Genomic DNA, 72,089 nt, shown 5'->3' on the forward strand with positions numbered 1-72,089 from the left:
TCTTTAGTGACTAACAGAACAATTACTTATGCTGTCATCTGGAATCTGAGTAACTAGTTCTTTTCTATAACATAACAAAATATGTTTACTTCATTTTTTTCAGTTTAATTTTATTGAAAATTATGTCAGTAACTTTGTGTTTTTCAGTTACTTCAGACATTTGGGGTGTAAAAAAAAAATTACTTATAAGTTCAGTGCATTAATCCCATTGTGATGAATAAATTAAGGTCAGTCAATGAAACAGTAGTTTCATCTGAACAGCATAGCCCATTTTACAGTTTTCAGTTCTCAGGCTGCTGCCATTGTATTAAATGTAGAGAGAGGAGTAACAACATGGATAGGGAGGGGAAGAAGAAAACTCGAATGCATACTTAGCACTGAAAATACTTCTGGTTACTCTCGACTTACCTCCGTTTGGCATAATTCAGTGATTGGTGTTAATATGTTTTCAGATTAGTTCATTAGCTTTTCTACTTCCTTACTGAGAAACACTTCAGAAGACTACAAAATGGATCTACCACTATGGGTTTCATGCATTCCTGGATGCCTGTTCAGACAATATTCAGCAACAGAAATTAAAATAGCTGAACCCAAAAATGATCCACGTTTGATTAATATTGCCCAAAATGTTCACTGTACATTATCTTAAATAAGTTCACATTAGTTGCTAAGTGTTCCAGAAGAAGTAAGGAAATTTTCTACATCTTAAAATGCATAATAAAAACAATCAAAAACAATGCATGTATTTTTTCTCACTTCATATGTACAGTATTCACTTATGGCAACTTTCTCATATCTCACAAATGTGCTTAGGTCTTCTGCTGCCTTACACATGGAGGAATACAAAAGTTTTATAATTTTAATCTCATGAACTATCTTCTTCATCCAGTTCATCTTCAGCATCAAGGTCAAGCTCATCCATATCTTGGAAGAGGGACTCATCGACTTTAATGGTATCACCACCTATACAAAAAGAAATAAATATAATTAAAATTTTTTGCCTTATGATGAAGGATGTGGTGAAATTCCTTACAGAAAAAGACTATCCTCGTTGTTTTATATAGCAACACAATGCAAAGAAGAAAATAAATATGAGCATCCACACACATTATACAAAATGGACAGTGATAATTCAAAAACTAATAAGTCAAATTGGACGACTGCAATTAAATCCATTCCCTGGAAGTTTTTTTACATCCGGTTACCAACATAGAATTACAACCATAAATAAAAGTTCGCCACTCATATTTCAACGAAAACTGTAAACTATATTCTGTACAGAAAAGCTGCGTCACCCAATTTGTGTAACATAGTCCACATGTTCTTTTAACTAATATGAAGAACTACGAAAATGTCCAAAATGCAAGTATTTCTGACAACCATGAAACTTTATAACCGGACTCTCTGCAATAACTTGACTACAGTTCACAAGGTGAATATATTAACAAAGCCATTGTTCGATACTCCGCAGAACACTCAGCAACTCAAATGTGCATTTCTTGCTCTGTAAGGTGCTGCACTAGGCTTCTGGATACCATTGTGTTCTGACATACATGAACTGCTCCACCAATACAAATTGTTTCTAGCTGCCTCTGTCACACTTGGATTCTAAAAATAAATTAGTTGACAGTGAACTGTTTACAGGTAACTACCATATTAATAACCAATCAGAGAATGACTTTAGTAACAGCTACAGTTCTGTTCACAATTGTCATGCCACTTGCTGTCAGGTGTCCGACAAAACAGCCAGTTGCACTTGACAAATGCAGTCAATGAGTAACTGCTGTGATTTGTTTTCAATGTGCATTTTATTTCTCAGTGTGGTGAATTTGTTTTACAAGCATTAAATCTGAAACTAACAGCAAAAGAGAGCAATAAAGCTATTAAAATCATGATCTGTTAGGATGTTCTCATATAGTAACTGTTAGAAACAATGGTGGACATAACGCAAGTCACATTGTGTCCCATACAAACATTCTTCATGGTAGGAAACCACCACCAGCCTCTACTGTACCCTGCCATCAGCCTGTGCAACATATACAATGAAGTAACATGACAAGCTGACATTTCAATGGCAGTGTTCCTGTGCTCGTGCTAATCTCTTGTGTCCTTTTGTCAGAGGTACTTACATGGAACTGTCTTCTGCTTCCCATAGTGAAGAAAGAATTTTGCACAGTATGTCTACTCTTATTTTCTCGTCCAACAATACAGAAGTGATTAGTGGTGTGCTTCCCGTAAGTCAGCCTGCTGGTGGCATTTTTACCAGGCTTAAGGTGTCCAAAGACGTCCACAAAAAAGGGATGTGGCCCTTAAATATCATCCCACTGATCTGGAGAAAATTTGAGGGCAGAGATATAAAATATGTGCAATTTGTCCACGACTGCCTCAAATAGCTACTAGGAAGTTGGACACTATTACAGTCAAACGTCAATAAAAGAGTGAACGATTGTCAAAACTGCAAGTAGTAAACATGTGCTTTAAACCATTCTAATGCATGATGTTAGATGTACTACCCAGATATCAGCTTGATGATAATTCAGTCTTCTGTGATCTGAGAAGGCCTTTAGAAACAGATGTATGTACATTGTCCCAATAACAATAACTACAGAGAATGAATCTTTCATACTGCAAGCAAAGTGCACTGTTTTGAAACTTCTTAATCGCTGAACCAGGCTTGAACGTAGAACCTCATCTTTTGCAGGCAATGCTCTTAGAGACAGACCCAGGGAAAGTCTCCATGCTTCATTACTTTCCAAACTGTCAGGGCAGGCCAGATGTTGTGCCTGGACAGCTCAAAAACACCTCACTTGGAACATTGTAACAGTTAACTATATTACCGTATTTACTCGAATCTAAGCCGCACTCGAACGTAAGCCGCACCTGAAATTTGAGACTCGAAATTCAAGGAGAGAGAAAAGTTTTAGGCCACACCTCCAAATCGAAACAAAGTTGGTGCATTGTAATATGAGACACAATTTAGGTTGAATAAATGATGATACACCTACAGTAGTTTGGTGCGATTCATAAGCTTAGCAGTTAAGCTTTACCAGGTAGCCATTGCTAGGAGTCAGGCGCTCCATCTGTATTTATACGGGTACCCTTCATTTTTCACGTGCTTCGTCTGGTTTGAATCAATTGCTTATTTTGCTTTGATCTGATAACTGCCGTTTTTCTTTGTTATAGGTGTTTACGTCACTCTAAGCTGAAAATGCATTACTGTACAGTGTCGTGCATTGTTTGTCACATTCTGATAGTGCGTGTTTACGGCTTGTCGCCGCTCGCGGCATGGCTTGCTTTTGTGCGGAGAGAGAGAGAGAGAGAGAGAGAGAGAGAGAGAGAGGAATCGTCTCATTAGCGAAACAGTGGCAAGAGACTGCTATTTGTTGTTACTTACACTGCTGCTTTCTTTGATAATGATCAACAAGAACCAAATAATAGACTGCGTATGATAGAACATGTTCTGAACGAGAGTTAGGCGAAAATTTTTCTCCCGCTTCTTTAGTACATCAAATTCTGCACAGAAATTAGAGTCATCTTAGATTTAAAAGTCTAGTCAGTTGCTGTGCTTCATTTCTGACTGTACCCCTATTAGGCATAAGAATAATACGAATATAAACATGACACGATACGTATATTCTTCCGCGTTTGCTGTTGTCTCACTCTAGTTTCGTAGTTTATTAGGCAGACAAAATTTAAATGAGATAGCAGCAAACATGAAAGAGTACATGGCAAAATGTTTATATTCGTATTATTCTTGTGGTGAAGAGAATACTGTATGTGATTCACATTTCATCAGGTTCCTATTAGCAACCATGTCTTCTCACAGGTAGGAAAAAATTCAAAACGTAGAGTTGGCCATATTGGCAAACATCCCAAACAGTCTTGCCAGTCGGATTTTCGTAGTACATTGAAATTCTGCTACATTCGAAGATGAACAATACGGAATTGGTATTTACTTCGTTGGATAATGTATGAAAATGCAGTGGTTGAAACTCGGGGCGGAGAAATTTTTTTTTTTTTTTTTACTGACGCAGAGGATTTTGGCGCCAGTATTAATCTTTGTGCCTACAAAGCATGCCTGTGTAGCGCTACATATATTCGACGGCAGAAGTTATTGTGGCGGCACCTACCAACATTTTTCAGAGCCTCCGCTTGCTTTGCACTCGATTCTAAGCCGCAGGCGGTTTTTTGGATTACAAAAACCGGAAAAAAAGTTTGACAGGATGAGCACTGGAGACCGAACTGAATAGTGATGCCCAATATCTCATCCTAAAGCCATTCACCCTGGTTGGCCTTCACTCAGGAGATATCATCCTCAAAAAGCAGACAAGTTAACTTTTACATCCATTAAAATAGCATCAGTTTTCGTTTAGTGGTGAATGTAGCCGAGAGTGTATGATTTTAGACTGACACACATGGTGTCCTGGGGTTGAAAAAGCCACGTGTACAATTTTAAATTTTATCTGCGTCTGAATGTGTTCGTGTATGCACACATTACCAAGGGGGTAAGCTGATGAATTTCCATTAGACTCTGATTTGTGGCAGCAAAATTCCATCCACTTCTCTTACTTAAAGAAGCACTGGCCTTTACTTCAGTATTATTTTTCGTTTTCCCTTTCACTCACAAAGATATCAGAAGGATATATATCTATTTTTAAGGGAACCTGTTCCCTCTTGACTTTACACATATTCGCTATGTGCTGCATTTTGCCAAAGATGACCATGGCAGCTGCTGCCGCCTCTTCACGCCTAGTACAGAAATGTTATCTAAAATCAGCTATTCACAACTTATGGTTAATTGGCATCCATCATGCATTAAGCCACCCAATAAATAACCAATTGACATCTTTTGGAGTGATATTCTCCCTTCTCTACAGTCTTTGCTGTTCAAATTCTGACACACTATGTAAAATACGCAGCTAATTCCATTACTGCCTCCTGTTTTCACAATTATCCTTCCAAGCAGTTTCACAAGTAGTATCTCAAGGTCTCTTCAGCAGTTCCAATAGTCAGAACATTCTCATGTCTCCCCCCCTCCCTGCCCCCTCCCATTTCTACCTTATTCCCTGCAATATAGCTCATATTTGTGTGAATAATTCCAATAAAAACACATTTTGTATACCAAAGACCACAAAGATGATGAACTTTCACCCACATGGTCTCATTTTATATGCTTCTCACCTTTTTTTAATGTTCAATTTTATGATATTAATCTCTATATTAATGTTCAGCTACTGTCACCCAATCCCAACTGCAAGTTGCCTATGCAAAGGCTTTCTTGGCCAACAAAAATTTAATTTACAGTATTTGATATAATTATTTACCGAATTTAAAATGCTGTAATAATCTACTCATTAAAAGGTATAGTCTTACATTAAACCTTTACCACAAAAAGTCCAGTTTGAAAGTTAGACATTGTAACTAATGGCACGCAAATTACCAAGACTACATTCATTTGCCTATGGGTGAAAAATTCGAAACTAATAAAACCAACATAATTAGGGTTTCGCATCTTAAACCATAAAGATTTTACATGCTTAATATCAAATATTTAACACTTTAACTCATTTGTAATCAGACTTCTGAAGCTGTTTTATACATGGGAATTCCATTCTTTAAAGAACTGGAAAAGGGGGCAGGGGTTGGTAATGGAGTATTATATAACAGCAACCTTATAGCATTATTCAGGAACATCTGTCAATTGCTCTATACCAGAAAATGTGCTGTTTATGTTCAACACATTGAATCTGGTCAAAGAACTAACTTGGTTATCCAGATCATCATGAAATGATTCAGAACTTTAATATGTACCTTCACAACATCACAAGCACAGAGACTGGGCAGAGTCTGCTTGATTCGTACTTCAGAAAGCCATGTAGGAAAAGTTAGCATTTTTTAACATCCCAGCAATAATGATCTTTGAGGTGCGTCCACACTACTCGTGTGCTTATAAGACTCGTGAGCCTACGAGTACTGTGAACAGAGGTAGGCTCCGAGAACTCACCGTGAGATGGGCTTGGAAGCCACCCAAACCTACTGCTTGTCTAGCTTCACCTGTTGTCAGTACATCAAAGGGATGCACAGCAATTTGCGCAAGTGGAGTGGATGGTGACAAGCCTAGATCAGTCGGCTTGCTGCACTTGTCCAGTTTTATCTTGGTTTTTTCATTTTGCTGAGTCGTGGACATTGGTTTTTCTTTTAAATTGGAGTGGACCAACAATTTAATTACTACATTCACACATTCATAAATATTTACGAACAATATTCTGTGTTGTTGGGTTTCCACAAACTCCCATTAAAAAATAAAATCCAAAAAAGTGAAACCAATAAGAGCTGCACCTACTTCAGGAACAATATTTGATATCGCTTGCTTGGAGATTCTAAATAAAAATGAGGCTGAAGTAGGAATCATCAGTTGTCGGTATCCGAGCACAAATGCCAACTGCTCAGTAACTAGTACAGCTTTCTGTAATTTGCTGTCCGTCTTTGCTATCTTCAGTCCAACCAAATTTATCAAATATTCAAAATCAGATGCATACATAAGGCAAAATGTTGTCATATGTATGTTTTCAACATCCAAGTCATCCATCAAATTCACTCCCACTATATCTTTTTCTGCTTCTGAAAACTGGTCATCCATCATCTTTGTTTTCTTGGGTCTATGTTACTACTTCTTCTATCTTGTCCATGAGGCAACAGACGCTTCACAAAGAAATTGGCACTTGTTATAACCAGGGAATCTGGCACTAGTCACGACTGCGAGTACAGAACAGATCCCCACGTGTCAAAGCCTGGCAAGCAAATGCGATAGTGTGGACCAAGAGACAGCACAGCGCAAATTGGACAAGTCAGATGAGTCTCCTGACAGACGAGTCTGACGAGCACAAGCCTGGTGAGCACGAATAGTGTGGACGCACCTTTAGAGACAGAGCACAAATATAGATAGGACTAGGATGTAAAAATCAACTGACCATGTACTTTTCAATTAAACATTCTGGCATTAGTCTTAAGTAACTTAGGGAAACAGTCGTAAAACTAAATCTTGATGGTCAGATAGGAATTTGAATCCCATTCTTCCAGAATACAAATCCAGGACCTTAACTATTGCACTACTTAACTCCAACTCCAATAAATATGTTTATACACTTCAGTTATAACACAATATTGTCAGTCTTTAATTTAGAGTGTATATCTTGTTATAAAAAGATGTATGTTATGCATCCTTTTGGTCTGTCAGTTTTTCACAATGACAGGAAAATGGATCATCATTTGCCTTGCAGAAAGAATCATCCAGGAATGACCAGAAAGATTCATAACAAGATGTTTCCACCATATCACCACATTCAAAGTCGTACCAATTTCCAAATTAGAATTAAAAAAGTACTAAATGAATAGGCCTACATACCATCCTCAAGAAATTTGAGATCTGATTCATAAAGACTTTTATCTGAAAGGAACAGTTCCCTTCCAGTCATCTTTTTGCTATCTTTCTCCTCTTTTTCTGGCTTCTTCTTCAAATTAAATTCAGCATCAAATGCAGCCTTCCACGCCAGAAATGTTTCAACAGTAACTCTGGTGCCCTCGAACCTTTTCTGCAATAAATGGAGTAATTGTGATGCATTTTGACGTTTGTAAGCAACTTTGCTATTAAAATTTCATGCTGAATAAAGATAGACAACAAAAATGTACAGGAAATAGTGAAAGTACAAACATATACAGATGAACAAGTCTACTGATTAGAGCTCATTTGCACCAACAGACTTGTTCAAGCAAATAAACAAAAAATAAAATCAAAAGAGACATTTCGAAGAAACTAGAATGCACTGTTCAGTGATATTACTTTATTTCAAACTAAATTTCTAGGAAATGAAAAAATGCGAAACTATACATATTGCAAAGCACCTGCTGCATTTCAAGGTTTTTTCTATTCAAAACTTATTTTCTTGGGGCGCTCAAATGGCTCTGAGCACTATGGGACTTAACAGCACCAGAGATGCTTTGATAAATATGACCAACACATTCAATATGATCCCCACATCTCACAAACAACTTACAGATTCACAAGCAGAGTATTGAGCATGGGTTATAGTGATCATGAGGCACGGCTGCTGTGTATATAAATGCCAACAAGCAGTAGCAGGTCTGGAAAAGTAGTTGCAAAAAGAACCTTTTCTGAAGATAACATTAGAATTTTTAATCTCTTACTGGCGAAGGAAAACTGGGAAAGCATCGCTACTCAGAAAAATGTTGATAGCATGTACATGAGTTTTCAGAGCATCTTTCTTCACCATTTTAATGTAGCATTTCCAAAAGTAGTAAAAATAGTAAAACCTAACAATAATAAGCAATGGGTAACTAAAGGCATAAAAATTTCCAGTGAGAGAAACAGATTTCTGCAGTACTCTTGTAAGAAATATGGAGCAACCCAGAATTCGTAGATTATTCAAAAGCCTACAAAAGAATCTATGGCAGAGTAGTCAAAGAGGCAAAAATTATGTGGAATGACAATTTGATAAGAAACTCATCTAACAAAATGAGATCCACGTGGAGAGTTATAAAGAAAGAAACTTCTAGTTCAGTGCCAAAGAAAAAGAATGTATCATTAACACTAGAAGGCTCAAAAGTCGCAGACCCAAATTCAGTTGTAGAAAAATTCAATGAATACTTCACCTCACTAGCTGAAGACCTCATTCTAGTACACTGTCAAGGATCAGTCCCAAGTTTCTCCAGCAAGTCAGTGATCTTGACTGCTTCTATGTATGTGTACGAAACAAACCCCAATGAAATTATAAGTAAAATTAAATCTTTAAGCAATAAAATGTCAAGTGGTCTTGATGAAGTATTTGATTTCACATTAAAAGCATGTGCTCATCACATAGCAAACCCCTTGGCAAAAATTTTCAACATCTCTTTAAAAACTGGTGTATTTCCAGATATTTTTAACATAGCAAAAGTTTCACCACTGCTAAAAAAAGGTTCCTCTGAAAAAATATCAAACTACCGACCCATGTCACAGTTAAGTTCCTTCTCAAAATTCTAGGAAACTCTTCTATGACAGGCTTTTAAGTTTCATAAATAAATATGCACCTCTTACAGTACAACAACATGGTTTTAGAAAATCTAAATCTACACAGACAGCAATTATCGAATTCTTAGACAGCATTTTAAAATCCCTTGATCAACATAAATTAGATGCAGGTATTTTTCTAGATCTATCAAAAGCCTTCGACGTCCTGGACCATAACATTCTGCTCGAAAAATTAGAAAGACGAGGAGTAAGAGGTGTAGCACATAGCTGGTTGTGTTCATACCTAAAAAACCGCAGGCAGAAAGTATCACTTCAGTATGAATTCAACAGAATGAATAAAACAAGAAACAACTCCTTTCTTTCTAGGGAATTACCAACAAAATATGGCGTACCACAGGACTCAATCTTAGGTCCACTACTCCTCTTGATTTAGTTGAATATATGAGTCCCACAAAAACTATCCTGTTTGCCAATGACACCAGCATATTGCTCACTGGATCCAGTCCAGAAACTTTGCGGTCCACAGCAGAAAGTTCTATGAAAAGACTTTCTGAGTGGCTCACAAAAAACAAACTCGTTATAAATACTGAAAAAACTGTGTGTGTCTATTTTCATTAATTCCTCCAACTAATCAAATGTCTATTCAGGCCCAATTAAAAAATGATCCCCTAGAAAATGTCAGTGTCACAAAATTCTTGGGTCTTAGGGTTCAGCAAGACTCAAAGTGGGACACACATATAAATAACTTGTGTAGAAAACTATCATCTGTGTGCTATGGCCTAAGAATTTTAAAGGCTACAACAAGCAAAACAGTACTGCAGGCATACTATGCACAGTTCCACTCACTAATCCGATATGGGATCATTTTCTGGGGATACTCAACTCACAGTGCAAAGGTTTTTAGAATGCAAAAAAGAGATTTAAGAATAATTTATGGCCTTAAAAAGATGGAGTCCTGTAAATCCCATTTTACTGAGCTTGGTGTTCTAAATGTTCCAAGTTTATTCATTTATGAAACTATCTTCTTCACTAGGGACTACCTCCTGAAAACAGGCAAACTGCTACAGAACAAAAATGTACTCAACTATAGTACCAGAAGGGAATCAAATATACATCAAAAATATAACAGAACAACCGCCTATCAGAGGAGCACAATTAACATTGGTGTAATACTACACAATAAGATACCAGAGGAAATAAAAAATACTACTCATCCAATATTTAAAGCTAAACTAAAGGCATTTCTAATAAAGCACTGTTTCTATTCTGTCAGAGAATTTCTAAATAAGTAACAAAATTAATCGTAATAGGTACCTAATTTTAATTGCTAATACTATGAATTATTGTAACTTATCTTTGACCTGTCCAATATCAATTGTGCAATTTGTGCTATATGATAAAACTGGACCAATAAAAATCAATAAATCAATCTGAGGTCATCAGTCCCCTAGAACTTAGAACTTCTTAAACCTAACTAACCTAAGAACATCACACACATCCACGTCCAAGGCAGGATTCGAACCTGCGACCGTAGCAGTCGCACGGTTCCAGACTGAAGCGCCTATAACCGCTAGGCCACACCAGTCGGCTATTGGGGTGCCTCCAATAACAGTTCATCTGCAGTCTCAAATATACACACATATATCAATCTATTCTCTCCCTGCAGCATTCTTGGTCTCACAATGAAAAGAACTTGGATGGTTTTGGTATCAATAAGAAAATTCATCTGTGGAAACTATAGAACTATAAGTACTGGCCAGTAATTCTGTATCATAATTTTATAGTTTTCTTAGTTTTTTTTCAGCAAAATGACAATATTCAATAACTACGTAATAACTGACTTCCTTGACCGATGCCTCAGATCATTTCCAATAAAAGTGTACTTGGTAACCTCACAACAGCAATTATTAACTATTCTGCAATGGGAAAAGATGTGGTATTTCAACCATGTGGGCAATAAACATTATAAATTATTTCCATTCATCATACTTCTCAAGTAATATTATTAGATTGTTTCCCAAATGCAGTGCCATGTTGTCCTGATAAAGACCAGATATATATGAAAATAGTCTGGTATTAAAGGAAATAAGTTGCTACCTTTCCTCCAAAATTATTTACATTCTATCAGAACTTTCCATACCATTGACATACTTGAAAGATGATTAATTTTTGCAATTACTACTATCTTGCAATATTTTACTGAACTGCAGCATTTCTTGAACTAGAGATGTGAACTTTTCTGTTAGCTTACAACTGTATTACTATGCAGACTTTTTTGGTAAATAACACAAGATATAAGCCAAAATAATGACTGGCATGTACAATACATGCCTAACAGTTCTCATACCACAAGGTACATTTCTACCCATCCCCTCTTTCTAGGTTACAACATTAGCAAGCAAGGCACTGTCAACTATAACAATGTGTTCAAAATTAATTTTTATGAGAGCCAACAATAAACTAAATATGTCAACAAAGAATCAGAAACATTAATATGCAGAAGGACTAAAATAAAGACAAGTGATGTCTTAATGTGGCTCAAAAATATATTAAGTCCACGAGGAGGACGCGCACTAGCATTCTCTCTCTCTCTCTCTCTCTCTCTCTCTCTCTCTCTCTCTCTCTCTCTCTCTGTGTGTGTGTGTGTGTGTGTGTGTGTGTGTGTGTGTGTGTGTGTGTAAGTAAAAGGCCTACATACAGCTATTCACCCAATCAGTATGCTCGTAATACACTGTAATTGAGGTTTATCATAAGCAAAAACAGAACTGTCTGTAATCTACATAAAAATATTATAATGATCCAAAATGGACTATGTTATCTTAGAGAAGTACTGTACTAAAATAATTTGAATGTGACACCATAAGCAATTGCCATGGACAATTGAAAAGGAAATTTGGTAGCTTTCCACAAATGTGCAAAAACAAATTTTGAATCAGTATATGACTAACACACAAGTAAAATTTTATAAACATGTAACCATACCATGACTTCAATTGTAGTGAAAACTGTACTTTTAAAGAATAAAATTAGGAGTGAGAATTATACAAAGTTAACCCGCGTAAAATATTACAGTCCACCTGAAACTGAAGTTATAAAATTTAAGACTTAGCAATACTGGTGTCTATACATATTATGTATCTAAGACCATTGTGTGATGAAAGAAATATTAGGGTTTCACATCCCATTAACAATGAGTCATTAAAGACCAAGCATAAGGATTAGTACAAGGAAACTGGATGTATCATTTTCAAAAACAAAGAATTGCCAGGCATTTGCCCAATGGCCATATGGGCCTCTAGCCCACCATCCCCTAAATGCAAAGCCTTGCTTGGCTTTGTTGTCGAAGCTCTCTCTCTCTCTCTCTCTCTCTCTCTCTCTCTCTTAGCGACTATCAAAGCAAAGAAAACTATGCATGTGACAACCAAGTACAAGGTGAAACAACAGACCAGGACAGGCAAGAGCACTGGATCTCACATTACCATTATTATTATTATTATTATTATTATTATTACTATGGAATAATTCAACATGTCAGATGATTGGGACATCATCACACCTAGTACTGGCTATCAGTGTGCGTCAAACCAGGCGGATTTTTTCAAACGTATGTTTTTCTCATCCCCCCCCCCCCCCCCCCAAAAAAAAAATCTGGCAAATAGTTTCAATACTGTTACTTTTATGGCATGTGCATAATACCAAAAATCTCAAATATTAACTCATGGCTTGGCCAACTTGACTTTATTATCCATTACAGTCTTTTAGTTAATTGGGACTTGTAAGTACAAATAGATTACCTGGGAACTGTGCTAATAGCAAAATAGCAGTAATTTCAAGCTTTGTTATTTTTCATATGTAAACATACAATCAATTACTCACTTTCAGATAAAGTAGATGAAAAGTATATATAAATAAGAATCTAGACAGTTCACGCTGGAAATATGTTAGCAAATCTTGAACTCATTTAGTTTCAGAGTAAACAGCATTCTTATCTACAATGTCGTTATTAAAGTAGAATCCCATATATCCAGTAGCAATTTTTGATTTATCTAAAGGTCCTCAGTCAAACAAATCTTATTCTTCTACTCAGCTGTTCAAAAGAGAAACCTTTACTTGTAATTTGTAAAAAGACAGCAAAGTAGTAGTTGTGATTTTCAGCCCGATGATTGGTTTGATGCAGCTCTCCATGCTAATACATCCTGTGCGAGCCTCTTCATCTCCAAATAACTACTGCAAGCTACATCTTTCTGAATCTGCTTAGTGTATTCATCTCTTGGGCTCCCTTTACGATTTTTACGTCCCACATTTCCCTCCAGTACTACATTGGTGATCCCTTGATGTCTCAGAATGTGTCCTATCAATCTCTTCTTTTGGTCAAATTGTGCCACAAATTTCTTGTCTCCCCAATTGTATTCAGCACCTTCCTCATTAGTTACATGATTGACCCATCTGATATTCAGCATTCTTCTGTAGCATCACATTTCAAAAGCTTCTATTCTCTTCTCGTCTAAACAGTTTATCGTCCATGTTTCACTTCCACACATGGCTACGCTCCAGATAAATACCTCCAGAAAAGACTTCCCAACACTTAAATCTACATTCAGTGTTAACAACTTTCTCTTCTTCAGAAATGCTCTTCGTGCCATTCCCAGTCTACATTTTACATCCTTTCTACTTCATCCATCATTAGTTATTTTGCTGCCAAAATAGCAAAACTCGTCTATTACTTTAAGTGTCTCGTTTCCTAATTTAATTTCCTTAGCATCAACTACATTCCTTTATCCTTATTTAGCTGTTGTTGATCCTCCTTTGAAGACAGTGTCCATTCCATTCAACGGCTCTTCCAAGTTATTTGCTGTCTCTGACAGATTTACAATGTCATTGGCAAATCTCAAAGTTTTTATTTCTACCCCTGGACTTTAATTCCTACTCCAAATTTTACTTTGGTTTCCTTTACTGCTTGTTCAGTGTGCATATTGAATAACATCAGGGATAAGCTACAAACTGATCTCTCTCCCTTCTCGACCACTGCCTACCTTTCATGCCCCTGGACTATTATGACAACTGTCTGGTTTCTGCACAAGCTGTATGTTACCCTTGCTACCTTCAGACTTTGAAAGAGAGTATTCCAATAAACATAGCCAAAAGCTTTCTAAACGCTATAAATGTAGGTTTGCCTTTCCTCAACCTATTTTCTACGAGAAGTCATAGGGTCATTATTGCCTCGCATATTCCTACATTTCTCCTGAATCCAAACTGATCTCTCCTGAGGTCTGCTTCTACCAGTTTTTCCATTCTTCTGCAGAGAATTCGTGTTAGTATTTTGCAACCATGACTTATTACACTGACAGTTCGGTAATTTTCGCACCTGTCTGCAACTGCTTTCTTTGGAATTGGAATTACTATATTCTTCTTGAAGTCTGGGGGTATTTGCCTGTCTCATACATCTAGCACACCAGAGGGAAGAGTTTTGTCATGGCTGGCTCTTCCATGGCTATCAATAGTTCTGATGGAATATTGTCTGCTCCCAGGGCTTTGTTTCGACGTAGATCTTTCAGAGCTTTGTCAAATCCTTCTCACAGTATTGTCCTCCCCCCCCCCCCCCCCAATCTCCATTTATGTACACTTTCCTTGCTATAATATTGCTTTCCTTTTGTCTGCGGCCAGCCGCTGTGGCCGAGTGGTTCTAGGTGCTTCAGTCTGGAACCGCGCTACTGCTACGGACGCAGGTTCAAATCCTGCCTCAGGCGTGTATGTGTGTGATAACCTTAGGTTAGTTAGATTTAAGTAGTTCTAAGTCTAGAACTAGGCCTTGACTTTTCACCTATTTGATCCTCTGTTGCCCTCATTATTTCACCTCTTAAAGCTACCCATTCCTCTTCTATGGTATTCCCTTCCCCTGTTCTAGTCAACCATTGCCCAATGCTCCCTCTGAAGCTCTCAGCAATCCCTGGTTCATTCAACTTAACTAGGTCCCATCTCCTTAAATTCTTATCTCTTTGCAATTTCTTCAATTTACAACCAATAAATTGTGGTCAGAGTTCACATCTGCGTCTAGATATGTGTTACAAGTTACAAACTGGTTCCAAAATTTCTGCAAAATTCTACCAGGTGGCTTCCTCTTTCAATCCTTTCCTCCAGTCCATATTCACGTATTTTTTCTTCTCTTCCTTTTCCTACTATCGAATTCCAGTCCCCCATCACGATTAAATTTCTGCCTCCTTTAACTATCTCAACAATTTCTTTTATCTCATCATACATTTCTTCTATCTCTTCATCATCTGTGGAGCTAGTCGGCATGTAGACTTTACAACTGTGGTAGGCATGGGCTTCATGTCTACCTTGGCTACGACAATGCGTTCACTATATTTTACCCAAGAAAGTGCCATCATCATTTAACAGTAGAGCTGCACATCTTCGGGAAAAAATTACGGCTGAATTTTTCCCTGCTTTCAGCCATTCACAGTACCTGCACAGTAAGGCTGTTTTGATTGATGTCACAAGGTCAAATCAATCATTTATCCAGAGTGTTGCCCCCGCAACTACTGAAAAGGCTGTTGCCCCTTTTTAGGAACCACATGTTTGTCTGGCCTATCAACAGATAACCTTCCACCGTGGTTGTACCTAAGGTACGGCTATCTGTATCATTGAGGCACACAAGCCACCCCACCGACGGCAAAGTCCATGGTTCATGGGGGAGCAAAGAACAATAGCTGAATTTATTGCTAATTATCATAATCGTATAACAGAGAGGCTGCTGGGAGCCATTTCAGTCAGTCTGCGGAGATTTATGATATGAGCATGATCTGTACCTGAAATTACTGCGTAATGTACACAGACAAATTAGCACAAATCATAAGACATAAAAAGTGCCAAATAGAATCCAAATTCTGTGTTCAAGAGTTTACACAGTGACTGGTTTTCAGTGATTGACTGTGAACTCCTAATTTTATGAGCTGTGTTAATTTTTCAATAATGCATTCTACCAACTGTGACAGTATTATTGGACTGTGAACTGTGTTATTTCTAAATTAAACTTACCGTGCACATCATCTTTTTTTTTTTTTTTTATTGATTGATATGGCTGTTACACTTCAAGGACAATATAATTAGGGATTGTCTTAATGACGTACTTGCCACATGTAAACTTTTGGGTCACTTTGGTGTTAAAACTACTGCATTCGAACAATCGTTACAGGACATCAATAGTGTGTAGTATGTGGCTTACCCTATATCTGTGCATAAATTACAGTAAATGAGACTTGATCTGCCCATAAACAGTATGTTACTTAATATCAAAGTGCAATTAAAGTGTTTTGGACTGTAAACCTGATGTGTAGCCCACTTTCACTAATTACTTTTCAGCCAGATTCGACAGAGGTGCAACTACTGGGTAAATAGGGTCATGTTACAAGTGCGACTAATCTTCTGCAAAGGCCACTATATCAGCACCTTTAATCATGTGTGCCTGACAAACACTGTTTCTCCATCACCCAGGTAGTGCAGGACAGAGTCTTCTCATATGCTGCTGTATCATGGGAGTACCATGCATACCTTGATTTGGAGAACTGCCATCATTTTCAGGTGTGTGTTAACAATGGGGTCACTGTTGGCTATCATAGCCTTTAATCATACATAGACAGATCACAGAGCAGCAAATCACTCACAAATTCAGAGCTGAATAACATCTATGAGCACCCCACACTACACTTTGGGATCCAGAAGCTAACCAAACTGTGGGAACAAGGACACTAACTTAAACATGTAGGTCCAGGCTGGTAACATTCTGGAAGTACTAATTGGGGGAGGGGGGGGGGGGGAGGAGGAGAACAACCACTTGTCAACATGGGGGGGGGGGGGGAGACAACCACTTAACATAACATGCTCCAGGCAAATGTGGAGGTATTTTCAAACTGGGGGGGGGGGGGGGGGAGGGGGTTGCCCGATATAACTGCCACTGATTTCCATCACCAAACAATGTGGAAACTTATTGATATGTCAACCAATTTATTCACAATGTCCTGCAGGCAACCTGTACCTTCATCATTACAATGCTTTATCCCATTGCCCCTGAACTTTGTTAAAGTTATGCCTTGGATATGAGGGTACTGCTGTGTATCCTAGTTCATCTGCCCTGAGTCTTATTTAGCCCATATGGGACATATCAAGGGAGAGTGTGCACAGATGTAGGTCCAAGAGCTGTAGGCAGCAATTGGATCAGCAACACTCAGGACCAACCAATGCTTTAGGTCTCTTGTGTAGCACACATTCGTGTATAGATCTCTCCATTTCAATTGTGTGTATTACTAGGCACCAGTGCCAACAAAATTGTCATGTTAGCTGTTAACTTTCTGCTAAGAGCTTCAAAACTGAAACTACAAATACTGTAATTCTGCCACTTCCACCTTGCTGCATTGAATTCTGAAGCTTTTGTTTTACAGTCACAAGTAATAAAAATTGCTTACCCTTTCGGCTTCTTCTGCCTCTATTTCTTTTCTCCTTTCAGCCTCTTCTCTGGCATTCCGGACTTCATCCCACCGCATGTTTAGCCATTCCTGAGCTGATGAAACTAAGGTAAATATCATGACAGTTCCTAAATTGTCTTCAGCCTAAAAAAAAAAAAAAGAGGTTACAGCTATAAGAATGAAAATTTTCATAGACTAGAGCAAAGCAAAAACATTAGTAAAACTGGCTCGGCAAATAACCACCACCACCACCACCCCCACCACTAATCGATGGAATCTTCAGTATGGAATAACAGCAATAGGAAAAGAAAAGACTGCTACTCACCACATAGAGGAGGCACTGAGTTGTGGACACACAATGAAAAGACTGCTAAACTTTTAGCTATCAAACAAAAAAGTCCTCCTCCTCACTCTCTCACACAAGCACAAACACACACACACACACACACACACACACACACACACACACACACACACAGCTACTGTTTATATTGCGGCTGTAGGCAGTAAACATCAAAATGATGATAATGCAAATTTTACTCAAAGTTTAGGAATCTTGGGATGCCACACAGGTCATAAATGTGTGTCATTTTCCTTGTTTTCATTCTTCACAACATAATCAATTCAAATTAGGATCCTTTTCGACTGAACATTGAGAACAGTGAATGGCAAACAAATAATAGAATAACTGGAGATGACAGTTCACCATGTAGAGTGTATCCTCATACAATTGCATTATCAAATTATTTGCAGAATCAAAATTACATATTATTAAAGAAATGACAGCTATGTTGTAATATTGATTCTTGTTGAACAATGTGAAAGAAGATTCATTTTGGAAAATACTGTTCGAAGATTTTTTTAAGTTGTTATAATTATTTTGGAGTAACTTGAAACATCATATTGTCATTTTTAATACTTCAATATTTTCATGGAGTGTAAATGAAAGGTTCCATCATGGATCAGACAGTCCTCAAATTTAATTATAAAAATGAAATTTGTAAGAAAGTTTAATATTAAATATTGGTTAAATGACAAATCTTTTGTTTTCTTGTAAACATAATATCAGGTAGACTACATATATAAGATTATAAGTTACATATCATAAAATACACTAATGAATCATTTTGTACTACAAGTTATTTAATTGCCAGCTGTGCTGTGACAAGGTATAGTAGTGGAGCTAGGAGGCAGTCAGTAATTCTGTAGAAAGATCAGTGTGTGAACAGTATATACATCAATAATGAACAAAATACAATACATTACTTAACAGAATCCACAATTATTTTGGGACAGAGAAAAATTCTTGTCCAAAAAGTGAATATTTACAGCAATGAAAGCCACGTACCCTACAACATTACAGACCACAAAGGGATGACATATCAGGTGATCAAAAAGTCAGTATAAATTTGAAAATTGAATAAACCACGGAATAATGTAGATAGAGAGGTAAAAATTGACACACATGCTTGGAATGACATGGGGTTTTATTAGACCAAAAAAACACGAAGTTCACAAAATGTCCGACAGATCTCTTGCGCACGTCGTTTGGTGATGATCGTGTGCTCAGCTGCCACTTTCGTCATGCTTGGCCTCCCAGGTCCCTTGACCTCAGTCTGTGCCATTATTAGCTTTGGGGTTACCTGAAGTCGCAAGTGTATCGTGATCAACCGACATCTCTAGGGATGCTGAAAGACAACATCCGACACCAATGCCTCACCATAGCTCCGGGCATGCTTTACAGTGCTGTTCACAACATTATTCCTCGACTACAGCTATTGTTGAGGAATGATGGTGGACATATTGAGCATTTCCTGTAAAGATCATCTTTGCTTTGTCTTACTTTGTTATGCTAATTATTGCTATTCTGATCAGATGAAGTGCCATCTGTCGGACATTTTTTGAACTTTTGTATCTTTTTGGTTCTATAAAACCCCATGTCATTCCAAGCATGTGTGTCAATTTGTACCTCTCTATCTACATTATTCCGTGATTTATTCAGTTTTCTAATTTATACTGACTTTTTGATCACACACTCTCTCTTCTCAAAGAGCCAATTTGACTGCTGCATCTACCTGTTCGATCTCATTGCTGCAGAGTCACATGTGCCCCAAGAGCCAGCAGTGATTTCTCTTTACTATAGTTCTACAGAGAGATGCCTAAATGTCACAGACACAATTCTCTGCTGCACACATTATATGTAAACACTGAAGAGCACTGTATGCATTGCAGTAGTTTATGAAAATCTTTGTACAGGCATGTTTCACCTGTTTGAAAGACATGATTACTGCATAGAATTTGACATCAAATATGCTGAATTTTGTCAAATGTTCTGAATTTTGATGGTCAGTGAATCCTCAGGCTGCAAACATAACAGCCAACTAAGTTCATTCACTTGGAACGAACTGTGTAAATCATTGCAATGTTCTGTGCTCCACTAAAATGAGGGCAGATAAAATTTCCTGTACTTGTTGTACAACAGAAATTAAAAATTATTCAGAGTCCCTATCAGTCAAAGCAACTGCGTACAGGTAGCAAAGCTACAAGAGAACCTACACTATCCTCAACTGTGAGTAATTTTACAAAAGTCCCTAATGCCTTTGTGACTTGGGGGTAATTCAAAAATAGTTGGCCTGCTAGTGGATGAGCAACAATGATGGATACGGGGACACTCTTCGGTCAGTTTAGTTTTAATATTGTGTTGCATGGTCAGAAACCACTGTCAGAAATTAAGTGCTTGTTCACTTACTTGTTACTGTTAGAGGCTAGAAGTACAGCTTGTCATACAAGCCTCCATTCCCAGTGTAATCTGCACTTGGTGTACTAAGTCCAACAACTTTCGGTACAATGACACTCTGGCTAGCCCATAAATCGTGCACCCTGCCCTAGACAGGGCGAGACCAATGCTCTGCATAGTAGTTGTAGACAGGTTCAATGTATTTGGAATGATAAGTGGGTGTCACAAGGACCTGGGTACACCCCAGACCTTTCCACTGAGATATATTAAATTTTGTTAGAGACTTTAATGACCTTTCTTTGTGATTATGCAAGTGTTGTAACCATCCTTTAAAAGATACAAACTCACTTAACAGTTAAAATGGAAGCATATTGTTCTCTCTGTTAACAACATAAAATCTGTCTTTGTACCGACTCCTGAAGTTTCTGAAGGAGCTCACTTGGGGGACACACACACCATTCTATTGTACAGCACTGCCTGAGACAGTGCCTCTAACCCAGTAGCAGAATGACCACTGTGTAAAGGAAACTTTCAATAAAACATACCTCCCAAGTCTCAGTTTTGATATTAACTCCACATAGTACCATGTCTCGTTGACCCGTTTAAGATAGCTTCCTGTGAATGTGCCTCCAAATGGGTCAGGTTACACAAGTTAGAACAATATTTTCTGAACCCACAGGGAGCAGCTTATGAGTTGCTTCCTCTCTGACTCTAGCACCCACAGTATGTGCAATTCACCATCAATCAAGGATCCTTCCTATGGCACTTATTTGGTCGACACTATGTTAACTATTTGTAAATGGAATGGGGATCACTGCTGTCAACTGCAGTGGAACATTAAGTGGAATCAGCGACGATGAGTGAAAATGTGTGCCGGACCGGAATTTGAACTGGGCTCTCCTGCTTACTAGGCAGGTGCGGCAACCTCTGCACCATCTGGGACACAGTGTTATCGCAAGCGCACGGACTATCTCGGTACGCCCCACAGGCAATCCACACTCTCATCGTACGCTACCTACCCGGATCGACCATGTGGCATATCGAGATAGTCCATTCAGCTACGATGACACTGTATCCCGGATGGCGCAGTGGTTACCGCCCTGTCTAGTAAGCAGGAGATGGCGGGTTCGAATCCTTGTCTGGTACACATTTTCACTCATCACCTCTGATTCCGCTTAATGTCCCGCTGCAGTTGACAGAAGTGACTCCCTTCCATTTACAAACAGTGTTTCACAGCTATGGGATCTGCGTGGTGTCTGTTCTTTTGGAGGGACAGACAACACGCATTCATAAAAAAACATACTATCCTCCTGTGGTTTTAGAAGGGGTGCTCTAATTTATTCTCATGTTAGGAACACACAAATACAAAGACTTACAATCAAATTAGGAAACAGAAACTATAAAATATATGGTGAACTCTTATCTCCATATCACATGTGCCAAGAACTTTGCAAACTCCATGAATGATATTGTCCTCTATGGAAAATGTTGGGCACAGATACCACAGAAGTATGTGGCTTGTGATTTGCTCTTGTCCACATTCACATGTATACAATGTGGTGACAAAAATCATGGGATTCCTCCTAATATCACCCCGGACGTCCTTTTGCCTGGTGCAGTGCAGAAACTTCACATGGAATGGTCTCAATAAGCCACTGGAAGTTCCTTGCAGAAATATTGTGCAATGCTGCTTCTATAGCTATCCACAATTGTGAAAGTGTGCCAGCGCAGGATTTTGTGCATGAACTGACCTCTCAATCGTGTCCAATAAACTTTCAGTGGAATTAATGTTGGGCGAAATGCATGACCAAGTCATTTGCTCAAATTGTCCAGAATGTTCTTCAAACCGATCGCGAACAACTGTGGCCCACTGACATGGCACATTGTCACCCATAAAAATTCCATCGTTGTTTGGGAACATGATGACCATAGCCGAACATAACTATTTCTGGTCAATGATCAGTTCAGTTGAACCAGAGGACCCAGTCCATTCCATGCTAAAACAGCCCACACCATTAGGGAGCCACCAACAGCTTGCACAACGCCTTGCTGATAACTTGGGTGCATGACTTCGTGGGGTCTGTGCCACACTCTAACCATACCATCTCCTCTTATCAACTGAAATCAGGACTCATCTGACCAGACCATGGTTTTCCAGTTTCCAACTGAAATGATCATGAGCTCAGTAGAGGCGCTGCAAGTGATATGTGTCGTTAGCAAAAGCACTTGTGTCAGTTGTCTGCTGCCATAGCCCATAATTCCAAAATTCGCGGCACAAACTTAACTGAAATGTTTGTCGTATATTCCACACTGATTTCTGTGGTAACTGCATGCAGTGATGCTTGCCTGTTAGCACCGACAACTCTATTTGCAAATGCTGAATTCCCAAACAACTTCCAAAATGTAATGTCATATGCATCCAGCTCCAAATACCATTCTGCTTTCAAAGTCTGTTAATTCCTGTTGTGTGACCATAATCACATCCGAAACCTATTCACACGAATCATGGGAGTACAAATGACAGCTCCTCCAATGCACTGCCCCTTTATAGCTTGTGTACACAGTACTATTGCCATAGTGCATATTGTTATCCCATGACTTTTATCACCACAGTGTACATCTCAACCTTGAAGTACCATTCCTTCATACTTCCCTTGGAGTTTCACATTCTGGGTTGCAATCTTTCTGGCAACTTCCATACCAACCATACCAATACCAGCTGCTGTCATCCACCTGTGGAGATGAAGTGTTCTCTCATTCTGACTGCCCCAGCCTTGGCTTCTCATGAAGTACAGTAAACTTTCTTAGATGAGTGTAGAAAGTTCTCCCTGAATGTCTGCTGTTGCAGAGGAGAGAGTGTCCATGTAATTTGATAAAAGCTGTTCTACCCAAGTCTCTCCTTACCAGCAACTACTTATTTGTGTTAAGGAGTATGACACTATTCTGGCTAGGAAATGAAGCTGGACTGTGGGAATGGGCAACCTGTAATCAGCCAATCTGTTTCACTGAGGCTGTGTCTGTCTGTCCGTAATGATCTTTACCAGACTTTAGATCCACATTCCACACCAGAAAATCACAGTGTCATTGATGATGCAGGGATTGTTGAAGGATGGGAGTCCCATTTGCGGATCAGATTGTTTCTCGTTGAGATTTTCATGTTGTTGTTGTTGTTGTTATTATTATTATTATTTCTTTCCTTTCTCAGACATTGTGTCTGGTTAAAAATGGAAAGTGACGCGGATCTTGATCAAGCGTGACTTCCTTTTAACTGTACGGTATATGTTACATTGCATTTAGGAACTTTCAGGTAATTGAACATGTATCAATAATTACAGATTTCTGTAGTTGTATATATACGTTTGGATGTAGCTGTATTGCGTTGATGTACTGGTGGATATTGTGTCGTAACTCCTGTAGTTGATAGTATAATTGGTATAATGTCAACTTTATCCTGATGCCACATGTCGTTGACTTCCTCAGCCAGTTGGATGTATTTTTCAATTTTTTCTCCTGTTTTCTTCTGTATATTTGTTGTATTGGGTATGGATATTTCGATTAGTTGTGTTAATTTCTTCTTTTTATTGGTGAGTATGATGTCAGGTTTGTTATGTGGTGTTGTTTTGTCTGTTATAATGGTTCTGTTCCAGTATAATTTGTATTCATCATTCTCCAGCACATTTTGTGGTGCATACTTGTATGTGGGAATGTGTTGTTTTATTAGTTTATGTTGTATGGCAAGTTGTTGATGTATTATTTTTGCTACATTGTCATGTCTTCTGGGGTATTCTGTATTTACTAGTATTGTACATTCGCTTGTGATGTGATCTACTGTTTCTATTTGTTGTTTGCAAAGTCTGCATTTATCTGTTGTGGTATTGGGATCTTTAATAATATGCCTGCTGTAATATCTGGTGTTTATTGTTTGATCCTGTATTGCAATCATGAATCCTTCCATCTCACTGTATATATTGCCTTTTCTTAGCCATGTGTCGGATGCATCTTGATCGATATGTGGCTGTGTTAGATGATACGGGTGCTTGCCATGTAGTGTTTTCTTTTTCCAATTTACTTTCTTCATATCTGTTGATGTTATGTGATCTATAGGGTTGTAGAAGTGGTTATGAAATTGCTATGGTGTTGGCGATGTATTTATATGAGCGATTGCTTTGTGTATTTTGCTAGTTTCTGCTCGTTCTAGAAAGAATTTGCTTAAATTGTCAACCTGTCCATAATGTAGGTTTTTTATGTCGATAAATCCCCTTCCTCCTTCCTTTCTGCTTAATGTGAATCTTTCTGTTGCTGAATGTATGTGATGTATTCTGTATTTGTGGCATTGTGATCGTGTAAGTGTATTGAGTGCTTCTAGGTCTGTGTTACTCCATTTCACTACTCCAAACGAGTAGGTCAATATTGGTATAGCATAAGTATTTATAGCTTTTGTCTTGTTTCTTGCTGTCAATTCTGTTTTCAGTATTTTTGTTAGTCTTTGTCTATATTTTTCTTTTAGTTCTTTAATATTTGTATTATCTATTCCTATTTTTTGTCTGTATCCTAGATATTTATAGGCATCTTTTTTCCATGGCTTCTATGCAGTCGCTGTGGTTATCCAATATGCAATCTTCCTGTTTAGTGTGTTTTCCCTTGACTATGCTATTTTTCTTACATTTGTCTGTTCCAAAAGCCATATTTATATATCATTGCTGAATACTTCTGTTATCTTTAGTAATTGGTTGAGTTGTTGATTTGTTGCTGCCAGTAGTTTTAGATCATCCATGTATAGCAAATGTGTTATTTTGTGTGGGTATGTTCCAGCAATATTATATCCATAGTCTGTATATGTGTGGATGGATGTGTGTGTGTGTGTGTGTGTGTGTGTGTGTGTGTGTGCGCGCACGAGTGTATACCCGTCCTTTTTTCCCCCTAAGGTAAGTCTTTCCGCTCCCTTAAAACCCACTTCCTTTCATCTTTCCCTCTCCTTCCCTCTTTCCTGATGAGGCAACAGTTTGTTGCGAAAGCTTGAATTTTGTGTGTATGTATGTGTCTGTGTTTCTATTGACCTGCCAGCGCTTTCGTATGGTAAGTCACATCATCTTTGTTTTTAAATATATATCCATAGTTTGTATTACTTAGCATGTTGGAAAGTGGGTTCAGAGCAAGGCAGAACCAGAAAGGACTTAATGAGTCTCCTTGGTATATTCCACGCTTAATCTGTATTGGCTGTGATGTGATTATTTGAATTTGTTTGGATATTAAGTGTGGTTTTCTGATTTTTCATTACTATGTTTAGGAACTGTATTAATTTAGGATCTACTTTGTATATTTCCAATATCTGTAGTAACTATGAGTGGGGTACACTATCAAAAGCTTTTTGGTAATCAATGTATGCGTAGTGCAGCGACCTTTGTTTAGTTTTAGCTTGATATGTCACCTCTGTATCTATTATCAGTTGCTCTTTACATCCTCGTGCTCCTTTGCAGCAGCCTTTTTGTTCTCCATTTATAATTTTGTTCTGTGTTGTATGTGTCATTAATTTCTGTGTAATGACTGAAGTTAATATTTTGTATATTGTTGGTAGGCATGTTATGGGGCGATATTTTGCTGGGTTTCCTGTGTCTGCTGGATCTTTAGGTTTCAGATAAGTTATTCCATGTGTAAGTGTATCAGGGAATGTGTATGGGTCTGCAATGTAATTGTTAAATAATTTAGTTAGATGTGAATGTGTTGAGGTGAACTACTTTAGCCAGAAATTTGCTATTTTATCATTTTCAGGGGCTTTCCAATTGCGAGTAGAATTAATTGCTCGGGTGACTTCATGTTGCAAAATTATCACTTCAGGCATTTGTGGTATCATCTTGGTGAGTCAGTTTCTGCTTGTATCAACCGTGCATGTCTGTTATGTTGTACTGGGTTTGACCATATGTTGCTCCAGAAGTGTTCCATGTCTGTTATGTTTGGTGGGTTGTCTATGTTAATGTGTGTGTTATCTATTGTCTGATAAAATTACTTTTGGTTTGTGTTGAATGTTTGGTTTTGTTTCCTTCGATTTTCACTTTTTTGTATCTTCTAAGTCATTTGGCCAATGCTTGTGATTTCTGCTTCTTTTCATCTAATTGCTCTATCGCTTCTTGTTGTGAGATTTTACCTAACCTTTTTCGTTTTTTGCCTGATATTTCATTTCTTATAAACTGTGTTAGCTGTCCGATCTCTTTTCTCAGTTTTTCTATTCTGATCTGTAGCCTGTGTTGCCATGCTGGTTTTGTGGGTTTCTTCTGTATGTTGGTTTGTTCTAATCTCTGCCTAGTGTGTATCTTTAGTGTAGTGAGCGCTCCTATATAAACCAGTAGTTGTAACTCTTCCATAGTTGTATTTTCATTTATTTTGTTGTGTATGATTGTGTTGATAGTTGTTATTGTTGTATTGACTTGTGGGTTATTTGGTGGTCTATGCAAGAATGGTCTGATGTCTGTATTTGTGTCTTTGTATTCTATATATTATTATTATTATTATTATTATTATTACAATGGCTCTTGAATGTATGAGTTCTGTTAAGTGTTACTCTCAGGTACTTTGGAGCTTAACAACGCTGTAATAGGGCTCCTGACAATACTATGCACCTCATGACAAGCTCCTCTGTTCTGTAGATAGAATGCACATACGAGGGTAATTCCAAAAGTAAGGTCTCCTATTTTTTTGTAAGTACATAGACCTGTTTATTTCTACAATGGTTTACATCATTTTACAGCTTGAACATTTAGCTATTTTTCGACATAATCACCATTTCTGTCGATGCATTTTTGTAGATGCTGTGGCAGTTTTTGTATGCCCATGTCATACCAGCTCGCTGCCAGGTTGCATAGAAGGATGCCGCCTCTGGCGTGATTGTTGCTTGGTCTCAGGTGTAAAGTGGTATGCCCAGGTTTTGTCACCTTTGACAATTGTGACCAGAAAGTTGTCTTGTTCGGCTGCAAGGCGGTGAAGAAATGCACGGGAAGCATCAACTCGTTGCCGCATGTGGTCCTCAGTCAGCATGCGTGGCACCCATCTTGCGCCCACCTTCTGGTAGTTCAATGTTTCCATTAAAATTCTGTGAGCGGTGCTTCGGGAACCTCAGGAACCAACGTGCAGAGATCATCCAGGGTGATCCGCCGATCTTCACACATACTTTGCTCAACCTTCATCACTGTCTCCTCAGAAATTGATGGTCTCCCGCTCCTTTGTTCATCGTGAATTTCGGTCCGACCAGCTGCAAACTCTCTACACCACTTAGGAACATCTTTGTCATCCATGCACGACTCATCATACACTTCCGTCAATCGGATTTCAATTGGTGCAGTGCCCTTTGCGTTCAAAACCTGAATAACTGCGTGCAATTCACACTTGGCACTAACATCCAATGGGAGCTCCATTCTCAACGGCTGCCAAGCCAAGACAGAGCCTCAGCGCGACGTGCACGTGTTTACACACAGCGCGTGAAGCACTCTTCATAACAGTGTGACCAATTGCCACACAAACAGAGCTCTGTACTTATAAAAAAATAGGAGACCTTACTTTTGGGATTACCCTCGTACTTGTGCCCTTGAAAGGTTCAATGTTAGTAAGTGGGCAGTTGTCCGATTACTGTCCATAGAGCCAAAGTTTTTGCTCTGTGCAAAAAGGGCTGAACTTATAAACACATGTGTTCATGAGAATACTCAGAATCCAAATGAGTCCCTAAGTCAATCATATGGAAACAATGCCCTGAAACTGCTGCAGTTGTCAGAATTGTGCCTTATGATGTAGTTCTTGTGTTTAATTAGGGGGACATATGGAGGATGAAGGGATTAGAGAGGATGGGCTTTAAGATAGGAAATTTCGCTCAAGACATCTTGAGAAAATAGATTTACAGTGCCTCTCCACAGCTGGAAAGTCAGTTGAAGATCTGGTAAAGAAAAAAAGGCAGAAAACAAGAAACCAGAAGAGAAACGTAGAAGGGAAAGAGGATTAAGTACAAATCTGGGGCCTTTGGAAGATGCGATATGAGAAAAAAATGTTAGATTAAACTTCAAATTGCATATCCTGAAAGTTGTGTTTTTTAAAGTTTATGTACCTTTCTGTCAGAATCTATAAAGACTAGAATTGTGAAATTACGCACACTTATTTCAATACACCCAATAAATATTATCTCGAGAGTGAATTTTGAAATTCTGAATATAAGCTGAGATTGGTGTAAAGTGCTTGGAATTTTGCTTCAATTTTTTAACATATTTAACAAATTATAATTAAAAATTTATTAAAATTCTCTTTTTTGATACACTGTATTCAAAAAAACTCAACAGAGAAGTTTACTATATACAAAGAGATTAAACAGAGAAACTTTTGTAGAAATCTCTTGAATAGTTTCTGAGAAAAGGGTGCATAAACTATTTTTTGAAAATAAAATTTTTAAATTCTATAAAAAAGTTAAGTATATATAATCTCAGAAATTTAATGATAAATGTGTTAGTTTCATGTAAAGCAAAATACAAAGTCTCATTGCAGTGTCTTCAAAATTGAGGATTTCGTGCATCTGTTAAACAGCGTGTGTTTTTCATCGAAATCCCCCCGTAAGCTGGAATTAAATGTTGAGCTGCCTTTACCAAAGACCCTCCTGATCAACATGCACAATTCTGTGGCTGATGTAGAATGATGAAGATAATTCAGAAACTCCTGCTGTTACATTTTCCTACTCTCCTTAATTATTAACCAATTTTTTGTCTACATAAACCCATATTCGTAGCATGTTGGATCACACTTATAATGTGACCCACTCATTCTTGAATACCAACTCTATATTAAAACCTAGCCAATTGGCTGTAAAGTGTCAGTTCACTAGGCTGAGCGAAGTCTCTTTCTTCCTTCTCAGAAATGTCAGTGCCCATAACATTGGATTTTCCATAAGACAGTGAAGTACTCTATGATCTGATAGTTTTATACTGAATTTCTTAGGTTTTGGCCAGATTTTAATTAAATTTGCTCAATAATCAGAAGAGATAATTGATGTGTACACAAGGATACTGAATACTTATGTTCTTGAGAGGAAAGGTTCTTGTTTAAGAGAGTCACTTTCAGACTCAATTCAGAAACTGAGGGTTGCTGATGACAGTACATCATGGTAACTGGCAATACAATTATACAGCTATTTTATATTACTGGGGTAGGGGGGCAAAGAATAGTATGAAAATCTAAAATGAAATCGCTACATAATGATCTAATTATGCAACGACTTCCATAACATAGAGTGTAAACAGTATATACACTCCTGGAAATTGAAATAAGAACACCGTGAATTCATTGTCCCAGGAAGGGGAAACTTTATTGACACATTCCTGGGGTCAGATACATCACATGATCACACTGACAGAACCACAGGCACATAGACACAGGCAACAGAGCATGCACAATGTCGGCACTAGTACAGTGTATATCCACCTTTCGCAGCAATGCAGGCTGCTATTCTCCCATGGAGACGATCGTAGAGATGCTGGATGTAGTCCTGTGGAACAGCTTGCCATGCCATTTCCACCTGGCGCCTCAGTTGGATCAGCGTTCGTGCTGGACGTGCAGACCGCGTGAGACGACGCTTCATCCAGTCCCAAACATGCTCAATGGGGGACAGATCCGGAGATTTTGCTGGCCAGGGTAGTTGACTTACACCTTCTAGAGCACGTTGGGTGGCACGGGATACATGCGGACGTGCATTGTCCTGTTGGAACAGCAAGTTCCCTTGCCGGTCTAGGAATGGTAGAACGATAGGTTCGATGACGGTTTGGATGTACCGTGCACTATTCAGTGTCCCCTCGACGATCACCAGTGGTGTACGGCCAGTGTAGGAGATCGCTCCCCACACCATGATGCCGGGTGTTGGCCCTGTGTGCCTCGGTCGTATGCAGTCCTGATTGTGGCGCTCACCTGCACGGCGCCAAACACGCATACGACCATCACTGGCACCAAGGCAGAAGCGACTCTCATCGCTGAAGACGACACGTCTCCATTCGTCCCTCCATTCACGCCTGTCGCGACACCACTGGAGGCGGGCTGCACGATGTTGGGGCGTGAGCGGAAGACGGCCTAACGGTGTGCGGGACCGTAGCCCAGCTTCATGGAGACGGTTGCGAATGGTCCTCGCCGATACCCCTGGAGCAACAGTGTCCCTAATTTGCTGGGAAGTGGCGGTGCGGTCCCCTACGGCACTGCGTAGGATCCTACAGTCTTGGCGTGCATCCGTGCGTCGCTGCGGTCCGGTCCCAGGTCGACGGGCATGTGCACCTTCCGCCGACCACTGGCGACAACATCGATGTACTGTGGAGACCTCACGCCCCACGTGTTGAGCAATTCGGCGGTACGTCCACCCGGCCTCCCGCATGCCCACTATACGCCCTCGCTCAAAGTCCGTCAACTGCACATACGGTTCACGTCCACGCTGTCGCGGCATGCTACCAGTGTTAAAGACTGCGATGGAGCTCCGTATGCCACGGCAAACTGGCTGACACTTACGGCGGCGGTGCACAAATGCTGCGCAGCTAGCGCCATTCGACGGCCAACACCGCGGTTCCTGGTGTGTCCGCTGTGCCGTGCGTGTGATCATTGCTTGTACAGCCCTCTCGCAGTGTCCGGAACAAGTATGGTGGGTCTGACACACCGGTGTCAATGTGTTCTTTTTTCCATTTCCAGGAGTGTAGTTATGGCATCGTCACCTGGCAACGGGGGTATTACAGAAGTGGGAACAATTACACGAGCAGGTTACAAACTGTTAAAAAGCCCATCATGATTCCACCGTACAAGTAGCCACCCAGATAACATCTCAATGAAACTTCACAGCTTGTATTTTGGAAAGAGTATCAATGTTTGAGGTCAGCAATCTGCATGCTAATTTACCTGTGAGAGTTTGTGGCCACTCAGAGCTCATTATGTAGTGAAATGCATGATAGTCCACCGGCAGAACTGTTTTAATTAACATCTGTGTATCACTCAGTATCTTAATGAACTACTTCAGTAGATACGACAAGACCTGTGTTTATTACAGTACTTTATAGATGCATTATCGACCTGCACTCATAAATGATTGTTGTGACTAATAGAGAACTGTACTTAAAAAAGGTACAAAAACAGGCGTTAAAACATGCAGACAAAATGATAGTAAAGCACCGACAGCTGATGGTCACGGCAGTTTGGTAGACATCAGTGGAACTGATGACTTTATTTATCAAGACTAATCTAAAAGTGCTGTTCAAAATGGCTCTGAGCACTATGGGACTTAACTGCTGAGGTCATCAGTCCCCTAGAACTTAGAACTGCTTAAACCTAACTAACCTAAGGACATCACACACATCCATGCCCGAGGCAGGATTCGAACCTGCGGTCACGCGGTTCCAAACTGACGCGCTTAGAACCGCACGGCCACACCGGCCGGCCTAAAAGTGCTGTATACACTACTCCACTCACAATAGGTTCTTCACACCGAGACTAGGAAAATCAGAAAGAAATACCACCATCACTAATTATAAGGCTTACAATGGAACCTGAACAGATAAAGACTCTTGAAGAAGAGCTCAACTTCTCAACACAGGATAGCCTCTTTGTCTTTCAATTGGTATGCCGATAGGCTACATCCAATCTCTACATAAAAAACAATACTGATTGGGAAACGGCTTGATGTAGTGTTACTGCATTTACCAAGGACAGACAACTTTCAAATAACTTCCGGGAATTCAGCCAGGTAACACTTTCAGCGACCGCCTATATTTCGACGGGAGAACACCCCGCCATTTTCAAGGCAAACTGCAACGGACAGACGGCGTACATGCAAATTTAATACTTCGGTTATCCGACAGAAGCAGGAAAGATAACACACACACACACACACACACACACACACACACACACACACACACACACACTGAACACTAGTGCCACCAAAGATGACCAAAGTCAGAGCTATCGATAGTGAGACTATGAATTCGCAGGTGAGGCAGCATTGACTCTGTTCCTCTGTTTCTTGGCAAGGGAGAGAGCCGGATTCCAAACAGAGTTTAAACAGAAACCTCCGTCCCTGTTAACGAGGTTGCTCGCTAATTTAATCTCAACTGCCTCCCTAATGACACTGTCCCAATAGCTGGACGTGCATGCCAATATCTCGGTGTTATTATATAACATGGGGTGACCAGTATCCAAGCAATGTTCGGCAATAGGAGATCTATTTGGCTGCTGTAATCGTGTGTGCCGTTTATGCTCAGTACATCTGTCTTTCGCGGTCCTGATAGTTCGACCAATATATGCCATGCCGCAGCTACAAGGAATACGATATACACCCGCCTTACACAGTCCAAGATCATCTTTAATGGAACTCAAAAGTGCTCTGATTTTAGATGGAGGTCGGAAAACACATTTCACATCGTATTTCCGTAAAATACGACCGATCTTATTGGACGTGTTTCCTATGTAAGGCAAAAAGGCAGTAGACTTAGGTGTTGACTCAGAATTATCATCAATCACCCGATGTACAGTTGGTCGATAGCGCAACGCACGTTCAATCTGTCTATCACTATAACCATTTTGACGAAATGTAACTTCAAGATGGGACAGCTCAGCTGGCAAAGTCTCAGCATCAGAAACGACATGTGCCCTGTGTACCAAGGTACGAAGTACCCCTTCACGCTGAGCCGAATGGTGACAACTATTAGCTTGTAAGTACAAGGCGGTGTGAGTACGTTTCCTGTAGACTGCATATCCCAATGATCCATCATCCTTCCTCCTAACCAACACGTCGAGAAAGGGAAGGCAACCATCCTCTTCCACCTCCATCGCAGCAGGTAAAATAACAATACTGGGATGGTTGCCTTCCCTTTCTCGACGTGTTGGTTAGGAGGAAGGATGATGGATCATTGGGACATGGAGTCTACAGGAAACGTACTCACACCGCCTTGTACTTACAAGCTAATAGTTGTCACCATTCGGCTCAGCGTGAAGGGGTACTTCGTACCTTGGTACACAGGGCACATGTCGTTTCTGACGCTGAGACTTTGCCAGCTGAGCTGTCCCATCTTGAAGTTACATTTCGTCAAAATGGTTACAGTGATAGACAGATTGAACGTGCGTTGCGCTATCGACCAACTGTACATCGGGTGATTGATGATAATTCTGAGTCAACACCTAAGTCTACTGCCTTTTTGCCTTACGTAGGAAACACGTCCAATAAGATCGGTCGTATTTTACGGAAATACGATGTGAAATGTGTTTTCCGACCTCCATCTAAAATCAGAGCACTTTTGAGTTCCGTTAAGGATGATCTTGGACTGCGTAAGGCGGGTGTATATCGTATTCCTTGTAGCTGCGGCATGGCATATATTGGTCAAACTATCAGGACCGCAGAGGACAAATGTACTGAGCATAAACGGCACACACGATTACAGCAGCCAAATAGATCTGCTATTGCCGAACATTGCTTGGATACTGGTCACCCCATGTTATATAATAACACCGAGATACTGGCATGCACGTCCAGCTATTGGGACAGTGTCATTAGGGAGGCAGTTGAGATTAAATTAGCGAGCAACCCCGTTAACAGGGATGGAGGTTTCTGTTTAAACTCTGTTTGGAATCCGGCTCTCTTCCCTGTCAAGAAACAGAGGAACAGAGTCAATGCTGCCTTACCTGCGAATTCATAGTCTCACTATCGATAGCTCTGACTTTGGTCATCTTTGGTGGCACTAGTGTTCAGTGTGTGTGTGTGTGTGTGTGTGTGTGTGTGTGTGTGTGTGTGTGTGTTCTCCCGCCGAAATATCGGCGGTTGCTGAAAGTGCTACCTGGCTGAATTCCCGGAAGATATTTGAAAGTTGTATATGCCAGGAGAAACTCAGGTCTCACAAGGACAGACAAACCTGAGCCTCATTAGTATTGCACCAGTAACTGAAAACACAAAGTCAGGTGTATCATAATAATTAAAGTTGTCAAAACAGGTGGTACATGGTCTTTTCGCTACTATCTAACTCTTGAGACTTTGAAATTGTTATCATTAAATGCTTTGTGCGCCAACATTCAATCCTTGGTACTCTCTTTAGTGATTTACCACAGAAGCTTACTAGAATTTAAAAAACTATTGCTGTATCTTATGGGAAGAGACAACTAATAAAATGCCAAAAGTCAACTATACCATTCATTAGTGAATGTAATAGCTGAAGAGGCTTCTAACTGGATCACTGCGAACAATGTAATTATCAGTCTTCCAAAATTGAGTACCACAAAGATACAGAAAGGGTTGGTCCGTTCTTACCGCCAAGGTGTACAATGCCAGTACATCAGACACAAAAATTAACTGTTCAGTGGTTCCAGCAAACTTCGAAAATGTTTTGACAGTTAACCACTCCACTGGTGGAATTACAAATGTCAATGACAAGGTTATAACACTACATTATGGATGGACGTATGGGGAAGTTCTCATACCTGAATTACTCACAGGAACATGACTTATGGGCCAAGGTGTTGGGAGTAGGTCAGTGTAGAGAGAGAGAAGAGAGAGAGAGAGAGAGAGAGAGAGAGAGAGAGAGAGAGAGAGGGGGGGGGGGGGGGGGGGGGGAGAGAGAGGAGGAGAAGAAGAAGAATATTTCACATATTAAATGGGTGACCGTTATAGGTGAGGACATGAATTACTAGAAATGAGATGGCAATTTCTGAGTACGTCAGGCTAGGTAGAAGCAGCATTCACTGTGTCAAGACCATGTGCCTTAGGAATACTGACGTAAAAAAAGGTGCTGTCAACACACACAAACCAGCACCAGATTGTAAAGGGACAGAAACTGTAGACCCAATAGCGGAAGTTGTACATAATGGGCAGCAGATGTTGGTCCACAGGGGCAGAGATCCTTTAAGTGAGGAGACAGTAATCAGCAGCAACAGCACATCTTGGGCAGTTGGTCTTATGAATCTTCGGAAACAGAAGACTCAGTTTTTACAGTTTCTAACACACAATTCAACAAAACCTGACATTTTAATCTCACAGAACGGGCATATGATTAGTGAAACTGAACAGTTCTAATTCCTAGGTGTACAGATAGATAGTAAGCTTTCGTGGAAAGCCCACGTTCAGGATCTTGTTCAAAGACTTAATACTGCCATTTTCACTATTCGAACGGTATCGAAAGTGAGTGATACTTCGACACATAAATTAGTCTACTTTGCTTATTTTAAGTCACTTATGTCGTATGGTATTATGTTTTGGGGTAACTCTTTCCATTCTAGAAGGATATTTTTGGCTCAGAAACGGGCGGTTCGGGCAATAAGTAGTGTGAGTTCACGAACCTCTTGTCGACCTCTGTTCACGAGTCTGGGTATTTTGACATTGGCCTCTCAATATGTATATTCCTTATTGTTGTTTCTTGTTACCAATATTAGTTTAATTCCAACAATAAGCAGCTTTCACGCGGTTAATACTCGGCAGAAATCAAACCACCATTTGGATCGGACTTCCTTAACTCTTGTGCAAAAAGATGTGCAGTATACTGCTGCATCCATTTTCAATAAGCTGCCACTCGAATTCAAAAATCTTAGCAGTAATCCACGCACTTTCAAATCAAAACTGAAGAGTTTCCTCATGAATCACTCCTTCTATCCTGTCGAGGAGTTCCTTGAAAAATTAAGCTGATTCTCATTGTATTGCTGATAGCGTTTGCTTAAACTTGTGGACTGATTTCCTTTCAGGTTCAGGAACATTTATTTTTATCTGTTATTATTTTTATTTTGTAAGTTCATGTACTGACACGTTCCATGACCTTTGAGATTTGCTCCTCAATTTGGTCCTACGGAACTTGACATGTAAATAAATAAACAAATAAAAAAGAGCCCTTTGGAGAGTATTGAAACATCTGTCGGTTTAAAGAAATTGACAACTGTATTGCGTGTGTGCCTGAATTCTACTATATGGAGAACGAGACATTGTGGGAGCATGGAAGGCGTAACAGGTCTACAAAGTATTGCACACCTTTATCTTTGTTGCTGTCTACCAATTATGTCTCCTTCTGTATTCTATGATGTCTGTTCTTGCTTTTGATTCATCTGCAAGATGTGTAGCAATATATATCTTACTTCCTCTATAAATTGTGCCATCCTCTTTTGCCCAGGTTTAGTCACTGGGTTTCTGATGAAAGATCACAAAAACTGTTAACACTTCATTAAAGACTCAAAGCAAATAAAATGACTAGTAAATGTGCAGTTGTTCCCTGGATGTCAGCAGCATAACTGGTATGGACTCACACAAGGATTGCATGTGTGTCAAAAGTGATTCACCAGTACATCCAGACAAACAAAACGAAGATGGCTAAAACCAAATGATGATGGAAGAGGAACAGCCAATAGATGGCTAAATGGATTACAGCGTTTCAAGGAACCAAACTACTATAGTCATCAGTCCCTCAAAGCTGAGTATGTCAGAAAAAAAAACCACATTCAGTTTAAAAACACTGCATACAAGATGTTAATAAGAACGTATTAAGAGTTGGGAGATCCCTTGAGGATTTTTATAAAAAAGTGGGAGACAAGCTCTGCCCCTTGCGGTAGCCAGCAGAACCACAACAATGAAGGCTTAAGATACAAGTATAAAATAAATTCTAATGAGATAAAATTTAAAGCCTGATTTATCACCTACACATTATCAGCAAGGATTTCAGGCAGTTCCTCACCATGTAGCACTAAAGGTGGGGGTTATGAGTGACTGTCAGCTGCCCAAGTCTATATCGTCCATAACGTCCTGTTCCGTAAGTTATCCTTGGCAGTAACATCACTTTCAGTTCAGTAGCCAAGGTTGCTATTCTGTACACTACTGAGGCCTGTTATCGAATGGTCCGCCTGCCTATTGTTCATCAACTGTACCGAGAGATGGTGAGATGACAGTAAGATTTTTAGTTTTGGATTTAGTGATTAGATTTTATTGAAGAATCACCAGGATGCATCATAGTGAAAAGTGAGTTCATAAGTGTTGTTATGCATGCATGTCATCCAAGAATCATGAAAGTGCACATCATACTGTTAAGAAGAAGGCAAGGGTGACAAAGGCGGCTAAATGATATCCAGCACCACGCAATTTGGCAATGTAATCTGCAGGATAAGACAAACACCTGAGGGCAATTTTTTGGCGAGGTACAGACTGAGCAAGGAGGCAGCCCATAACTTGGCTGAGGATTTGCAGCCGTCCATTAGAACCAATCAAAGAGCTACAGATGTCTCTTTGCATAAAAAAGTTCTAAGGGCTCGCAAAGCGCCTGCAGTTTTGATGACTGGTTTCCCCTTAGCTGAGACATGAGCAGATAGATTTCTTATTATGCGAAGGTATTATATATGTTGTAGCACATTCAGAGGAACAGTGCTTGCTTACATTAAAAGCTACTTTATGGGAACTTTAGACGCTCATTCTTACATGGTGTCATTGGGCAATACATGAAGCCATTTTAGAGTCACTGGGATGTGAACATACTAACCTTCTCATTTTCTTCCGCCAATTCCACTGATGTCTTATATGACTAACACTTGTGGTTGTAGGAGGTTAGTAACTGGGTGACTGGTTAAGAGTTTCATTGTAGTTTTGTAATAGTAGATGTAGGTTGTTGTTTTTTTTGTTTTAAGTATCACTTTTTTGTTGCATTTCTTCCACTTTTCTATCCTTTCCACCCTCTGCTTATGTAATTTTTTGCCATTCTCTCGATTTGTAACTCTTCAAACTGTCCTCTCTTGCCGTGATGAATCCCATCTCATATTACATCCGTTCCTTTCGAAAATATGCCTCTGCACTATCAAAACTAAGGTCCCACATTATGTTTCTTGAAACCTGCTTGTCCCTTGGAGTTACTCCAAAAGACCTAACATTAAAAGCACCCATTTCTGGATGCAGTCCTACCCTACACCAGGCTCTTTTACAGTTTCAAATACAGCAATCTCTTCCTCTTACCCAGCTAATCTGTGACCTATATGCCTCATCAGCAAATTTCCACTCTACCAGACTTCTCTCCTATAAAATCCTGCAGTTATCTGCCCCTCTTGTTTCCTTGAATGGCACCATCCACCAAGCCAACTTCAAACAACGTGCCAGACTTCACCTCAAAAAGCTATCCCACCTTCTCCTAAACTACCTGAACAGTGGCATTCCCTTCCTATCCTGATACCTCTACACACGGCATCTGCCATCAAGATCCCATCACTGCGATTCAAACTGACCTGCAGTCCCTCCTTAAAACCTCTCAAGCCCCTCACAAGGACTAACACTCCCACCCACCCAAACCCCCCCCCCCCCCCCCCCGAACCTTTTACCTGCTTCCTAAGATCCACAAACCCAGTCAACCCGGCTGTCCTATAGTTGCTAGCTTCAAAGGTCCCACCAAACGTATACCTGCCTTAGTTGATCAACACCTGCAACCCATAGTACAACAACTCCCCTCCTACATCAAAGATACCAACAACCATTTCCTAGATCGTCTGAAATCCGTACCCGTCCCACCTCCACCTTGCTTGTCACCATTGATGCCACCTCCATCTATACCAACATCCCCCACGAACATGGTCGGTCTGCTGGTGAACATTTCCTCAGTCAGCGTCCAACTGATTTCAAACTTATTACAGCCTTCCTACTCACCTTAGTCAACTTTTTACTTACCAACAACAACCTCACCTTTGAGGGGAAGACATACAAACAGATCAGGAATACGGCCATGGGAACCAGGATGGCTCCTTCCTATGTCAACCTTTCCGTGGGTCGCTTGGAAGGGGCTTTCCTGGGATCCCTAAGTCTTCAGCTTCTAGCTTGGTTTAGATACATTGATGACATCTTTACCATATGGACTCATGGTGAGGCTGACCTGCTAAAATTCCTGGAATCTCTGAATACCTTCTCCCAATTAAATTTCACATGGTCCTATCCCGAATCCCATGCCACTTTCATTGATGTTGATCTCGTCCTCACCGAAGGCCAGATACACACTTCTGTCCACATTAAACCAACCAACCAAACAAACAACAGTACTTACAATTCAACAGTTGGCATCCTTTCCATGCCAAACATTTCCTCCTTACAGCCTTGGCATCTGAGGCAAACATATTTGTTCGGATGCAGATTCTTTACAGCAATACACCACCATTCTCACCTCAGCCTTCACTGCACGTAATTACACCACCATCCTAATTAAAAAGCAGATTTCCCAGGCCATCACATCCAATCCTGTACTGCTGATCCCTCCACAAAACAACTTCAGAGCACCCCATTGGTGACTCAGTATTATCCTGGTCTAGAATGTGTTGATCAGCTACTTTGACAGGGCCATGACTTCCCAAAAAACATGCTGTGAAATGAGTCCATTCTGTCTGAAATTTTGCACACCACACCTAGAATAGCTTTCCGTCGCTCTCCCAATCTCCTCTAAAGCTAATGTATATTCAAGATCTCCTCTTAGACCTCCATGACAGTGGAAAGACAGTAGTATTCTTCTGGTTCCCCAGTTGTGTTGGGATCCCGGGGAATGAACTAGTGGACCCACGGACTGCAGAGGCTACCAGGACAATGCTCAGGACATAAAGATAATGGGGTCTGACGACATTGTATCACTGGCTCTTAGCAGCATGGAACTATTGTGGCATCACCCATCTGTGCAGACTTAACAACCCGTGGCTGAGGGGGGAGGGGATGGAGGGGGGGGGGGGGGGGGACAAGGTAGTTGAAATCCTACAGCTGGAGCCCGAGTATTGCTGAGGTGGCATGGTGCAACACCCCAGTGCATATCAGTGGTGAGCTAAATAATCTTGTGCTGTGGCCTGATGATGTGACCAAAAGTTGGGCCCGGTCGTAACTGAGCTGGGCAGAGCCACTATAAACACTCGGTGCTCAAATGCAGCAGTATCTTGTCTTCAACTACTACCAACACTGAGACATACTCGGTACCAGTCAATGGTCCCATGTGGGCCAGTTAGTCTCGTTAACAGCTAGCCACTTCATCTGCCAACTGCTGGTGTACAAACTGCTGCAAGACGTGGTGATTCTGAGGTCGAGCTGGAGCCACCAAGTGAGAGCAACCTCCACGATGACTTCATCCGATCTCTGGATGCCTGCAAGGGGTCTTGGTTTCAGAGCCAGTGAACTAGGTGCTTGGCTGTCTGCCAGGACAGCTGGCTGTCCAGCACACACATGCCTACTCCCTGCCAAACGTCTGATGTCAGTCCTACACCCCATACTGATGCTGTCACTTTGCTGAACCAGCTTTCCTGCCCGGCAACCAAGCACTGCTGCAGCCAAACACACCACCTTGTGCTTTGCTGAGGTAGCCATTGCTGCCTGTGGATCAACGTACAGCACACAGCCGCCAACTTCAACCACTGTACGAGCGTCTCACTGAATAAAGAATTTTTTCCAAGTGAGCTCTACCAGTTCACGGCCACTGAGTTGCTAGTATTATGCAACTCATCTTTCTGCACACACCATCCTGGGTTAAGAGAGGACCAGCCAAGTAATTAATCGGGGTGCGCATTGTCAACCCCATTAGAGAACAGATAATGGAGTGTCAAAACTGTAACCAAACAGTTACGGATTATGAAAGAATCTAGGACTGTGTGGCAGTCTTCCCTTTGACCACTCTGTCGTCAACCCACAATCCTCTGCCACCTCCATACTAGTTACACCAATCTGATACACCAATACACCCTACGACAAACTGCTCCATCCTGCTGCAGTTTTGGCACTCTCCTGTAACCGTGTTCTGTATCGTTCAGTTTCCCTGCCAATAGATTCGGTAGGTGAGCACACCAAGTATTAGGGTTAGCACAACTGAGTCTCTGTGCAACTTATTAAGCCGTTCAGTAGTGCCACGGCCTGGCTTCCGAGCAATTGAGGTGGGCCTGTGCCATGTTGCCATATCTCCTCGTGCCAGCTAATCAAATACACGTGACCACAGCTGCGGGCATGCTTACCCAATGATTGCGCACCCCGCACGGCGCACTGCAGTGCGCAAGTGCCTCCACACCCGTAGCGGAGAGATTACACAGCTACCAGACATGCTCTTCCCGTTATTGTTTTCAACAAGTGTGTTTACAGTGAATAATACTGGTCATTTTTATTTATTTATTCTTCATAATTATAGCCTGTTATATGAAAAGCTAAAGCAGGCCATGCGAATAACATTTCCTTTGATAATAATATATTATCTACTAACTATTTATTTCTTTAATTTTATACATGAAAAATCTACACACCAAGCGGTGGCAGAACACACTCATATAAAAGACTGTTGTGATCGGCAAGCTTTCGGAGCCAGTGGCTCCTTCAGGCAGAAGGGTTGAAGGAGAAGGACGAAGGAAAAGGACTGGAGAAGACTAGAAAAAGGGGTAGATTTTGGGAAAGTCACCCAGAACCACAGGTCAGGGGAGATTTACCATATGGGATGAGAAGGGAAGTCTGATTTTTAGGGACTGCATCAGATCAATTTGAAAACCTGAGAGCTTAAAAGTGGAAGATAGGGTAATATGCGAGACAGAGATTACTACTAAAACATTGTGCACGAGTTAATAAGAGTGAGAAGCTAAGTGCATTGTACTTAACAGAGGTGGGAGGGGGTGGCGAAAAATAGACAGGAAAGACAATGGAAGTTGTAGGAAATTTAAATGCGTGACACAAAAAGTAGTTACAGTGACAAAAAGCTGAGATGGAAGAAATTAATGTAAATTAAAGCCAGATGAGTGGCAGGAACCAAGGACACATTGTAGCACTAGTTCCCACATGCAGAGTTCTGAGAAACTGGTACATGGGAGAAGAATCCAGTTGGCACGTATGGTGAAACAGGTGTTGAGGTCACGAATGTCACGTTGTAGAGCATGCTCTGCAACGGGATACTGTGAGTTGCCCTATGCTTATGTCCACTCATCCTAATTGATAATTTGGGGGTAGTCATGCCAATGTAGAAGGCTGAACAGCGTTTACATAATAGCTGGTATATTACATGTCCCCCCCCCCCCCCCCCATGAACCATGGACCTTGCCGTTGGTGGGGAGGCTTGCGTGCCTCAGCGATACAGATAGCCGTACCGTAGGTACAACCACAACAGAGGGGTATCTGTTGAGAGGCCAGACAAACATATGGTTCCTGAAGAGGGGCAGCAGCCTTTTCAGTAGTTGCAAGGGCAACAGTCTGGATGATTGACTGATCTGGCCTTGTAACAATAACCAAAACGGCCTTGCTGTGCTGGTACTGCGAACGGCTCAAAGCAAGGGGAAACTACGGCCGTAATTTTTCCCGAGGGCATGCAGCTTTACTGTATGATTAAATGATGATGGCGTCCTCTTGGGTAAAATATTCCGGAGGTAAAATAGTCCCCCCATTCGGATCTCCGGGCGGGGACTACTCAAGAGGATGTCGTTATCAGGAGAAAGAAAACTGGCGTTCTACGGATCGGAGTGTGGAATGTCAGATCCCTTAATCGGGCAGGTAGGTTAGAAAATTTAAAAAGGGAAATGGATAGGTTAAAGTTAGATATAGTGGGAATTAGTGAAGTTCGGTGGCAGGAGGAACAAGACTTCTGGTCAGGTGACTACACGGTTATAAACACAAAATCAAATAGGGGTAATGCAGGAGTAGGTTTAATAATGAATAGGAAAATAGGAATGCGGGTAAGCTACTACAAACAGCATAGTGAACGCATTATTGTGGCCAAGATAGATATGAAGCCCACACCTACTACAGTAGTACAAGTTTATATGCCAATTAGCTCTGCAGATGATGAAGAAATTGAAGAAATGTATGATGAAATAAAAGAAATTATTCAAATAGTGAAGGGAGATGAAAATTTAATAGTCATGGGTGACTGGAATTAGAGTGTAGGAAAAGGGAGAGAAGGAAACGTAGTAGGTGGATATGGATTGGGGCTAAGAAATGAAAGAGGAAGCTGCCTGGTAGAATTTTGCACAGAGCACAACTTAATCATAGCTAACACTTGGTTTAAGAATCATGAAAGAAGGTTGTATACATGGAGGAATCCTGGAGATACTAAAAGGTATCAGATAGATTATATAATGGTAAGACAGAGATTTAGGAACCAGGTTTTAAATTGTAAGACATTTCCTGGGGCAGATGTGGACTCTGACCACAATCTATTGGTTATGACCTGTAGATTAAAACTGAAGAAACTGCAAAAGGGTGGGAATTTAAGGAGATGGGACCTGGATAAACTGAAAGAACCAGAGGGTGTACAGAGTTTCAGGGAGAGCATAAGGGAACAATTGACAGGAATGGGGGAAAGAAATACAGCAGAAGAAGAATGGGTAGCTTTGAGGGATGAAGTAGTGAAGGCAGCAGAGGACCAAGTAGGTAAAAAGACAAGGGCTAGTAGAAATCCCTGGGTAACACAAGAAATATTGAATTTAATTGATGAAAGGAGAAAATATAAAAATGCAATAAATGAAGCAGGCAAAAAGGAATACAAACGTCTCAAAAATGATATCGACAGGAACTGCAAAATGGCTAAGGAGGATGGCTAGAGGACAAATGTAAGGATGTAGAGGCTTATCTCACTAGGGGTAAGATAGATACCGCCTACAGGAAAATTAAAGAGACCTTTGGAGAGAAGAGAACCACTTGTATGAACATCAAGAGCTCAGATGGAAACCCAGTTCTAAGCAAGGAAGGGAAAGCAGAAAGGTGGAAGGAGTATATAGAGGATCTATACATGGGCGATGTACTTGAGGACAATATTATGGAAATGGAAGAGGATGTAGATGAAGATGAAATGGGAGATACGATACTGCGTGAAGAGTTTGACAGAGCACTGAAAGACCTGAGTCGAAACAAGGCCCCGGGAGTAGACAACATTCCATTGGAACTACTGACGGCCTTGGGAGAGCCAGTCCTGACAAAACTCTACCATCTGGTGAGGAAGATGTATGAAACAGGTGAAATACCCTCTGACTTCAAGAGGAATATAATAATTCTAATCCCAAAGAATACAGGTGTTGACAGATGTGAAAATTACTGAACTATCAGTTTAATAAGCCACAGCTGCAAAATACTAACACGAATTCTTTACAGACGAATGGAAAAACTAGTAGAAGCCGACCTCGGGGAAGAGCAGTTTGGATTTCGTAGAAATACTGGAACACATGAGGCAATACTGACCTTACGACTTATCTTAGAAGAAAGATTAAGGAAAGGCAAACCTACGTTTCTAGCATTTGTAGACTTAGAGAAAGCTTTTGACAATGTTGTCTGGAATACTCTCTTTCAAATTCTAAAGGTGGCAGGGGTAAAATACAGGGAGCAAAAGGCTATTTACATTTTGTACAGAAACAAGATAGCAGTTATAAGAGTCGAGGGGCATGAAAGGGAAGCAGTGGTTGGGAAGGGAGTAAGACAGGGTTGTAGCCTCTCCCCGATGTTATTCAATCTGTATATTGAGCAAACAGTAAAGGAAACAAAAGAGAAGTTCAGAGTAGGTATTAAAATCCATGGAGAAGAAATAAAAACTTTGAGGTTCGCCGATGACATTGTAATTCTGTCAGAGACAGCAAAGGACTTGGAAGAGCAGTTGAACGGAATGGACAGTGTCTTGAGAGGAGGATATAAGATGAACATCAACAAAAGCAAAACAAGGATAATGGAATGTGGTAGAATTAAGTCGGGTGATGCTGAGGGAATTAGATTAGGAAATGAGACACTTAAAGTAGTAAAGGAGTTTTGCTATTTGGGGAGCAAAATAACTGATGATGATCGAAGTAGAGAGGATATAAAATATAGACTGGCAATGGCAAGGAAAGCGTTTCTGAAGAAGAGAAATTTGTTAACATCGAGTATAGATTTAAATGTCAGGAAGTCTCTTCTGAAAGTATTTGTATGGAGTGTAGCCACGTATGGAAGTGAAACATGGACGATAAATAGTTTGGACAAGAAGAGAAAAGAAGCTTTTGAAATGTGATGCTACAGAAGAATGCTGAAGATTAGGTGGGTAGATCACATAACTAATGAGGAAGTATGGAATAGGATTGGGGAGAAGAGAAGTTTGTGGCACAACTTGACCAGAAGAAGGGATCGGTTAGTAGGACATGTTCTGAGGCATCAAGGGATCACCAATTTAGTATTGGAGGGCACCGTGGAGGGTAAAAATCGTAGAGGGAGGCCAAGAGATGAATACACTAAGCAGATTCAGAAGGATGTCGGTTGCAGTAGGTACTGGGAGATGAAGAACCTTGCACAGGATAGAGTAGCATGGAGAGCTGCATCAAACCAGTCTCAGGACTGAAGACAACAACAACATGACATGTTGTTTTGCAGGTGGCTCTCCCTTTGATAGTATATGTTTTGCCAGTTACAGGGCTATTATAGGTGGTTGTAGGAGGGTGCGTAGGGCAAGTCTTGCAGCAGGGACGGTCACAGGGGTAGGAGCCATGGTGTGGGGCGATGGGTGCAGAAGGAGCATCAGGTCTGACAGGAATATTATCACTGGGCCCAACATTTAGTCAAGTAGGGGACCAAGGCAGTACAACATCAGGCCACAGCACAAGGTAAGTTAGCTTACCACTGAGGTGCACTGAGGTTTTGCACCATGCCACTGGCTCCAGCAGTGGGATTTCAGCTACCACGCCCCCCATGCCCCACCCACGGGCTGTAAAGCCTGCACAGACAGGCATTGCCACAACATACTAAGTGATACACACTGCTAGTGTTTTGCCTTTTGAGAAGGGGGAAGGTAGGGAGGGGTGTGGGTCAAGAATGGCAACATAGGAGGCAGCCAGCTGATTGACATTGTGAAATGAGAAAACAATCAGGTAATGATCACTATCAGAAAGAATTGATGCATATCTCTCTCTCTCTCTCTCTCTCTCTCTCTCTCTCCCCCTCCCTCCCTCTCCTTGCTTGACAGGTCAGTTTTCATGTCAGTTAGCAGCTAGTGAGAGAAATGAAATGGTGTTGTGGGGGAGGTGAACCGAAGACTGCATTTTATTGGCAGAACACACAGAAGATGCAACAGATCCACTAGAAAGTCTACCTACACTACACCCGTCTGTCCTATACTAGAGTACTACTGTGCAGTATGGGACCCTAACCAGATAGGACTGACAGAAGACATCAAACAAGTTTTAAAAAAAGCAGTTCATTTTGTGTTATTACAAAACAGTGGAGACAGTGCCATGGATATGATACACAAGTTGGGGCACCAGTCATTAAAATAAAGGTGAACTCCATCATTGTGATAGCTTTTCACGAAATTTCAATCACCATCTTTCTCCACCAAATGCGAAAATATTTTGTTGACACAAACTTACATTCAGAGATATAATCATCACAATAAAATAACAGAAATTACTGCTTGGAAAGATTTAAAACTAAACTAAACTCCTCCCGAATAGGCCATTATGGCCCAATGGTACCGCCATGTCATCCTCAGCCCAGAGACGTCACTGGATGCGGATCTGGAGGGGCATGTGGTTAGCACAATGCTCTCCCGGCCGTATGCCAGTTTACGAGACCAGAGCTGCTACTTCTCAATCAAGTAGCTCCTCAGCCTCAAGGGCTGAGAGCACCCCACTTGCCAACAGCACTCGGTAGACCGGATGGTCAACCGTCCAAGTGCTGGCCCAGCCCGACAGTGCTTAACTTGAGTGATCTGATGGGAACAGGTGTTAACACTGCAGCAAGGCCATTGGCACATGGAGAGATTTGAAAGTTCATTTTCCCAGGCACTATTTGAGAGTGGAACAGTATAGAAAATGCGTGAAAATGGTTCAATGAACCCTCTGCCAGACACTTAAGTGTGAATTGCATAGTCATATAGATGTAGACGTGTCTTATATTTACATCTACATGATTACTCAGCAATTCACAAATTAGTACCTGGCAGAGGGTTCATTGAATCACCTTTAAACTACTTCTCTATCGTTCCACTCTCTAACCGTGTGCAGGAAAAATGAACATTTAAATCTTTCCATGCAAGTTCTGATTTTTCTTATTTTATTACAATGATCATCCTACATATGTGGATGCCAATGAAATATTTTCACACTCTGTGGAGAAAGTTCAAGATTGAAATTTCACGAGAAGGTCCTGCACCTTTATTTAATGACTGCCACCCCAATTCGTGTATCATATTTGTGGCACTCTCTCTCCTATTTCTCGATAACACGAAACAAGCTGCCCTTCTTTGAACTTTTTCAATGTCCTCCACCAATCCTATCTCATGTGGATCCCACACTGCACAGCAGTACTCAAGAGTAGGGCAGACAATCATAGTTTAAGCAGTCTCTCTAGTAAACCTATAACATTTTCTAAGTGTTCTGTCAGTAAATCACAGTCTTTGGTTTGCTTTCCCCACAACATTATCTATGTGATCATTCCAATTTAAATTATTTGTAATTGTACTCCCTAAGTATTTCATTGAGGTTACAACCTTTAGATTTGAGTGTTTGTCATACAACTGAAATTTAGCGGATGCTTTTTCGTGCTCATGTGGAAGAATTCACACTTTTCATGATTCAGAGTAAATTGCCACTTCTTGTCTAAATCATTTTGCAATTCGCTTTGCTCATCTGATGAAATTACATGACAATAAATGACAGCATTATCTGCAAACAGTCTAAGAGGACTACACAGATTGTCTTTAAATCGTTTACATAGATAAGGAACAACAGAGGGCTTATAACACTTCTTTGGGGAACACCCTGTTTTACTTGACAACTTTTCATCAATTATTATGAACTGTGACCTTGTATTTAAGTAAGTCAACTGAAATAATGAGACTTAATGACTTATGGATCATACAGCCAACAGCATGGTTCAACTTTAATTTCTGCATTGCAAATGGTCCGCCACACTGAGATCCACTTCAACCTGGAGCTCTCCCCAAGGGCTTCACAGGGCCTATGCAACAGTCACTTGGCACAGTGGCCACTGCCCCGAGTCCATGTGCCCCAAACGAGATACACACATACTCCTGGGGAAGGAAAATCAAGGACGCCAACCGTGGGATCCCTGTACAGTCGTTACCACACTGGGTGTTTGGCAACCTTTCCCCACACAATTGAGAAATTTTGAAAATAATGTGGAGGTAAAACCTGGTAACGGGGTCACTTCTAAATAACCTCAAAGGGGTTAAAGATGTAGCAAAAAGGTAAAGTTGACCATCTCTGATTCCATAAGGAACCAATGTAAACAGTGACTGTATATTAATTAAGGAAGGATAGGAAAGTCAGCAACCAGTCATAATCCCAATGGTTTTTTTTTTATTTGTCCTGCATATCCAGATTTCAGTTACAGACAGCTATCTTCAGTGCATTTGACTGAGTTACTATCCAAAAAAACTCGCACCAGTACATGCCATCATACGATTATACAGGTGTATAGGCAGAACGATAACAAAAAATCAGTTGGAGTGTGATTGTTGTGTTCCTATCCTTCCTCATTTAAGGCAAAAGTGAGTAAACAAAAGTAGCAACTGCAGTTAGAGCCTAGTCAATGGTGAATGGGGCATTCATTGGAGGTTAAGTCAAAGTAGAACAATAGTGTGGCACAGGAAGAGAGGAACTGTCATAACGGCACAGGACACCAAGTTTCCCAAGAACATCTCGCAAAAGAGTTGTGAACCTCCTGAAGAAAATAGTCATATAGCAGGAAAGACACACAATGGAACAAGGTAACAGCCTACTACAGTTTAATCTGAATAAGAGATATTTTCATTTTGTAGATATCTTGGATGGCTAGATGTAATACCACAGTCTAAAAGAGTGCTAAAATGTATACTTTTCAGCACTGGTAAGTACACAGAGTCTACATACATCATCCAATATGCTTAACATTCTGGCAGCCATCCTGTGAAATTGACAGTGTATTATAATAATATGCAGAATAATGAATCATTTACGACAGTTTGTTGGCATCACGAATCCAATTTTTCAGTACAGATAATCCAAACTTCAGACACAAAAATTTATCATTATAGAACTTTGAAAATTAGCATTCCTGGGCAATTTTGTCAAAGACCTTCTCATTATATTCAATGCTTAAAATACTGGAAGCAAGGCTTCAAAACTCAAATCACTGTAATATTACCAACCTCCTTCAATATATGCTGTGTCAGCAGGTCTGTATCTACATCTTCAAGGTTACTGGTTTCTGTAACTTCAACTTCTGGAGGTTCATCTGGATATTTGTCAGTGTAACTAAATTTTAACTTGCATGACATTCCATTTTCAGTGTCTGGTTCATATTCTTCAGACTTTATAGGTATTAAAAATCTGTGATATGGCTCTGTTGTTAAAACTGAAAAACAGTTGGGAAATAAAATAAACAATCTTGATTAACAATGAATTATTCCACTGTACTGCTGTAAACTTAAAAAAATTGTTGTAAGCAAATTTCAATGAAAATCATTTCTCACTTCTTTCAAATGCTTGTCAATTGCTATACTAAATCAAGATTGTACAGAATCTTTATCCAAAACAGCTCTCACTCACTGTAAGTTTGGATATGAAATGTGTGTCACTTGCAAAATTTCTGAAAGTAACACAATAAGCATAAAAGAATCAGTAGAAAATTATTAAGTGACGTAAACACAACTGCAAATACAACTCCTGCTAAGCATGCATTTACAGAAATACAAAGCCGCCTCGAGTTTTAATGTTGTACAGCAGCGTAATATAGTTAAGAGGTGTATATCTTTAAACAAGGTAATATCCCCGAGCTTTACGTTACATACAGCCGATGTTTGCGATGTTACAATATGGATTTCTGTTATAGGGATTTGTTTGGCTTAAAACCACGAAATGTGAACTAGAAGTTCTAGTGGCACGTATACTTCTCCGCTCAATTGATTTGTACCCTGAGACAGTACAGTGTATTGAATCACAGGGTGATCTACAAACTACACTTTCATCCTCCAAGAAGTCTACATTGGGTAGAAGTGTCAACACCAACTGCAACGCTTTCAAAAAAACATTGGAAAAGGCTTGTACTTGTTGCAGCACTTTCATCTTACTCCAGAATAACAACTGTAATCTACACTTTGCAAAATATAAGAGCTCCAGCTTCATATACCGGGAAATATATGACGAGAGACGTCATTCTTGAACATGCTGATCATCAAGTAGATACTTTTTCACTTGATAAAATCTTAGATTTCGACATTTAAAGATATCTACACCAATCATTTTCTGTGGCATTTACACAGTTAACCACAACTGGAGTTTACTGTAATCTTACTTATATTGGTAAAAACATCACGTTTCGAAATTGAAAAAATAGAAAGCTTGCGCGCTTACTTTCAAGTTCACCACAGTAAATTGAATCCAGGGCTTCTATTTCGTTGTTCTGTTCTTCTTTGTAATCCATTGTTTTTTAAGTCAAGACCAATATAAAAATATCCATTGAAATTCGCGACTACACCAAACAACCATACCGCTCATGCAGGGTGACGTTACATGATCATCTCTGGGGTTAAGCACCGATTTGCATCAAATACAGGTGAACAATCCACGAACAATCTCACAGCGCTGAGACTAAGGGAATCAAAACTTGACCAACAGCAAATAAACTAAGCACTCCAGATGCACATCCGCACTGTAAGCTTTAGTAGGTGAAGGCATGCATCAAATCCATTAATTTTTCAGTGACTGTATTTTACGACTGTTTTTTTTTCATAAATAACAAGTATATGCCACACTCTAATGAAACGAAATCTAAAGAGCTTAGTAATCAAGAATTACAATCATTTTTTTATGGTGCCACGTATAGGAAGAATTACAGCCCCTCGTCTGTTGGTATGAAGCATGGGGAAAGGCAAGGTAACACATCTTTGGCCAACAATATCTTCACACACGCCGTGTGAAAGTGGAGAGCGGCTTAATGCTGTGGATTTGCTGTTGAAGACTAAAGAAAACATTTAAATGGACAGCTTGCAGACTGGGTCCCTAACCGGGGCGCAGAAAGATGAATTGATGGACCAAGTGAAACAGCAAATTGCTGTTGCAAACGCTCAGGAGCTCCTGACGGTACGTTTAGCGAGAGAGGATGTAAAGTATTTACATAACAATCGTTACATTTTTCTGACAGTATAGTAATTTCGCCTTTAATTATTTCAGAAAATGACAGAAAAGTGCTTTAAGAAATGTATCAACAAACCGGGTACCTCGCTAGACAGTTCAGAACAGGTAACATTATGTGTTTTGTGATAAATTTTGTATTTTTTATTACAGAATGGTGCCTGCTTGTGCTATATTTACATACTCATTTACCAGATCACTTCAAAACTGAAATAGGTACTTCGAAATTCTGATGCAACACAAGACGTGTTTACAGACGATACTCCATTACATACAAATGATTTATAATACCGCATTATTGCGCTTAACCGCGTCTCGATTGTTACCCTTAGTTATAAAACTTTCTCAGCCTATTAATACGAACTCTGCACGTAACATTTGCCTCCTCTATAAAGAATATATAGTTTGTGTACATCATCTTTTTCCTCAATAATTACTATTTAGTATCTGTACACTGAAGAGTTATAAAACAAAGTCAAAGTAGAGGACATTATCAACATGAATCTTTGTCCATTTAGCCTTCATAATGTTCACTGTAAGCCCCACCTATGGGTCGACAGAAGCGTCCGATCCCACGCGTCGGCTTTGACCCGTGACGTAAGGGTGTTGTGTGTGACGTCATGACGGCGCGGAGTTTGGTTTGAGTGTGGCTGTCTCCAGTTCTGTTTTATCTTATTTTATTTACTTTTCTGATCTGTCGTTCTATCTCGTGAGATTTTTTAAATTTAAAAACACATATTACTTATTTTAATTATCTGTTTCCTCCAATTTCTGTTTTAGTTTATTATATTTATCTTTCTGATCTGTTCGTTCTATCCGTGAGATTTTTTTTTAAAAAGACAAAAAACACTAATCAGCTACTGAAGCATCTTTATCTTCTATGGGTTGCAGGGGTTACGACCCCTGGGGAGGTGGGTGGGTATTCATGCATGGCTGTCTTCACTTACACGTTGTAGCTACGCAAGGCGTCTAAATTTGTTTATATTTCGTTTGCCCCCCACCCAAAACACCCCATTTCCCGCGCTTGTCCCGTTAGTGCCATTAGGCTTCTTGTGGAAAGTGTGTGTGTGTGTGTGTGTGTGTGTGTGTGTGTGTGTTTGTGTGTGTGTGTTTTTGTTTCCGCCATATTTGTGACGTCATGGGTCAAAGCAGACGGGCGGGATCGGACGCTTCCGTATTTCCGGTGAAAGACAGTTTTAGTTACAGGCCATTTGCCTTTGTCTCTGAGCTCTGGAAGAATAGTGACATGTTAATATAGGTTGGCAGAATTATAACAGTGTAAACATTTGAGATTTATGGGATGGTAAGTTCTTTGAACATGCTGTATATGATGGCAAAACAAATTCATTGTCATGTTTCCAAGGTGTGCAAGGATGTGGACCATCAAGGGTGGGTTGGTTGGTTGGTTATTGGGATGTTTAAGAGGGACTAAACAGCAAAGGTCATCAGTCCCCCATTGTCAAGTGTCCTAACTACATCTACATCTTTACTCTGTGAAACATTGAAGTTTTTGGCAAAGGGTAAGGGTACGTTGGATATAGAGGAATGCATGATAAGTCATTGACTTTGATCTGTAACATAGGAAACAGGCAGGAAACACCATAAACAGTGTGGCCATTACAATGTGATGTAGGCTACGGATCAGTCTGTTGCCACAGCCATCACCACAAGCAGTTTGTTTTAGTATCTGCTTAGTTGGCCTCACCAACTCGCATTCAGATTGTTACCTTCCAGCCTTGCCTATACCTTGCTCTAAGCTACGTAGCAATGTGTCACTATCACCAGTTTTTATTCTCAAGTTTGTTGGCTTCACCAGGTAACAATAAAAATGTGAATATATGCACCAAAAGGTGATGTGAAAGCACCCATTAACAATTTGTCTCTGGCCAAAGCTGATAACTCATATCTAACATTTCTCTTGACTGAGGTACATCCCATTGTACCAGTTATTAGGGATTTTTTCTGTGACATTCATGTATGGAGCAGGAGAAGAATGATTGTTTAAAAACCTCTGTGCATGCTGTTAATAGTCAGACCTTGTTCTCACACTCCCTGTGGGTGTGGTATGTCTGGGGTTATAGTATATTCCTAAGAGTCGTCATTCAAAACCGGTTCGTAAAACTTTACAAGTAGGCTTTCGTGTGATAGTTTGTCTCTGTTTTCAAGGATATGCCAGTTCAGTTCTTTCAATGTCTGTGACACACACTGCTGCAGGTCAAAAAAGCTTGTGATCATGTGTGCTGTCCTTCTCTATGTTACAATATACCCTGATTCCTGTCTGGTATGAGTCCCATACACTTCAGCAATATTGTAGGATGGGTCACACAAGTGATACATAAACAATTTCCCTTGTAGACTGACTCTATTTCCCAAGTATTCTACCAGTAATTTGAAATATGTTTTTTCCTTTACCGATGACTGAGCCAATTTTATTGTGTTGCACCCAGATACTTGTAAGTTCAGATTCTAATTATGACTCACAGATATTATGGTCAGAGGAGACAACTTTTTTCCATTTTGTGAAGTGCAGTTTTCTGTTTCTGAACATTTAAAACAAGTTGCCAGCCTTTCACCACTGTGGAATATTATTAAGAACTGGCAATATTTGTGCAGCTTCTTTTGGACTGTATTTCATTATAGATAACTGCGTCATCTGCGAAAAATTGTCACAATATTGTCCACAAGGTCATTAATATGCAGCATGAGTAGCAGGCATCCCAACACACTTTCCTGGGGCACACCCGAAGTTAAACCTACATCTGTTGATGCCTCTCCATCCAAGATATCATATTCGTGGACCATTGGTAGGGAGGCTTGCGTGCCGGAGCGATACAGATAGCCGTACCGGAGGTGCAACCACAATGGAGGGGTATCTGTTGAGAGGCCAGACAAACATGTGGTTCCTGAAGAGGGGCAGCAGCCTTTTCAGTAGTTGCAGGGGCAACAGTCTGGATGATTGACTGATCTGGCCTTGTAACATTAACCTAAATGGACTTGCTGTGCTGGTACTGCGAATGGCTGAAAGCAAGAGGAAATTAGGCCTACAGGCGTAATTTTTCCCGAGGGCATGCAGCTTTACTGTATGGTTAAATGACGATGTCGTCTTCTTGGGCGAAATATTCCGGAGGTAAAATAGTCCCCGAAAAGGAAATGGATGGGTTAAATCTAGATATAGTGGGAATTAGTGAAGTTCGGTGGCAGGAAAAACAAGACTTCTGGTCAGATGAATACAATATAAATACAAAGTCAAGTAGGGGTAACGCAGGAATAGGTTTAATAACAAATAAAAAAATGAGTATGGGTAAGCTACTACAAACAGCATAGTGAATGCATTGTTGTAGCAAAGATAGACACGAAGCCCAGGCCTACCACAGTAGTACAAGTTTATATGCCAACTAGCCCCGCAGATGACAAAGAGATTGAAAAATGTATGATGAGATAAAAGAAATTATTCAGATAGTGAAGGGAAACAAAAATTTAATAGTCATGGGGGACTGGAATTCGGTAGAACGAAGAGAATGAAAAGTAGTAGGTGAATGTGAAATGGGGGTAAGGAATGAAAGAGGACACTGCGTGGTAGACTTTTGCACAAATCATAACTTAATCACAGCTAACAGTTGGGTTAAGAATCGTGAAAGGAGGTTGTAGAGGCCTGGAGACACTGGAAGGTTTCGTATAGATTATATAATGGTAAGACAGAGATATAGGAACCAAGTTTTAAATGGTCAGACATTTCCAGGGGCAGATTTGGACTCCGACCACAATCTATTGGTTATGAACTGTAGATTAAAACTGAAAAAAGGTAGGAATTTAAGGAGATGGAACCTGGATAAACTGAAAGAACCAGAAGTCGTAGATAGTTTCAGAGAGACCATTAGGGAACGATTGACAAATACAGGGGAAAGAAATACAATAGAAGAAGAATGGGTAGGTTCGAGAGATGAAACAGTGAAGGCAGCAGATCAAGTAGGTAAAAAGACAAGGGCTATTAGAAATCCTTGGGGAACAGAAGAGACATTGAATTTAATTGATGAAATATAATAATGCAGAAATATAGAAAATATAAAAAGGCAGTAAATTGAGTAGGCAAATAGGAATACATACATCTCAAAAAATGATATCGATACGAAGTGCAAAATGGCTAAGCAGGGATGACTAGAGGATAAAAGTAAGGATGTAGAGGCGTATATCACTAGGGATAAGATAGGTACTGCGTACAGGAAAATTAGAGAGACCTTTGGAGAAAAGAGAGCCACTTGTATGAGTATCAAGAGCTCAGAGGAAAACCAGTTCTAAACAAAGCAGGGAAGGCAGAAAGGTGGAAGGAGTATATAGAGGGTCTATACAAGGGCGATGTACTTGAGGGCAATATTATTGAAATGGAGGAGCACGTACATGAAGATGAGATGGGAAATATGGTACTGCGTAAATAGTGTGACAGAGCACTGAAAGACGCAAGTAGAAACATGACCGCGGGAGTTGACGACATTGTCAGAGCAACTGCCAGCATTGGGAGAGCCAGCTATTACAAAACTCTTCCATTTGGTGAGCAAGATGTTTGGGACAGGCGAAATACCCTCAGACTTCAAGAACAATATAATAATTCCAATCCCTAAGAAAACAAGTGTTGACAGGTGTGAAAATTACCGAACTATCAGTTTAATACTAACACGAATTCTTTGTACAAGAATCGAAAAACTTTTAGAAGCTGATCTTGGGGAAGATCAGTTTGTATTCCATAGAAGTGTTGGAAAAACGTGAGGCAATACTGGCCCTATGACTTACCTTAGAAGATAGATTAAGGAAAGACAAACCTACATTTCTAGCATTTGTAGGCTTAGAGAAAGCTTTTGACAATGTTGACTGGAATACTCTCTTTCAAATTCTGAAGGTGGTAGGGGTCAAATACAGAGCACGAAAGGCTATTTAGTATTTGTACAGAAACCAGGTGGCAGTTGTAAGAGTCGAGGGGCACAAAAGGGAAGCAGTGGTTGAGAAGGGAGTGAGACAAGGTTGTAGCCTATCCACAATGTTATTCAATATGTATATTGAACAAGCAGTGAAGGAAATAGAAGAAAAATTTGGAGTAGGAATTAAAATCCATAGACGAGAAATAAAAACTTTCAGGTTTGTCGATGACATTGTAATTCTGTCAAAGACAGCAAAGGACTTGGAAGAGCAGTTGAACGGAATGGACAGTATTCTGAAGGGAGGATATAAGATGAACACAAATAAAAGCGAAACAAGGATAATGGAATGTAGATGAAATAAATCAGATAATGCTAAGGAATTAGATTAGTAAATGGGACACTTAAAGTAGTAGTAGAGTTTTGTTATTTGTGAAGCAAAATAACTGATGATGGTCGAAGTAGAGAGGATATAAAATATAGACTGGCCATGACAAGAAAAGTGTTTCTGAAGAAGAGAAATTTGTTAACATCGAGTATAGATTTAAGTGCCAGGAAGTCTTTTCTGCAAGTATTTGTATGGAGTGTAGCCATATATGGAAGTGAAACATAGACAACATAGGTTAGACAAGAAGAGAATAGAAGCTTTAGAAACATGGTGCTACAGAAGAGTACTGAAGATTAGGTGGATAGATCATGAAACTAATGTGGAGGTACTGAATAGAATTGGGGAGAAGAGGAATTTGTGGCACAATTTGACTCGAAGAAGGGATAGGTTGCTAGGACATATTCTGAGGCATCAAAGGATCAATCATCACTTTAGTATTGGAGGGAAGCGCAGAGGTAAAAATTGTAGAGGAAGACTAAGGCATGAATACATTATACAGATCAGAAGGATGTAAGTTGTAATAGTTACTCAGAGATGAAGAAGCTTGCACACGATAGAGTAGCATGGAGAGCTGCAACAAACCAGTCTCTGAACTGAAGACCACAACTACAACAGCAATACTAAATCAAATGGTTTTCAGAAAACAAGAAAAATCACATCTACCTGTCTGTCTTGATTAACAGTTTTGAAAGGGATAGATCGCTACACGCTGTAAACGTGACACATTGAGTCGCAGACAGGCACACACTAATCTTTCAGCCAAAGCCTTCTTCAGAAGAAGGAAAACATCACACAGGCAGGCACACATCACGTACACATGACTTCTCTTGCCAGACTGCCCAACATAGCAGTCATGTGTGCATGTCACCTTTACGGTGAATAGCCATCTACCCTTTTCATAATATTGTTGATATTCCGACCTGGACTTTCCATTGTTTGACTATCTTGATCCATGGCTTTCAGTATGTCATGTAAGAAAAGCTAAGAGTTGTTGCTGAAACTTCAGTGCAGCTTTTAGTTTTAATGATATTTGTCCTTACATAATGACTATTGTGTACAAATCTATGACCTAGTACTTGCAGTCAGCTGAAAATTTTTGCAATAGAATATATAAAGCTGATCCCACACTACAGTGTTTATCAGTATAAGCAATTTTGTAGCATATTAGTAAAAAGGGATGTGTTTAAACAACGTAAAATGATAATTGGATCCTTCTGTTATCGCCCACCAGACTCATCTCCTGACATAACCGGAAACTTTAGAGAGAACCTCAGTTCACTTGTACATAACTTCCCCAATCATCAGTGGAGACTTAAATCATCTTACAGTATTGGGAAATTTGCAGTTTTGTTAGTGGTGGGCGTGATTAGACATCCCGTGAAACATTGTTAAATGCCTTCTCTGAAACCTACCTAGAACAGATGTTAAGAACCCCCACTCATAATGAAAATATGTAATGGCAATAAGTAGACCTGACCCCTTTGAGGATGTTCACATCGAAACTGATATCAGTGGCCATAGTATGGTTGTGGCAACAATAATTAACAAAGTGCAAAGGACAACTAAAACTAGCAGAAGGGTATATATGTTTAGTAAACTAGATAAAAACTCAGCAGTGTCATATCTCAATGAGGAACCTAAAACTTTCAGCATAGGGCGCAAGGAACTGTGGCTTAAGTAACTACCATAGCAGAATATTGTCAAATGATATTTCACAAACCCCAAAGAAATTCTGGTCGTATGTGAAGTGTTAGTGGCACCCTCCATCGGTAATGCTGGAATTCAGTATGGTGTTGGCCCACCCTTAGCCTTGATGACAGCTTCCACTCTCACAGGCATACGTTCAATCACATGCTGGAAGGTTTCTTGGGGAATGGCAGTCTATTCTTCATGGAGTGCTGCACTGAGTAGAGGTATTGATGTCGGTCGTGAGGCCTGGCACGAAGTCAGGGTTCCAAAACATCCCAGATGTGTTCTATGGGACTCAGCTCAGTACTCTCTGCAGGCCAGTCCATTACAGGGATGTTATTGTCATGTAACGACTCCGCCACAGGCCGTGCATTATGAACAGGTGCTCGATTGTGTTGAAAGATGCAGTCGCCATCCCCGAACTACTCTTAAACAGTGGGAAACAAGAAGGATTTAAAACGTCAATCTACGCCTGTGCAGTGATAGTTCCCGTACGCTTTTGTGCTGTACGTGTCCCGTTTCCACTTCACTATCACATTGGAAACAGTGGACCTGAGGATGGTTAGGAGTGTGGAAATCTCTTGTACAGACATATGACAGAAGTGACACCCAATCACCTGACCACGTTCAAAGTCCGTGAGTTCCCATTCTGCTCGTTCAGTGTCTAATGACTACTGAGGTTGCTGATGTGGAGTAGGTGGCAGCACAATGCACCTAATATGAAAAATGTATGTTTTTGGGGGAGTCTGGATGCTTTGATAACATAATGTAGATGTAGATAAGTTGTTAATTTGTGATTTGGCCTGAAGCATACTTTGTTAGGTTTTGCACAGGGCTGCCTCTTTCACAGTGCATAGGTTTTCTCAGCAGTGTACTAGGTAAGTAGATTGAGATTTGTTGGTTTATAAATGAAGTGCGTCTAGGCTTGTGGGGCCATTGTCAGTTTGAACAAAATCCTTTTGGTTATCAGGTTACCTTATACAGTGGAAGTGATTAAAAATAAATTGAAAAAATGACCAATTTGTTAACCCACGGAGGCCTGCTTTGTTTTATTATTGTTTGATTTTACAAAATTACTCAGCCTAATGCTCAAAAGGATTTTATTCCATGAATATACAGAATATTTTTGATATTACGAACGTGCCTGAACACTACTAATGTAAACTGTGGTACCTTTTTATGTGCTGCTAACTAATAACTGTAGCTTGTGTAGCTTAAAATTTCGTGGTACTTGCTTTGTTCATAAAGTATATTAGCATCAGAGAAAAGTTGCCATTTGTTAGGAGTCACAGTCCTGAATCAGCTGATTCAAAAATAAAATATAAATTATTAAATTACTCAGCTGCTCTCCCCCCACCTCTTTTTTTAACTTTTGCTACTATGTAGTCATAGTACGGCATTTTACAATTTGTTCTTTCTTGTTCCACAGAAATGCATTGCCATGTGTATGGACCGCTATATGGACTCATGGAATTTGGTGTCTAAGGTGTATGGTAGCAGAATACAGAAAGAAAGGCATAGGCTATAAATATAAAGCAACATGTTAGATAATTTTAGGTGAAAACGATCGATGTACAAAACCAACATATTTAAAAGAAACATATTTCATATGTGTGTATAAAATATTTTTTTGCTTAAAAATGATCCACAGATAATTTTAATTGTCTTTGTATACATGTTATTAGTGCTGTTTATAAAATAAATGACTAATTATTGCAACCCAGTGCACACCAAGTTTTGATATTCGGATTTTATGTTTGTGGGAAGATTAGATCTCTCACTCTAGATTTGGAATGAGTCATTGGCCATGCAAATGTTAGTAGAATTATGTAGTACTGAATAAAAATAAAATTACAAACGTATGGAGTTGACACTGTGATCATGAACCAAAGTAGAGGACAGTTGAAAAACATGGCTGCACGCTATGAAGGTGGTTTCTGTTGATCGATGAAAGATGAGAAAATGCTGACATTGTTGGTGGTGCAAGAGCAACACCACTATGTAAAGGTGGGTTTAAGTTCAAAAACAGTAGAGTAATTCATACACCTTAGAGCTTGGATCACTGCACAATTATTTGATGTAATGAGATTCCACAAGAAGGAAGATATTTTTTTCCATCTATGAAATACATTGAGATGCAAAACTCTGGCATACAGAATGAAGGTTAACATCTAAACCTGCAATTTACCAATTATTTTACAGCTGCAAAGTATGTCTGATGATATTTTTAAAAATATCAGAAATCCGATATATCAATATTTAAAAAAATATCATTATCACTCTTGATATATGGAGGGGGGGGGGGGGGGAGATATCGATGTACCGGCTTATAAAAATATTGGCTGCACATTGTAAATATACTGCTGGATTTATAGCTGTATAGTTAATTTATTATTAGATATAATATACATCAATAAGCTAGCAGTCTGCTTATCCCCCCTTAGATCAAGAATTTAACAGAAAAATATGCACATTCACCCTTGGCGATAACCAGTTTGCTGACAATGGTAAATGCAGGTAAGTGTCACAATAAAAGGTGTCCAATGAGTCCCTCATTCAGTTTTGTCACTTATCGGATTTGTGTGTAACACTTAATGTCAACTTCCCTGTTTCACATTTCTGCGAACACCAGTGACCTAGCAGTTGTGTCAAAATTGCATGGTTGAGCTAAATGTTGCAGTTTCTGTTGGTAGCACTAATTACGTCAGCATTTCCTCTCGCACATCTCTGCCCATCGCAATGACCGATCTTGTCACTCAGATTTTTGTTCATCATTTTCAGCAACTGTTTTCAAAGTATGCTGATGTGTAGAAATAGCACATTAGTTGCGTTGAAGACTGTTCTTCAATGCAACTGAAGTGCTGTTTCTTCACAGCAGAAATCTTGTGTTCCATTCACACCATCTCACCCCTCACCCCTGTACAGTCGGACTACTGTAGTGCCACCTATACTTGCTTCACCCATTCAGAGATGAAGATTGAACATTATGAAAGCTCAACAAGTAGTAAGACCCCTTCACATAGTGACAGAAAACTTATATTCTACTGCAGTTTCAAAAGAACAACTTCAAATATTTACTGAAAATTGTGAAAAACTATAAAATAAAAATATTGGCACTTGATATTGCCATTTTGATACTGATAATCAGGAGAAAAAAATATCACCTATATGTGTTTTATCAACAGCCTTACACCAAAGCACGTACATCTAGAGGATGCCAGATGTGAATAAGTTAGATTCTTCAAAAAGCATGATCCTTTACCTGTTCAAAATGGGGAGGAAAGGGGGTCAATCAGCAAACAAAGAAACATACAATCATGTGAATTAAGAATGTAACAAAGATGGCTCCATCTCCCTCCAGAACAGCTCCTGAGTCTGCACCTAGTGGCCCTATCCTGTCCCCACCACTTTACAGCAAGCTCTCACAGGTAACATACCTCCCCCCCCCCCCCCCCTGTCCTCCCCTGTTCTCCCTCCCTCTCCCCACCCCATGCCACCTCCGGGCTCCCGCCACCCACCCCAGATTTCTGCTAGGGTTCCACAAGTTCTGGAAATCAGGGAATTTCAAACGCGTCAGGGAAACTTGGGAAGAAAAACTGGAAAAATCTCGTTTTTGTCTCCGTAGATGAAATGGTTTTTTACTGAAATGCCATACATTGTCACTGGCTGGACACAGCTGAGTACACGTGCCGCTTCCCTACTCCCTCATATCTGCTGCTTTTCCCCTTCTTACCACCCCCCCTCTAATTGCAGTCAGTGCTGCCACCACTTCTTGCCCCTAGCCTAGCAGCTGGTAACAAGAGGCAGGGAGATGTGAGGAGGGGTTTGTTTGGATCTGATTCTCAGGAACTGTAGATGCAGTGGCCAGAGATGGCAGTCAAGTGTCCGTGAGTTGTGTATGAGTGAATGTGTGTGTGTTCTCATTTTCTGACAAAGGCTATGGCCAAAGATTTAGTTGTGAGAGTGTGGTTGTCTTTTCTATATGCCTGTCTGTGGCTCAGCAATCATCTTTACGGGGAGTTCCTACCTGTTCTCATTAGTATTGATTCTTAGAGTATTCGCACAAGTTATTTGTTGCACGAATTGATCACCGCAGTCTCACTTCCACAACATGGTGTGTGAATAGCTGGCCAATCAGGTGGACTTCATTGATGGGCCAAAACTCCTGGCCATTTGTGTGGGTACCTCTAACGGATTGGGCCAGCCAATCTGAACCTGATCGTTTCTCACTAATGTGTAGGCCCTGCCTGTTGATCCAGTTTCATCGATCTGCCCGCAGGCTGGGCCTGTTCATGTGTGGCATAATGTTGTGGATTTTCGTGGTTTATCCATGGGCCCAGGACTGTGGTGCATCTCGGCAGGCCAGAGGTCACGGGCAATGGACTTTAGGAATTGAGATTGTCTCACCACAAGTACGTCGTACAGTGCAGCATATTATAGACATTTTATTCATTCTAGTACATTTTGGCACTTTGAAAGTAGATTATATATTAGAAAGTATGGGCGATAAGAAGAAGAAGAAAGCTGTGGCAGTCGCTGTCAATTTGTAGCCGTGTAATCGTGTATTTCTTGAAAGAAAAATCACGCAATACCTGTAAAATAATTGACATAACACAGTGAGTAATAACCAACAGTAACAAACATAGTAGAACCAAAATTTTATTAGTGGTCACCTAAAGTGTTGGTTTACACAACTCTTCCCCCACCTTCTACATTTCTTTCGAGAGGCTTACTTTTTTCTGAGATTGTCTGAAATCAACGAAGGTATTTTAAATGTGTGTTGTGACAACAAGGAAATGCATATTTTAGTCATCAGATGTGTTTTGTTTTATTTAAATAAAATATCAGTGGTCTTAATGAAACATATATACCATTTGGCTTGCTTTCTCCATCCAAAAACAGTTCATTACAGAAGATGGTGATGTTAGTACTTAAGATTTTTTGCTCACATGTTTAGAAATACAGAAGTCCCTACATTTTTCTTCTTCTTCTTCTTCTTCTTCAACTTACGTCTTTACTTACCCTTGAGATCTCAGAATTTGTCAGGGAAAAATGCTGAAACTTATCTGGAAATTAGGGAATTTCATTTGGGATAATTTCGGCAACCCTGGCTACTCATGTCGGACACAGTCCACAGTTGGGCCACACCGGCTGGAGACCGTAGGTGTGTGTGTGTGTGTGTGTGTGTGTGTGTGTGTGTGTGTGTGTGTGGGGGGGGGGGGGGGGGGGGCTTTCTTTCTGAAAGTTTAAATGTTTACCGGTCTTTCCATAGTACCTGTCTGCAATTCAGTGCCTCCTCTATGTGGTGAGTAGGAATCCATGTACCCATTTCATATTATTGGTTAGTTGTGAAACATCTCTCATAAAGATAGATGTTGTTGTTGTGGTCTTCGGTCCAGCTCTCCATGCTACTCTATCCTGTGCAAGCTTCATCATCTCCCAATACGTATTGCAACCTACATCCTTCTGAATCTGTTTAGTGTATTCACGTCTTGGTCTCCCTCTACAATTTTTACCCTCCACGCTGCCCTCCAATACTAAATTGTTGATCCCTTGCTGGCCGGTGTGGCCGTGCAGTTCTAGGCGCTTCAGTCTGGAACCGTGCAACCGCTACGGTCGCAGGTTCGAATCCTGCCTCGGGCATGGACGTTTGTGATGTCCGTAGGTTAGTAAGGTTTAAGTAGTTCTAGGGGACTGATGACCTCGGAAGTTAAGGCCCATAATGCTCAGAGCCATTTGAACCATTTGATCATGCAGTTTGTGAATTTGCTGCTGAAGGATGTAGGCATTGTCTTTGAGTTGTTATGGATCCATCTGAGAGGCATCATCACTCATATTTGATGGACTCCATGAGCCTCAGTTGTCCATCATAGTGCTGGATGCCACTGGGCATGAAAGTCCGTAGGGACTTCAGAAAATACATTACGCATGTTGTCCCTCGCAAAGACCACAGCGCAACAAGAGTGCATTGTTGGAAGACAGTTCATGTTCTGGGTTTGCTGCAGAGAATTCTGTGTAAATCTTGTGGTCAAAAGTCTAAATAGCACAGAGATTCACCATGAAATTCTTGCGTTATATGTACCAAAGGCAGTGTCACATCCAACTGTAGTTAAATGGTGCCACCAAATTTACCAAGGCCACACAGACATGGATGATTGGGAAGAGAGGCCACTGACATCAACCACAGATGACAATGTCCAGGTAGTCTCTTTGGCAAGTTGAAAGATTATCTGGGGGAAGGGTTTTTGTGTTATGAGGATGTTCACAAAGTGGTTTTTGACTGGCTCAGTGACTAAGGAGCTGATTTCCATTGTTTAGGAATTGAAAGATTGACAGAATGTAACGACTGTTGTTGAGAGACTTGGTGTCTGTTAAAAAGTAGTATCATGTATCTATTACTTTGAGGTGCAGTGCTGCAAGTTACTAGGTTGCCACAGTAATGTTGCTGCGCTAGTGTCAGTCCTAGTCGAGGTAAACGGAAATTTTATCAAAATTCAATGAAGACGTGGCTGGCCGATGAAATCTGGGGCTGCTGGCTGTGTGTGAACAGACGACAGTCAGCAGGTCAGGCAAGGTAAACATGGCAATCAGAGGCACGGAGCTGCGAAAGTGGTATTGCACGCATGATTTGTTTTGAGTGGAGCAACGACGAGGCAGGAAACTGCAGCATTGCTTGAAGTTATTGCGATGTATGAGGTGGGGCACTAGGCCAGAGCCAGGAAGGCAATTTGTAAGTGGCCAACAGGTGGGAATTTATCCCTGCCGTAGTTTCTGTCTCTCTCTGACACTACGTCAGAAGTGAGGGAGAAACCAATATAAATAAATGGGCAATTTTAGCTTGAGACAGAGAGAGTGCAAGGTCAGTCGAGCATCGGGATGGGCCAGTCTCGCAGCAATGTGATAAGTATTCTACATAAACTTGTACTTCATTTCTGTGTACTTGTTCGGGCTATATTCCACGTACGGGGACACAACACCGGGGTGGGACGGAACGGCAGCCTGGAACTTGGAGATCACACAGTCTGCCTGAAAGAGGGCAGTGCCAGTGGTCTGCAGCGGGTCCAGGAAGGTCTTGGTTCCACTCCAGTCTGCGAGCCACATTCGCTTCCCACCTGGCGTACTGGGGTCCAGGCCAGGCGTATGCTGTGGGAGGCGCAGCAGCACCAGGGACGGCGACAGGTGTTACCATCCGGCAAGCACCACTAGCGGCAAGTTGTGGCACCGCATCCAGGAGGGTGCGGGTTTGAGTCTGGTCCGGTCCTGTCCTGGGAGCAGCGGCAGCCCAATGGATACGGGTGACCAGTACATCCACCTTTGTCCTGTGGTCGGACAGAGCAGGCCAAATGGGGTGGAGGGCAGCGAGGACCAGGGACTGTAGCAGTCTTCGGAATCACTGGCAGCAATGTGGCGCAAGACGCGACACATCGGCAGGCAGCGACCAGGAGAGCATGGCCGACTTCCAGCTGAGCGGCTTTGGTGACAGCAGCAGCGTCATACCAGGAGTTGCTGAGCCGGCTGGACTCACGGGACAGCACTGTGGGTGGTGCGCCGACACTGCGCAGCACTGCAATCATCGAATACTGTAAATTAGCTGAATAAGGAAATGCTACCAAGTACCGCTGTATCACTCTGCACTGCCCCTTGACGCTCTTGAACTTGCTGGGTTCGACCGAAACACCCCCCCCCCCCCCCCCCCCCCCCCCGAACCAGCAACAGAGGTGTCACAAGTGGTGCCTGTTACGACGCTGGTGCCAGATTTCTACTCCCACATCTGTTGAGGTGTGCCTGTGTAGAGGGGTAGTTGAGGTGTTTGGTTGCGTTCGTGATGGGTGGTTGTGCCCTTCTTGTTACATCTTGTCGTTCAGGCGGCGTTCGTCCATACCAGTATAAGGAGAAAAGCAGGACCGTTCACCTGCACACGAGCGTGATGTGGAGGGGTGAGTGACGTTTGATTCATGGTTTGTGTGTCATTCTTTTGTTAATTAGGATGGATTTTTTAGAGATGTCTTTTGTGAGGCAGGAGGAGCCTGTCGATTTATCTGGATTCAAGGGAAATTGGGGACATGATAACATAGCGCCTAAGCGATGTAATTTTTGTAACCTGTCAGGTCACGGACTACTGCGTACAAAGTGGGTGCCAAAGAATTGTTTTATTTGTAAGAGATTTGGTCATTTGGAGCGCAATTGTTCAGAATGTAGATGGGCGATAATTTGCCGCAAGAACTAAGTTTAAGGAGTAGCAGAGTGCAATTAATGGCAACAGTGGAGCCATAAGCATGAATGGTGGAAACACAGCAAGCAGTGGAGGCTGTGGCAGTGACTACAGCGGAAGCTGTAGCAGCTCTAACAGAGCAAATTCGGGTATTGTCAGAGGCAAGGATAAGTGACGAAAAATATGAAGAATTAGCAGGGAGATCTGAGGCATTGCGAATAGGGGAAGGGACGTCGGGTGAAAGTAAATTACAGGTCATGGAGTGTCATAGACAGTTTGACCCAGCAATCGCAGCATTGATGAACCGCTTTTCGGGTAAAGCGATGGAGGATGTGTCGGTATTCCTTAATGAATGAGGCCAATGGGTGGTCGGATGTTGTAATGTTGACAGTGGCGAAGTTATGCTTTATAGGGGATGCCAAGTCGTACATATTGTACCATAAAACATTGAACAATGTGGGGACGTTCTCAGAGCTTGAGACTGGGTTACGCCAGAGGTACCAAAAACAGAATAGTACCAGGTTTTTTCGTAAAAAATTAAGTGCGTTAATTATGAAGAGAAATGAGACTGTGGAGGTTTCTCAGGCAGGATTCGAAAACTGAATGCACAAACGTTCGAACTGTCACAGGATGGGGGAGACTAATAGTGTGTTGTTACAAGAGGCCGAGAACAGGGCGTTAGATGTGTTTTTGCGGGGAGTACTGCCAGAGACGTGACGTCGGGCGAGAATGGATAATCCCAGTGATCTTGCGGCTGCTCTAAGGAGTGCCACATACTTAGAGGAGGTAGATTATGCGAAGAAGCAAAGGGGGAAGCATAGAATCATGGCAGCGGAAATTGTTTTGGTTGTGGCCAAGTAGGGCACAGTATGAGGCGATGTCAGCGTCAGTTGTGGTGTTACTCATGTGGGAAAATGGGTCGCCGAGCAGCGAACTGCAGGAGTAAAAGTAGGGAGAAACCTCGGCGGCAGCAGGCGCTAAACGATAACGGGATTGCTTCAACCGTCAGAGAGCAGTCCCAGTGAAATTAGGTAATGCGCTTAGAGGTGCAAAGACGGAATGCTGCTTATTAGGCTTGGTGAACAGATGGGAACAAAGGTTTCTGGTTGACACGGGGTACAAGTGTGTCTTATTAGCGTAGACCTGGTTAGCAGGAGGCGGCTTGAGCCACCACGTTATAGGTTACGTGGGGTGGGAGATGATAAAGTGGAGTCATTGGGTACGACAGTACTTCAATTCGTGATCGCAGGAATTAATTTTAGTGAGCAGGTAGAGATGTTACTATGTGTAGTTGTATAGAGTTACCAGGTGCAGACCACGGGTAGTGGTACCAAAGAGTTCGAGAGAGGAAGTGTCAAAGCAAGCCCATACTCATGTGCTCTCGGGGCATGATGGTCGTCGAGCAACGGGAAGACGAGTAGCAGAATGATTTTGGTGGCGCACTCAGAGAAGGAATGTGGAACAATACGTAGCAAGTTGTGTGCCGTGTGTGCAACGAGCTGATGTTATGCGTGCAAGAATTCCATTGCAACGGTTACCAGAGGCTTCAAAACCATTCGAGTTTATTGGGCTAGAAATTGTTGGGCTATACAACAAGACACTGGCAGGGAATCTTTACGTTTTAACTACAATTGATCACTTTCGCAGTTTCTAGCCATGGTCGCAATACCAGACCAACAGGCAAGTACGGTAGCACAAGCTTTAGTCAATAACGGGTTATTGAAGTTTGGGGTGCCTGATACCATAATTACGGACCAGGGAACGAACTTCATGTCCGATTTAATGTCACAGTTGGGTCGTTTATTGAGAATTAAAAAATTACGGACCAGTCCATTTCATCTGTAGGCGAATTGGAGAGAGTACATTGGACAATTTCGAAAATGCTAAGTTATTATGTGAATGGAAACCATGATAACTGGGACGTTTATCTTCCGTACGTGGTATCGAGTTATAACACCAAAATACATTCGGGGGTCGGAATGTCACCATTCGAGGTGGTCTATGGTAAAAGATACCAACACCGTTTGACGTTCTATGTCCGAAATCGGGAGCTAAAGGGGACACAGTAAGGAAATTTGCATGGGCAATACGGGAAGTCTGGAAGAGGGTACAGAAGGCCAATACGAAAGCCTTGGAAACGCAGGAAGAACATAATAAGCGGTTGGAACCTTTACCACAGTACAGGGTAGGTCAATGGGTACTTATCACGAAGCCACATACACCTAAGGGAAAGACGAAAAAATTATTGACGAAGTACCACGGACCATACCAGGTCGTGGAGATGACTTCACCTGTGAATATTAAAGTGCAACTGCCAACAAAAACATCCATTTCCACGTGAGTAGAATAAAGCCTTTTAAAGGAATGGTGAAGGGATTACCTCAAGTACAAGGAAGTGACCCGATTGCAGGAGCTAGGCAAAGCAAGCGGAAGGAGGTGGTCTCGGGGGAAATACAACAGCAGACGTATAACGTTCCGTACGTGTCACGGTCACGGAGAGAGTAAATTTTTGTATGTATCATATTGTATGGCATTTTTACATTTTGTATCAAGGGATAATTTGTGTGTGTACGTACGTGTACACGTTTTCCTCTCTCTTTCTCGCATTTTGGTGTGTCTGATAATAGTTGCGTTTTTCTTGTTTGTTGTTTTAGTTTTGTCATTGTATGGGGGAGACCTTTTTTTTATTTTTTTTCTTCAGAGAATTCGATAGGGCCAGAGTGAACTATCGGGAATTTTTGAGGATGTCGTACGATGTTGTTGTAACTTGTAGTGGAAAGGGGTGGTACAGGCATGTTTCATTCCTTTTCTGTGGAGGGACGAGTGATGATTTGCCCTAATCGACCAGTTTTTTTGGATAGTAGTACATGCGAAGTTGGATTCTTCCTGGAGGTTACGAATGGCTGATTGTAAAAAAGAGCTGTTATCGACACATTCCTACTTCCAGAAGGTAGGGAGGCATTGGTTATATTCAGTATTTATGCCGATATGGGTGATGGTCACTTGTTATACAAATCAGAGAGCGAATAAAATAAGGAGGTTGCAACTGCGGGAGAGTGGAATAATTATAAATGGTACAGTGTGTGAGATTGTGGGGGAGGATTCCGTCTTCCAGCATCACAGACGGGTGGAACAGTGTTAAGTTTGTCACAGGGAAAGGTGTATTATCCGGAAGGGATTCTGGAGATATTACCAGTGCAGAATCTGACATATTTGAACTCATGTTAAACCCAGAGTTTTTGGAACGTTGCATTCCTTTATTAATGCACAGGGATGAACTATCACGGTTAATAAAGTATTGGAACACGTTCTAACGTGACAACAGCATCGGAGCAACAGGACAATGACAGTAAGCATTTCAGCCACAGGGTGCGCCATTTTTTATTAATTTTCTTGAGTATAGCTTTGTGGAGAATGTGGAAACGTGCACCAGTGGAAGAGGTGCCAACACATCAGTTGCCTACGGCATGGGTAACCAGTGTATAGGTGTAGAGTTAACAGGGTGTATACGATCCGGGGAAAACCCGGGAATTTTTCATTGTTTTAGCGTTCATTAAGTTTTTGTAATTTTGACTGGTAAGAATTGATTCTCTAGCAAACAATGTCACCATATCCTACTACTGGAGAATGATACTGCAGCAATAAAATATAAATGAGAGGAAAAAAATAAAATAAAATCTTAGTGGCAAAGGTAATGCGCCACAACAAAACACCACGCACGCACAATTGTCTGCAAACACCAAAAATGTCAAAGGCATTAGGGCTCAGACTGTGTAATATTTAGTAACAATAAACTGTTTTCTATGAGCGTGACGTCACAACTGTTTACATTAGGTTCGTTTGACCAGTTGCCAGCGGGCTCATGCATATGCGCAGTTGACTCACGTACGAGCAGTACCTTCTCCCGCTTCCCACTACTTGAAGGGTGGCTGTTAGTTGTAAAGTCAGTAAGCAGGCAAGCAGCCAGATGCTAAAGAGAAAATTTTCTCAATTTCTCGCACGACCTACCTGCCAGATTCTCGCATGCACAGAGTTGTCTGAGTTGTAGTGGGGAGGGAGGTTAGTCTCCACGTGACCCGTGTTTGCGTAAAGTGACTTCGCTGTTTCCTCTTTGTTTACAGCTCCCAAGTCAAATGAAAACAAAGCGGATTTCTGTAGGCGGGAGCTATCAAGTGAGTTATAATAAAGTCACGTAATTACAGGGGCCAAAAATGTATTAGTTTCAGTTTTCTGATTTTATTTCCAAATTATTAGCAGTCAAGCATTCATCGCCTTGCAGAATGGTCAAGTTATTTTTGTCAGTTTGCTAAAGAAATTTGGCTTTATTAATCTTTCCGCTAAGGCAATCAATTTATTTGAAACGAAGTTCCACAATATTGGCTAGTTCCAACTGTTTGCTGAATGTCACGTGCATGTTTTCTTCATCTGCCATGTATGGCATTATGCCATAATAAAGAATCAAATTTGAGATAATACAGTAGTGGTACTCCAAGAAAATTTACATCCCAAAAACCACATTGAGAAGCTTGATATCAGATGGGACCTACTTCATTGCGAATCTGGAAAAAACGAATGTGTACTTCAAGCCGAATTATCCATTTTAGTATCGTTCATGAAATTCCAATGCTTTTGGAGTATCCTCTGATGCCCTGTTTCTTTTATGGCGTAATGTAAGCTCTCTTAGTGCTTTATACATACAAACATGCGGGCTTCCTACACCACTGCAGCTGTGCATGCACAATAGTGCCTGTTTTCTAGCGTTCTCTGGCAACTGCTAAATCGAGTCTGTTTCTAACAGTCTCGGGATAGTATTGCGAACGGTGTTTCGAAAAGCGTTACTTTCAAAGTAAATTTCTTTTGATGGAAGATGAATTATGTTACATGTGAGAAAGTGGGATGAATTTCTATAATCAAAGAGCATTTAAAACTGAATGCTTTGAGGGCCAGCCACTTAACATTATTTCGAGCCCAGAGGACCAGACATTTGTCATTATTTTAAATTTACTGGCACATTTGTGTGATGTATCTTAATCTTGGAGACGAATGTTATATGTGAAAGCTTAGCTTTTCTTGTAGCTATACTATGTATATTAATGTAAACCATTGACTTTTCCTCTTTGTGTGTTCGCGCTATGTAAGAGTGATCTTTGTATTGGCTGACTATAACCTGTGCCCTATGCTCTGAATATCTGCTGTCATCAGATGGCGAGATCACGTGGCATGAGATATGACTGGCTTACTAAAGAACATCACAATCCCAATTCCAACACTCCGGAAACTAACTTCCTGTGTTTGGTGCAATTCGAATTTATATATTCATAATACGAAAATATGCAGCGCATATGTTGCTGCAAATCAAAGGACTTTTCAAAACTTCTCTCCCACGTTCTTCCCCCCCCCCCCCCAGAACGTTCAACGCTAGTGTATAAAACGTTAACCATTCGAAGGAGTGATAAGTTTTACAGTTCTAAAGGAAAAATCTACAGAAAACCTACTGTCACTTAGCAAGGAAAAGGTGTATTTTCGCCTGGGAAAAATATATTTTTTAAATGGGATATCCAGGAATAATCCGGGAATTTTTTTTCCTTGTCCACTTATACACCATGTTTA

At 40.7% G+C, this 72,089-nt stretch overlaps 2 protein-coding genes across 2 annotated transcripts; one reads left to right on the forward strand and one right to left on the reverse strand.

The window, feature by feature from the left end:
- Nucleotides 1-718: 718 nt before the first annotated feature.
- On the reverse strand, nt 719-50,700 carry LOC126418342 (RWD domain-containing protein 1). The gene is made up of 5 exons (XM_050085185.1): nt 50,504-50,700; nt 49,300-49,505; nt 17,491-17,634; nt 7,406-7,592; nt 719-963 (listed from the first exon to the last, which is right to left on the reverse strand). The coding sequence occupies exons 1-5, from the start codon at nt 50,571-50,573 to the stop codon at nt 866-868; spliced, it is 705 nt and encodes a 234-aa protein (XP_049941142.1). The 5' UTR covers nt 50,574-50,700; the 3' UTR covers nt 719-865.
- A 275-nt stretch (nt 50,701-50,975) lies between these two features.
- Nucleotides 50,976-60,129, forward strand: LOC126418391 (mitochondrial import inner membrane translocase subunit Tim13). The gene is made up of 3 exons (XM_050085188.1): nt 50,976-51,232; nt 51,323-51,391; nt 59,697-60,129. Exons 1-3 carry the CDS (start codon nt 51,128-51,130, stop codon nt 59,793-59,795), a joined length of 273 nt encoding a protein of 90 aa, XP_049941145.1. The 5' UTR covers nt 50,976-51,127; the 3' UTR covers nt 59,796-60,129.
- The last annotated feature ends 11,960 nt before the right edge of the window (nt 60,130-72,089 follow it).

This window comes from Schistocerca serialis, chromosome 1, assembly GCF_023864345.2.
Source record: "Schistocerca serialis cubense isolate TAMUIC-IGC-003099 chromosome 1, iqSchSeri2.2, whole genome shotgun sequence".
Classification (NCBI taxonomy): domain Eukaryota; kingdom Metazoa; phylum Arthropoda; class Insecta; order Orthoptera; family Acrididae; genus Schistocerca; species Schistocerca serialis.

Bases quoted from the DNA above. Each gene is read 5' to 3' on its own strand.
- LOC126418391 (XM_050085188.1), top strand. From the start codon at position 51,128: ATGGACAGCTTGCAGACTGGGTCCCTAACCGGGGCGCAGAAAGATGAA. The intron at 51,233-51,322 runs GTACGTTTAGCG...TAATTATTTCAG, and splicing joins ACGCTCAGGAGCTCCTGACG to AAAATGACAGAAAAGTGCTT. The intron at 51,392-59,696 runs GTAACATTATGT...CTTGTTCCACAG, and splicing joins CGCTAGACAGTTCAGAACAG to AAATGCATTGCCATGTGTAT.
- LOC126418342 (XM_050085185.1), bottom strand. From the start codon at position 50,573: ATGGATTACAAAGAAGAACAGAACAACGAAATAGAAGCCCTGGATTCA. The intron at 7,593-17,490 runs GTAAGCAATTTT...CATTTATTGCAG, and splicing joins AGGCAGAAGAAGCCGAAAGG to AAAAGGTTCGAGGGCACCAG. The intron at 964-7,405 runs GTATGTAGGCCT...CTTTTTGTATAG, and splicing joins TCTCAAATTTCTTGAGGATG to GTGGTGATACCATTAAAGTC.